Genomic DNA, 72089 nt, shown 5'->3' with positions numbered 1-72089 from the left:
GATTAGTGTAACGATCCTCTTCCTGTATATGACTGGACCAAAGCACAGCGTGGTACATGTTCATGATATTTTTATTAAATCAAAACACTTGAACCACAATAACAAAGAGGAAAACGAACAGTTCTGTAAGGAAACTAAACTATACAGAAAACAAGTACCCACAAAAACCCTGTGGGGAAAAGCTACCTAAGTATGGTTCCCAATCAGAGACAACGATAGACAGCTGTCCCTGATTGAGAACCATACCCGGCCAAAACAAAGAAATACAAACACATAGAAAAAAGAACATAAAAAGAACGCCCTGACCAAACCAAAATAGAGACATAAAAAGCTCTAAGGTCAGGGCGTGACAATAAGGATATGTTATTTGTTGGCCTGTGACCTATCTGTATCGATTCACAGCCCAGAGAGTCAAGGAGTACATTTTAGACTTTGTTTTTACTGAACAACAAACATCTTACAAGGTCATCTTCAATTTAGTCTGTGTTTTGAGCTACAAACAAAAGTAGCTTATTGTCAATATTCTCAGATTATGTATGGCTGAATTAGAACATCAAATAACTATTACTAGTTATTACTATAACTAGTTATCAAATAATAACTACTTATGCACACGAAAAGTGTGTTGTTTTTATCGTTGAACGTTTTGTGTAGCATTAGACTGGGAAGCAGGTAAGATGAAAGATGGACAGTCATGTAGCCAATAAAATAACCTTTCCAGTCATATGCAGATGACCTGGGGGGGATTGTATAGGACCGAGTAGCTCCTTCGAAAAATGTGAACCATTGCTAGGGATTCAGAGAGGACACACTCAGAACGCACAGAACACAATATAGTGTTACAGTATTTTGAATGGATTCTTTCATCACTTTGGTATAAAAAAATGGCTTCTCAGGGATATAAAAAGATGGCAAAACCAAGTATACTAGCCAACAGATGACAAAAGGCAGGTACACCGAGAATGAGGCTTTGGAGGAAATTCTTGGTGAGTCTGACACAGATGCTGGCAGCTACCTGGACACTGGAGTGAAGAATGTTTTGTAGAAGGTTAGGATTCCATTTTATATTGGTAAATAAAATAAAAATTGGACTTTCTATAGTTTAACTTCTGTATTTTGTAATTTTATATAGTTGTGGTCTGCTTCTTTGTGCTTTGTATTTACAGTATAGCAGTGTCCTGTCCTGTGTAGCCTATATCCCGTGTATTATTCCAAAGTAGTTAAATATTGCATATATATAAAAAAAAATACACTACCTGACCAAAAGTATGTGGACGCCTGCTCATATGGAGTTGGTCCCCCTTTCGCTAGTATAACAGCCTCCACTCTTCTGGGAGGGCTTTCCACTAGATGTTGGAACATTGCTGCAGGGACTTGCTTCCGTTCAGCCACAAGAGCATTAGTGAGGTCGGGCACTGATGTTGGGCGATTATGCCTGGCTCGCAGTCGGCGTTCTAATTCATCCCAAAGGTGTTCGATGGGGTTGAGGTCAGTGATCTGTGCAGGCCAGTCAGGTTCTTCCACACCGATCTCGACAAATCATTTCTGTATGGACCTCGCTTTGTGCACAGGGGCATTGTCATGCTGAAACAGAAAAGGGCCTTCCCCAAACTGTTGCCACAAAGATGGAAGCACAGAATCATCTAGAATGTCATTGTATGCTATAGCATTCAGATTTACCTTCACTGGAACTAAGCATTTCATCCTGGCCTGGTTGATTTTGAGGCCATGCCGGTTCTTGCAGACCTTGCCCGCAAACACATTCTGTACTCGTAGTCAGTGTTCGTTGAGTCAGGGACCTTCAACATCATACACCCTCTTCTAGGCGACACAGCGACCCAGCAACTTGGTGTAAAGTGTTACTGGCCGACTATACTCAGTTGGTTAACCAAGCAGTATATGACCTACAGGGCTTCAAGAAGGAGAATTCTCCTTTTGACAGTTCACTAAATGACGTTGGCATACTGTTTACCATATGTCACTGTATCCCTGTAAATACACTATATATACAAAAGTATGTGGACACCCCTTCAAATTAGTGCTTTTGTCTATTTCAGTCATACCTGTTGCTGACAGGTGTATAAAATCGAGCACACAGCCATGTAGTCGCCATAGACTAACATTGGCAGTAGAATGGCCTTACTGAGGAGCTCAGTGACTTTCAACGTGGCACCGTCATAGGATGCCGCCCCTCCAACAAGTCAATTCGTCAAACTTCTGCCCTGCTAGAGCTGCATCGGTCAACTGTAAGTGCTGTTATTGAGAAGTGGAAACGTCTAGGAGCAACAACGGCTCAGCCGTGAAGTGGTAGGCCACACAAGCTCACAGAACGGGACCGCCTAGTGCTGAAGCGCATCTGTCCTCGGTTGCAACACTCCATACCGAGTCCCAAACTGCCTCTGGATGCACATCAACACAAGAACTCTTCGTCGGGAGCTTCATGAAATGAGTTTCCATGGTCGAACAGCATCACAAAAGCCTAAGATCACCATGCACAATGCCAAGCATCAGTTGGAGTGGTGTAAAGCTCGCCGCCATAGGACTTTGGAGCAGTGGAAACGTGTTCTCTGTACTTGTACCCCTTGTATATAGCCAAGTTATCATTACTCATCGTGTATTATTACTTTTCGTGTATTATTACTGAATCTAGTTGATGTTCCCTAACCTACAGTACAGCATGTGAGTGGTTTACACTCAAAACAAAAGGAAGTGTAAAAGATTCAACCTGCTCAGAAAGCCAAGAGAAATGATACTTTTTCCCCGAAGTTCACCTGAAATCTATCAATGCAAACATCTTCAGCATGTTGCCAATATAAAACAAAAAGGCACAAGTGCGTGAGGCGCTAGAGCCAAAACAGAACAGACACATCCTTCATCTGCCTCAGGACATACCTTTAACCTTGACAACCGTGGTGCTTTGCCTAAACGACACTGATAAACTGATATGTTTAAGCATACTAGGACAAGAAAACAGATGTAAGAGATGTGTTATAAATCAACACTGGTAAAAGCCTCTTAGTTCCAGTTTAAAAACCACAGTGTCTGTTCATTGTGACTCAGAGACCCATAGGACAACACTTGTTGATAGCCAAAGCTTGTGGCCAGAGCCATTCATTTAAATTTATGTGGATTCATATTCGTCTCTGCTTGTGACCATAGCCTCTGGTCTCCCATGGGTGTCTGCATGGAACTCTATTCCCTTTGTAGTGCACTACTTTTGAACAGGGCCAATAGGGTATAATAGGGTGCCATTTGGGATGCAGGCTGGGTTGGTGGACCAGACCGTAGGCCTGAGGCTGGGGTATTTCCCCTTGTCTGGAAGAGAGTAATGACGTAACTACCAGGCTAGACGACGGAGCCTCCGACACAGGAAAAATGAACTGGGAGGAGCACGAAAACATCACATCACTCAATATCCGCTTGCCCCCTGTCGTCATTGCACCAAATGAAACTTTAGGGATGGGGACAATGTGTGCCTCATAATCAACATTACTGCAAATGTGCAAATTATACCCAACCAGCTAATTTTCAATTCAAACAACCACAAAGGCAAACCGACCATAGCAGGTTGGCTTCCTAGAATAGTTTTTTTTAATGTTATAGAGACATCCTGACAGTTGGGATGGAGAATTTGGAGGATTCCGTTTGCACGGTTCACTCAAGACCTGGAAATGATTTGACCAATGTTTCTCCCATTTCTATGACAAGGATGAGGATGCATTTCAAAGGAAGCTTGTCCTCTGAGTTCTAACCTAAATGTAGCAAGGCCGGAAAAGGCCTGAGGTTCAATCGTCCAGGGGAATAAAGTGTGGCTGGAGCCTCGCATCGAGAGGTAAAGACTGGCTAAAAGAGAGAGCAGCACGGCCGCAGTGACCCACGTTTCTGCTCCTTTAGACGGTTACTGTCTCAAACGAGCTGAGCAGACACATAACTGAAACAGTAGCCAGGTTAGACTTGGCTTTAACAGATGTTCTCTGTGTGTGTGTGTGTGTGTGTGTGTGTGTGTGTGTGTGTGTGTGTGTGTGTGTGTGTGTGTGTGTGTGTGTGTGTGTGTGTGTGTGTGTGTGTGTGTGTGTGTGTGTGTGTGTGTGTGTGTGTGTGTGTGCATGACTGCGTGCGTGTATGACTGCCTGCGTGTGCGTGCGTGCATGATGTTCATTCACCAGAGACACACAGGTAAACAAAGGAGAGTGAAACGCTAGCCGTGCTGTTGGGAGAGAGCGAGCTACATCCTGTGTAGTACAATCCTAATGGAGAGGCCTTTGTGTAGCGGGCATATTCTAGGGTAGGGTGAGGTTACTGTACCGTACTATTACATTGAGTACATTAACTGCCACCACACTCCACTATAGACAGCAGCAGAGGAGTGGTGGATCACCACAGAAGAGCATGTGCAGGACAAGATACATTCAGTATTATTTGGTGAAGAGATGTTTAATTTGCAATAAAAACATATTACAACACATTATAAGAGAGCAGCAGGCTTATAAGTATAGTGCCTTTGGAAAGTATTCAGATCACATTTTTGTTCGGTTTCAGCCTTATTCTGACATTTTAATCTAAACACAATACCCCATAATGACAAAGCAAAAACAGGTATTTCAATTTCATTTATAAAAAATAAAACAAATAAAAAATGAAATATCACATTTACATAAGTATTCAGACCCTTTACTCAGAACTTTGTTGATGATGCACCTTTGGCAGAGATTACAGCCTCGAGTCTTCTTGGGTATGACGCCACAAGCTTGGCACACCTGTATTTGAGGATTTTATCCCATTCTTCTCTGCAGATCCTCTCAAGCTCTATCGGGTTGGATAGGGAGCGTCGCTGCACAGCTATTTTCAGGTCTCTCCAGGGATGTTTGATCGGGTTCAAGTCTGGGCTCTTGCTAGGCCACTCAAGGACATTCAGAGACTTGTCCCAGTATGAGGTCCTGAGCGCTCTGGAGCAGATTTTCATTAAAGATCTCCCTGTACTTTGCTCCGTTCATCTTTCCCTCGATCCTGACTAGTCTCCCAGTCCCTGCCGCTGAAAAACATCTCCACAGCATGATGCTGCCACCACCGTGCTTCACCGCAGGGATGGTTTCCTCCAGACATGACGCTTGGCATTCAGGCCAAAAAGTTAAATCTTGGTTTCATCAGACCAGACAATCTGGTTCCTCATGGTCTGAGAGTCCTTTAGGTGCCTTTTGGCAAACTTCAAGCAGGCTGTCATGTGCCTTTAACTGAGGAGTGGCTTGCGTCTGGCCACTCCACCATAACGGCCTGCTTGGTGTAGTGCTGTAGAGATGGTTGTCCTCCTATCTCCACAGAGGAACTCTGGCGCTCTGTCAGAGTCACTATCGGTTTCTTGGTCACCTTCCTGACCAAGGCCCTTCTCCCCCAATTGCTCAGTTTGGCCGGGCGGCCAGCTCTAGGAAGAGTCTTGGTGGTTCCAAACTTCTTCCATTTAAGAATGATGGAGGCCACTGTGTTCTTGGGGACCTTCAATGCTGCAGACATTTTTTGGTACCCTTCCCCAGATCTGTGCTTCGACACAATATTGTGTCGGAGCTCTACGGACAATTCCTTCGACCCCAATTCCTTTGATTTTGCTCTGACATGCACTGACAACTGTGGGACCTTATATAGACAGGTGTGTGCCTTTCCAAATCATGACCAATCAATTGAATTTACCACAGGTGGACTCCAATCAAGTTGTAGAAACATTTAAAGGATGATCAATGGAAACAGGATGCACCTGAGCTCAATTTCAAATGTAATGTAACAAAATGTGGAAAAGGGAAGGGGTCTGAATACTTTGCGCTGTCTACATCGAGGAAGCAAAGCTGCTTGACTGAGAAGGCTTATGGATGATAGCACACTAAAATTGTATATGTGCGCCTCAATGAAACCAGGGCATATCACGATGTGGAATGCTATATCCAAAATGACAGAGGCATCCGAGCTCTGCATGAGAATAAAAAATATGCACCCTCGGGCTGGAAACAATAAGTTCAAGGTGTACGTCCCAAATGACACCCTATTCCCCACATAGTGCACTACTTGTAGGCCACCTTTAAGTAGTGCAAATGGATGCGTCCATTTGGGACACATCCTTGCTGTACAGGGGAACTGGAATGGCACAATGACACTGATATGTGAGAGAGTAGAACCTGCCAAGTTCTATCTTGTTATGAAATGACTGCCATTTGTGGCTTGGTTTGGCACAGCACTTGGATTGCATAACCTCTGTGATAAATGTTTTTCTGATAAACTCTGTATTGTTCCAATGCACCCAGTGGACTAAAAACAACAATAAGACCAAGGGATGGTCTACTGGGCAATCCAAACAACGTCACACTGAAAATAATATAAATAGTTATTACAGGGATAATTGTATGAGTTATGAATCAGATGAATTAGCGGTGGTCAGACTTTATCCTTCTTTTGGCAACTACAAAGATGGGGAAAATCTGGTCATACCCTCTATCTATAAACTGTACACTGCATACATCTGCCTGAAAGGCTAGCCAAGGCAAGCAGGCACTTACAGGAGCTTAGACACCGAGTGCACAAAACATTAGGAACAACTTATTATTATTGATTTGCACCCCCCTTTTACCTTCAATTAGTCAGGGCATGGACTCTACAAGGTGTCGTGACCCCAATGCATCCCACAGTTGTGTCAAGTTGGCTGGAATGTCTTTTGGGTGGTGGACCATTCTTGATACTCACAGGAAACTGTTGACACTCGAACCGGTGCGCCTGGCACCTTCTACCATACCCCATTCAAAGGCACTTAAATATTTTGTCTTGCCCATTCACCATCTGAATGGCACACATACACAATCCATGTCTCGATTGTCTCAAGGTTTAAAAATCCTTCTTTAACCTGACTCCTCCCATTCAGCTATACTGATTGAAATGAATTTAACAGGTGACACCAATAAGGGATCATAGCTTTCACCTGGATTCACCTGGTCAGACTATGTTCCTAATGTTTTGTACACTCACTGAAAATCAAAGGTTTCAAAGGTTTTTGTGTAACATCAAGCATAAGGGGTAATTTGCAGACTGAATGAATGTGAGTGAAATGTTCACAGATGTGATTATGTAATAAATTAAACTAGAGATTGGCTTGGGGCTCTCTTTGAATCTACAAATCTAAAGAACCTCCAGAGATTACCCTAGTTTACCCTAAAGGCTCTTATCATTGAGGCATTCCTAAAATGCATCCAAAATAAAAGTATGACTTATACTGCAGCATGGCTATGTTGCAGTCCCCCAGGCATTTGTGTAGAATGTGTAGAGGAAGTCTGGTCGGAGTCTGAGTGCGGACTTGAGGGGGAATGTGTGAGGGGATGTGTGGGGGGATGTGTGTGTGTGTTTGTCTGACAGACATAGCTCAGGATTTTTACAGCTGGTACCGTACCCTGTTTTCATTCCACTTCTATGAAAAATATGCCCCCTCGGGCTGGAAACAACAAGTTCAAGGTCTACATCCCAAATGGCACACTATTCACTATATAGTGCACTACTTTTGACCAGGGCCAATAGGAAACACAGTTTTATTTGGGATACAGCCTATAACATAGCTATCCATGTAGGGAGCAACCCTCAGTTCTTTGTGGAATTGGTTAAGCCAGCGTTCAGTAGCGTTTTATGAGGATTCCATATTTTTTGCTGACTGGGGAGAAGTCAGGGCGCTCTACAATTTAATGACCTCTCCTCAAGTTAGTTGATGAAGCGATGCAGTCAGCCAGTCACAGAGAATAATGATGTTTCCGCTACTGGGTTATGCTGGGTTGAAACAGATCAGGGCCAATATTCACAAAGCTTTCCGAGTAGGAATGCTGATCTAGGATCCGATGATCCTACTTTAAGACCGACTTTGGATACTGTGATTTCTTCATTAGACTGTGCTGAGGTTTGTCATAACACACAGCAATGGATCTTCATACAGTATGAAGAGAAATAGAAAGTCAATGTAATGATGTTGGTATGATGTTTTTCTGAATTTCAATTACGTATATTTGATATGAATAAGTATTAAGCATTGCTTCCAGAAAACTAAGTCACAGCTCTGGGTTTTTGTCTGTGGTCATACAAAGTGATTTCTGATGACAGACATGTTTTCTGAAAGGAAAAACTCAAGGTTGATCCCATTCTATGGCCAGAAGCATACAAACATAAGCATCAAGGTTGATCCCATTCTATGGCCAGAAGCATACAAACATAAACATCAAGGTTGATCCCATTCTATGGCCAGAAGCATACAAACATAAACATCAAGGTTGATCCCATTCTATGGCCAGAAGCATACAAACATAAACATCAAGGTTGATCCCATTCTATGGCCAGAAGCATACAAACATAAACATCAAGGTTGATCCCATTCTATGGCCAGAAGCATACAAACATAAACATCAAGGTTGATCCCATTCTATGGCCAGAAGCATACAAACATAAACATCAAGGTTGATCCCATTCTATGGCCAGAAGCATACAAACATAAACATCAAGGTTGATCCCATTCTATGGCCAGAAGCATACAAACATAAACATCAAGGTTGATCCCATTCTATGGCCAGAAGCATACAAACATAAACATCAAGGTTGATCCCATTCTATGGCCAGAAGCATACAAACATAAACATCAAGGTTGATCCCATTCTATGGCCAGAAGCATACAAACATAAACATCAAGGTTGATCCCATTCTATGGCCAGAAGCATACAAACATAAACATCAAGGTTGATCCCATTCTATGGCCAGAAGCATACAAACATAAACATCAAGGTTGATCCCATTCTATGGCCAGAAGCATACAAACATAAACATCAAGGTTGATCCCATTCTATGGCCAGAAGCATACAAACATAAACATCAAGGTTGATCCCATTCTATGGCCAGAAGCATACAAACATAAACATCAAGGTTGATCCCATTCTATGGCCAGAAGCATACAAACATAAACATCAAGGTTGATCCCATTCTATGACCAGAAGCATACAAACATAAACATCATGCAGTTCCTGTGCCCAGATATACTCAAAAGCAAAAACAAATCGTTGGCACTAAGCCTGATATAATATGAATTCCATTCCTCGTGTTTTTTTGTCTGCTATAAAGTTTTGTCTGTTTTATAGCTTTTGTTACTTGGAACACTCTCTCTACTCCAGAGCATCTGTCTGGAACGTTGTGATGTCAGTGTACAGCAACTCGTTGGGGATTAAGATTGTAATTGAAGGCTGTGTCCCAAATGGCTACCCAAACTCCCTGCTCTGGTCAAACACTACGCTACGCAATGAGTGTGGATCTGAGTACCTTCCCGAGGATTTCTAGAACGCAAACACATTCTAACCGTTCTGATCGGTCCCATAAGCTGATGAGTTAGGCCAGAGCCAGAAGACATGTGGAGAAAGCTGCGTTTTGAAAATTCGTCATTGGCTTTGATACTCTGATTGGTTAGAGATTATCCAGTTGCTGATGACTGTTTTAGACAACACCCCTCATTTTAATGTCACCACAAAAGACATCAACGATGGCAGTCTCAGACTGAAGTGTGTAGCTAGCGAACACAGAGCAGAGGAAGAATTCCCATGAGACATCCAGAAAATCAATCTTCTCACAAAAATGGCTTTAACTATACTGTACTTCTGAACTGTAATTTCGTATGTCTATAACACAGTTCCCAGAGAACTGTAATCATATCTACATGTAATGTTGTTGTCAGGGAGGGAACGTTTCAAACCCCTCTCTGTTGTTGTTCCTTTATCTCGTATTGATTCCAGCAGTCAGAAGCAATGCTATTTACTTTTCCATGTTTTTAAAATAGGTTGTATCAGCTTCCATGCCTCTGTCTCAAAGTGTCCTACTTCCAACTCGGTTTTAGAAAATAACAGACCAAACAGAAACCAAGTCAAAGTTATGATTGAATGGGGTTTAAACATTGCTATGCACAGAATGGTACCAACCCTAACTATGATAAGGTTGCTTGACATTCAGGGGTAAGAGAGAGAGAAAGAGAGAAAGAGAGAAAGAGAGAAAGAGAAAGAGAGAGAGAGCGAGAGAGAGCGAGAGAGAGAGAGAGAGAGAGAGATGATGTTGTACCAGGGAAGCTTTGTCTCTGCAGTGATTGACTTTGAGTGGATTGAAATACGGCAGCAAGGCGAAACCACTCCGGATGGCAGGGAGAAGTAACTAAATTATTAGCCCGGCTGTGTGTGTGTGTTTGATTTTAGTTTTACTAAAATCCTGTTGGGGACCTGAAGTCCTCACAGAATAGTAAAACAAAGACTATTTGGACAATTGGGGACATTTCGCCAGTCCCCACAAGGAAAACGGTTATTTTAGGCTTAGGGGTTACAAGCTGACCAGACTGGACACGTCACGTGCTCACAAAATAAATGTAGAAATCAATGTTATTCAATTACTGAACCCACAGAGTTCGCGCGCACCAACGAGCGTCTGCGATGCCAAGGGCTAAAATCGAAGTCCTTTCTATTTCTGGCGCAGATCGCGCTGCAAATCCTGCCTCTCCCATCTCCTCATTGGTTTATAGAAGCGTGCCATCTCCTCATTGGTTATATCCACGTGGGTGATTGAAAGACGAACTGTTTAGCCGGTTGTCGTGGTAATACTATGAAAGTGTAGATGCCAATCACCATAAAAGTTCAAAGATGAAAAAGCCTGGAAGGAGGAGAGATGACTTGAAACGATTCGGTTGGCCGTTTTATGTGTGGATTAATTTTCAGAGTAGAGGACCTTGTGCGTTTCAGGTAAAATAACAACACAATGTTTATATCCCAGGACAAATTAGCTAGCAACAGCAAGCTAGCTAAATAGGACAAATTAGCTAGCAAGTGCAAGCTAACTAGCTAAATTGCCATACATGTTTAATGCTTTTCGACCTGTCCCAAAATAATGTCCTTTGTTCAGAGTTCGTTTTGATATTTTAACCTGCGTGTCGTGATCGCGTTTGGTGTAGGGGGACAAAATAAATGTATGCACGATAGCGCACGATAGCGCACGATGGCGCACGCGCGCAGCCGGTTTGAGTTCCGTGTTAGGTTTAGGGTTAGAGTTAGAATTAGGCTTAGATTACTGTAATAATTAGGCTTAGAGTTTAGGGTTAGAGGTTACGGTTAGGTTTAGGCTCCTGAGTGGTGCAGCGGTCGAAGGCACTGCATCTCAGTGCTCAGTGTGTCACTACAGGCCCTGGTTCGATCCCAGGCTGTGTCACAACCGGCTGTGATCGGGAGTCCCATAGGGCGGCGCACAATTGGCCCAGCATCGTCCGGGTTAGGGGAGTGTTTGGCCAGGGTAGGCCAAACATGGAAAAATATGAATTTGTTCTTAACTGACTTGCCTAGTTAAATAAAGGTTAAGGGAAAATAGGATTTTGAATGACAATCAATTGTTTGGTCCTCACAAGGATAGTAAAACAAATGTGTGTGTGTGTGTGTGTGTGTGTGTGTGTGTGTGTGTGTGTGTGTGTGTGTGTGTGTGTGTGTGTGTGTGTGTGTGTGTGTGTGTGTGTGTGTGTGTGTGTGTGTGTGTGTGTGTGTGTGTGTGTGTGTGTGTGTGTGTGAAAGAGAGAGATAAAGAGAGGGAAATAGTATACTCCCACAACTGGAAAGGTTGATGTCACCAGTTTTTTTTTAGCACATCGATAGAACACTGCCTCAGTAATCCCAGCCAGAGATGTTCCTCTCACCACCATCTCATCAAAATACACCACACCAGTAAACAGGGACGCAAACAACAGGGTTGTACTAAACCACACAGGGCCCAACCGGGGAAGGCTCATAACAACAACAGCGACAACATAAAAGACAATGGTTTCACGGCGAGGGTTTCACAGCGATGGTTTCACAGCAATGGTTTCACAGACACGGTCTTGAGCAATAGTCATCCTGGCCTTCGGCCCAAATGGCACCCTATTCCCTATATAGTACGTTGGACCACGGCCCAGGAAAAGGGTGCCATTTGGGACACAGCCCTAAGCTTCTAGAGAGTCAGACTACACCCAATCAGTTGATGAAGAACTTCCCCAGACTACACACCCATTCCTCAGAGACAGAGTATGTGAGCGGATGGTGCCCAATTTGACTGGAGCGCGTTTCGAGTTTCCCAAAGGCTCGAGCGTCGGCCTTCTCCCGCTCCAATTTCACTCCAGTAGAGCTCACTTCATGAGCTCAGGGCATGCACGGCCCAGCATACAATTGTAGTCTACTTGGGTGCTGCTATAGCCCCTTGCCATGGAGTTTACTACATATTTTCATAAAGAAACTGATAAAACACACAGGTGCTAAATCAAGGTGACTTGCAAAGATGACGACCAAGAGCAAGAGAGGCAGTGTGGTGATGTAGTGTCCACAACTAAAGAATCCTTTTGGAATTTGACAAAGACACATTCCCCGAAGGCTTGATGGTGTACTTATTGAGTGCACTTGCTAAAAGAAAGGAATGAGGTGGGTAGATAACTAAGTGTATCATTGTAGCAAAGTATTTATAAACAACAAATCTGACCTCTTAAAAGTTTTCTTCCTTTTTGTACTATTATCTATACAATAGGCCATCATTGTTTTTGGCCCAATAGGACTGGCATATTTCCACTTTCAAGGAGCTTTCTGTTTTGATTGGGTTATTTTGCCTATAGAAAAAAAAACTGCATCTCTGCCCAGCCTGACAAAAGTGGCCAAAAGGGTGTTTAGCATCCCGTGGCTCTGCAAGCTCGGAGAATATCTCTCTGCTGCTGGCCTGCTCTCCAGGCAACATCGCATGAGTCTTGAGCCATAGACTGTCCAAACTCCTGTTTCTAAAAAATCATTCTTAAAATGTATTCAAAGGCGCTAATAAGTTATTTTTTGTTTAATTTGTATTTAATTCTATTTGCATAATTTATAGACTATAATGATTTAATACAACAAATTGTTGTTTTGCTGAGCACTTTATGTCCCTATCAGCCTATTGTGTTGAACTGGCAAATGCTTCACAATGTATTTCTTTGTAGAATTTAGCCTTGAAATCATTTAAATAATATTGCCTAAATAATTCATTTGCGTTCCTTCTTAGGCTCCCTGTCTGGCTCCTGACCTATTTAGAGTATTTAGATGCTGTTTAATATGACATATAGCTATTTGAAATGATGAGCGCTTCTTACATTCACCTTTTCATGTTTATTAAAATACCAGGTAGACACAAAAAATAGATGGGTGTTGGTTAAATTGTGATTTTAATGAATGGAGCGAATTTGGAGTGGTGTTTTTTTTCTGTGAGCACAGAGCGGTATGCAGGAGTAGAGAGTACCAGAGTATGCAGGAACCCAGAGCCCTGTTTCCACCAACCAACCAGACTGCCACTCATACCAGAGACTGCACAATTAGCCTAGCAGCACGGATGGTTTGTATGGTATCACAGCTTTGCTTTTTGCTGGTTTTCCTTGCGTACTTCCAGATATTTTGTCTTTGTACATGACTCTTTTGTTCTTCCTCATGTTTTGGTAAGATTAAGCTAACAAAACATGCCTGGGTCTAACGCGTACTGTATATAGGTATAGCCTGAGGCTGGTGAAGCTATGGACATATAGAGAAGGAATGCAAAAAGGGATAGCTGAATAAAGGGAGAAGGAGAAAAGGTTAGCATGTAGTGATGTAGTAAGACCCTTAAGTAGGTCACTTGGCTGAAGGCTGTTTGTCTCCAAAGAAAATTGGCAACTGCAGGACTGGACCCGGGAGAGGTTAGGGTTCGATTTACTGTGTGTGTGCGTGTGTGCATGTATGTGTGTGTGCCTGTTTGCATGCATGCATTTGTGTGTGTATATGTGTCTGTCTGTGTGTTTTGAAGGCCAGGGGCACCATCTCCTCTCTGTGTCTACACTATCCAGAGTCTATTGGGGAGATGCTTAGTTTATAGCCTCTAGAAGTCCCACCCGCACCGCCCCTTCCACCACTGGCCACAAAAAAAGGGTGGATAGATACTGTCCCTAAATAACCAGGAGAGGCCAGCCACAACCACTATGTTTTCCTCTCAAGGCATTGTTTCATAGCTTTGGCCCTGACTGAAAATATCTGTCCACATGCACTGGATCTGCCTGTAAAATATATACAGGGAGAATTCATCGGCGGACATGGACGGACCAAAAGAAGGAAAGAGGAAGAAATCTGCATACTTAGAAGTGGGAATGACAGATAAGTGGTAAAGTGGATGAGACTGAGCAGACTTCCTTCGCAGGCTAATTAAACAGTAAAATGCATCCCTTTTTATGTCTCAATATCAAATCATTTCGGGATAACATTTAAGTACCTTACTGTGATTGTTTTCAACTAAAAGGGTAAAAAAATAAACAAAAATAGCTTCTTATTAAAGAGCAATTTCTCAAGAAAGAATTTAGCTTGGACTGTCTGGGACAGAGTGGAGAGAAGAAAACTGAAAACTAGCTGTTATTGGCAGAGAGGTTTGGAACTCTCTTTCTTATTGGTCTAGTAACATATTTACCATGTCACCAGGTAGGCCACAACTCCATCCCACCAAAACAGACTCTTACACTAACAGCTCTTACACTAAAAGGGCATGATCATCATTTTCACAATTTCACAGCATTATTCCAACCTCAGTGTGGAAATACTGTATACATACACAACACAGGAAATTCACGTTTCTGAATGTACTGGGCCCTTAAGGAACGCATTGCAAATGATAATTGGATGAAATTGATAACACTCATATCCATATACACCCTTGTAGACCCACAATTATGACCTCCCAGACAGACAAACACAACCCCCCTTCATCGTCTCAAGATCACCTTAAACCGTCTCATTTCACTCACACCCTCACTCTAACAATGGGGCTGCTTTAAAACCCTGTGGGATTAGTGGCCTGATTAAAAGCTGCACGCAGCACTCACAGATCCCTCCGCCTCCTCCCCACTGCCCCCCAACCTCATCACACACAGAGGGAGGGGGTCCTTCGCATAACCATCACACAGTCTGTCACCGTGCCAACGGAGGGTCTTATCGTGCTCCCAAACAGATGGGTTGTCTCGCGCTTGGAAATGTAAGTGTCAACACGTTATCGGCTCTCATCACTCACTGGGCTGTATAACTGAACCCCTGCTACCCCAACACCCCCCTACCTTAATATCCCGAGGCACCTTGTGGGTGTCCCAAATGGCACCCTATTCCCTATATAGTGCACTACTTTTGACCACAGCCCTATGCGTGCACTGTAGGGCATAGAGTGCCATTTGAGACGCAGACGTAGTGTTTGTGAAATGTATTGAGGTGATTGGGTAGATAAATTGAGCGGTGGTATGGACTTGCTGTTCTGTTCAATGGACTGAATGATTGCCTGAGATGTAGGGCCTTGATAACACTTTCAAGGTGGGGTATGTTATCCTGATGCACTTGCATGATCAAGGATTTGTTCAGAAGTAGATACGTAGCTTTTCCTGCTAGAGCGCAATGGAATCCTTACTCCTATACCTATTCCAAATGTATGAGATGTGAAGACTTGAAATTGTAAAACTCTAGTTGACACTGAAGTATGGTTCTGCAGTGGCTGGCTGTGGCTGGTGCCAAGATGATGAACAGTTGGCTCCGTACTAGAAATGGAGAGTTATACAGAAACAAATTATTCACATGTGAAGCTGTGTCATAATAATGTACAATGAGAGACTGGGTAAGAAATAAGAAACAAACAGGATAGAAGGTTAGACCTGAATTGAAACACCATAAAATGCCATAAAAGCTCACCTTGGGGTCATACAGCTATAGAGCATCATTTGAAAATACTTAATCAAGCGTAATCCAACTCTCAGACTGGATTTTATGACCTTGTTTTGGGTGGTTGTGTATCATTTGAACCACCTCAGTCTGAAAGCTCAAATAAAGAGGAGCCGTTAGCCTGGGACAAGGAGATCTATTCAGCTCCTTGAGTTATAGCTGTGACAATCGACCTAAATGAAACCTTCACATTGGCTGGGCTAGTAAAATGGGAGTCAACTGACAGTTCCTGGTGCGCCACAGGGTCTAATCTTGGGGCCATTACTATTCACTCTGATATACAAGTAATTCAACTAATGATGCTGAGAAAATTCCATTCCATAAATCCAAGATACTTTGTCATTGTGCATGGCGACATCGAATAACTATATAATTAATCACAAGGATATATCACATTTGTGCATGAAAAGAAAGTGCTTTCAATTGCATCGCTACTTGGAAACGTAATGAACCAGAAGCGTTTTAAGACAATATAGGATCATTATTCAAGAACAACCCATGCAGTGTTTTTGTCATTTATTCCGACTGACTTCAGAATAAGCCAGAAAATAAAGAACAAAGAGGAGGGATGTCTGCACTGCAGTTTCAAAGAAGACAGCAGAGCAGTGGATTTGCCACAAAAACACCCAGATTTTACAACCCCAAGAAAAGTAAATAGCTTTGAGGGTTGAGGAGGGAGGACCGGGCTAGTCCCAGACCGGCACGTTTTCAGCTCTCCTCTGTCTCAGGTACACACAGCTAGACCAAGATGTCTGCATCCCAAATGGCACACTATTTCCCATTTAGTGCACTCCTTTGGACCAGGCTCCCATTTGGAATGCAGCCCATGATCCCTGAAATGTTCTCTAGAGAAACATCTTTAACTCAGCTGGGGGTCCTGTTTGTGCACATCTAATCACATGGGGAGAAGATATATTCAGTGTCAATTCAAAATGGCTCCTAGCAAGGAACAGTGTGTGCCAGGCAGGCTCATAACTCCTTATTCAGACGACCTTGCCTTAGCGGGCCGTGCATTCCATCACACTGCTGCCAGGCCACGAGGTCACTAGGGGTCACAGCCCACAAAGAGAAGAGACAGTGAAGACGAGCGGGGGGTCGAGCAGGGGGCCTCACCCTATCTGAGTCCCAAATGGCACCCTATTCCCTATATAGTGCACTACTTCTGTCCGGAGCAAGTCAAATCAAATCAAATGTTATTGGTCACATACACAGTTTAGCAGATGTTAATGCGGGCGTGGCAAAATGCTTGTGTTTCTAGATCCAACAGTGCAGTAATATCTAACAATTCACAACAATTCACATAATACACACAAATATGAAAGTTAAAGATTGGAATTAAGGAATATATAAATATTAGGATGAGCAATGTTGGAGTAGTGCACCATATAGGGAATAGGGTACCATTTGGGATGCCACACCTGTCTGGGCCCTGTTGGACGAGGTGGGAGGCAGCCAGGGTAGGGTAGGGTAGGGAAGGAGACCTATAAATCTGCTTGAGGTGGTTTGGGGAGAGTGCTGAAGCTCCTTATTCACAGGGGGACCTGTAATCCGCGAAGGACCACCTCTAACCTCTTCTATCCAGCACAGAGAGGCTGTTGTCAGGGTACACCGCCTGGAGACCCTGCCTCCTGCCTCCCTCAGTCCAGGGGTGTATTCATTAGTGCATATTGTAGCAAAACATTTAGCAAAAACAAGTGTTTCTTATTGGACAAGTTCAGGTTAGTCCCTCCTCATTTCTGCCCGTTTGCTTACTAGTGAATAAGCCCCAGTTTTAGTTTGCTTTGACCTTGTGAACTTCTTATGGAACATGTATGGAAGACGTATGACCCATCTGGCCCTGTTATACAAAGGTCAACTCTACAGGGCTCTTATGCAACCCAAACTTCACAAAACCCATAACCAGACACAAGATGAAAAGGTGACTGCTCATTTTTCATGTCAGGCTATTTGTAGGGCTATTTCAGTCCGTGCTGAAAAACAGTAGTGCAATACCATTTATAGTGTATGCCCAGATTGGTTTGTGCTGTTTTGCCAAACTCCACTGTTGACATTGTTTGGCATGATGATAGAGCAAGGAAGTTGGCAAGACAAAACAGATCTGGGAGCTGTGTGTCTATAAGTAGATTACATTGACTCTTCTGCCACCACACTACAGTTGAACTAGAACAAAATGCTACGGCTGTGGTGACTTGTTGTCATTGGGACGTGTGGTAGCGAAGGAATGCTGTGAGCCTGAATGCTAGAACAAATCTTTCTCTGGCCATTGATTTTTTGGTTTGTCTGCAGACACTTCAAACAGAGGATTTTGGTTGGATACACAATCTAGCACAGAATGCAATGCAGGACCTCCATGCTCGTGGCTTTCTGGATCCTTATCCATCTTATCTACAAATAGCATAAAAAACGAATACATTATTGCATAAACTGACACATACTGTTGAGGTGCACTGCTGCTTGGCAGTATCTGACACCTCATTCAATCAAGCTGAAGGTCGTGCAAAAAGGAATAAACAAACCTTTAGTGTGTTTCAGGCTGTTTTTCTCGATGTTGTGACTTATAAACAGAGGGAAATGAGGGCTGTGTTTGTCATAGGAAACAGGTGCATATTCTCGACAACCACACGCTATTATCCTGTACAGAGAAAGAAGGCTTTTCTGACCAAAGAATGGTCTCCAGCTGGGCATGGGACACGCAACACAAGTGATTGTTTTGAGCGTTTCCATAAGAAGCATTATAATGGAGGATATGACTGTGCAGCACAGACAATGAGAGTTATTCGAGGCCCTGTGATTCTGTGATTGTGACAAATGAGCTGACAGTAATTAGAAAGATCAAATTTGAGAACGAACACGTGAAAAGTGGTTAATTACAGGTGTTTTCTCCCTCTTTCCAGTCACATGGTGACTGCACATATATAGACAATGGAAACCACCACAGAGACAAACTAGTCAGCCTGAGGCTTTGAAAAGTGTTAGAGATATGACACCTGCAGCATAGATCCCCAGATATCTTCAGATATGGAACCACTGGGCAAAAACTGGTTGAAAGAATGTTGTTTCAACGTCATTTTAACAAAAACAATATATTTGACATTAAATCAATGTGGAAAACTGAAAAGTCAACGTAAGGGAATTTCGTCATTTTTTCACCTAACTTTGAACTAAAAACCAATAACATGATGACTTTTTGGATTTCACGTTGAATTTACGTTAGTTGACAACTAAACCAAATGTAGATCAAAACTAGACGTTAAAATGACATCTGTACCTTCTGCTTTTCTATGAGGCTGCTGTACTTTTTTATTTATTTATTTATTTATTTCACCTTTATTTAACCAGGTAGGCCAGTTGTGAACAAGTTCTCATTTACAACTATGACCTGGCCAAGATAAAGCAAAGCAGTGCGACAAAAAACAACACAGAGTTATACATAGGATAAACAAAAGTACAGTCAATAACACAATAGAAAAATATACATACAGTGTGTGCAAATGGAGTAAGGAAGTAAGGCAACAAATAGGCCATTGTAGCGAAGTAACTAAAATTGAACAAATGAACACTGAAGTGATAGATGTGCAGATGATGATGTGCAAGTAGAACTGCTCGTGTGCAAAAGAGCAAAAAAGTAAATAAAAATGATGAGGTCGGTAGATGGGTGGGCTATTTACAGAGGGGCTATGTACAGCTGCAGCGATCGGTAAGCTGCTCAGATAGATGATGTTTAAAGTTAGTGAAGGAGATATAAGTCTCCAACTTCAGTGATTTTTTGCAATTCTTTCCAGTCATTGGCAGCAGACAACTGGAAGGAAAGGCGTTCAAAGAAGGTCTTGGCTTTGGGGATGACCCCTGAGATATACCTGCTGGAGCGTGTGCTACGGGTGGGTGTTGTTATGGTGACCAGTGAGCTGAGATAAGGCGGAGCTTTACCTAGCAAAGACTTATAGATGACCTGGAGCCAGTGGGTCTGGCGACGAATATGTAGCGAGGGCCAGCCGACGAGAGCATACAGGTCGCAGTGGTGGGTGGTATATGGGGCTTTGGTGACAAAACGGATGGAACTGTGATAGATTGCATCCAGTTTGCTGAGTAGAGTGTTGGAGGCTATTTTGTAAATGACTGCCGAAGTCGAGGATTGGTAGGATAGTCAGTTTTATGAGGGTATGTTTGGCAGCATGAGTGAAGGAGGCTTTGTTGTGAAATAGGAAGCCAATTCGAGATTTAATTTTGGAATGGAGATACTTAATGTGAGTCTGGGAGGAGAGTTTACAGTCTAGCCAGACACCTAGGTATTTGTAATTGTCCACATATTCTGAGTCAGAACACTCCAGAGTAGGGATGCTACTCGGGCGGGAGGGTGCGGTCAGCGATCGGTTGAAGAGCATGCATTTAGTTTTACTAGCGTTTAAGATTAGTTGGAGGCCACGGAAGGAGTGTTTTATGGCATTGAAGCTCATTTGGAGGTTTGTTAACACAGTGTCCAAAGAAGGGCCAGAAGTATACAGAATGGTATCATCTGCGTAGAGGTGGATCAAGGAATCACCCGCAGCAAGAGTGACAGCATTGATATATACAGAGAAAAGAGTCGGCCCGAGAATTTAACCCTGTGGTAGCCCCATAGAGACTGCCAGAGGTCCGGACAACAGGCCCTCTGATTTGACACACTGAACTCTGACTGAGAAGTGGTTGGTGAAACAGGCGAGACAGTCATTTGAGAAACCAAGGCTGTTGAGTCTGCCAATAAGAATATGGAGTCGAAAGCCTTATCGATGGTGGTTATGATATTGTTTAGTACCTTGAACGTGGCTGAGGTGCATCCGTGACCAGCTATGAAAACCAGATTGCACAGCGGAGAAGGTACGGTGGGATTCAAAATGGTCAGTGATCTGTTTGTTAACTTGGCTTTCAAAGACTTTAGAAAGGCAGGGCAGGGTGGATATAGGTCTGTAACCGCGGCAGCTTTCCAATCTTTAGAAATCTCTGATGAAACGAAAGAGAGGTTGAATAGACTAGTAATAGGGGTTGCAACAATGGTGGCGGATAATTTTAGAAAGAGAGGGTACAGATTGTCTAGCCCAGCTGATTTGTACAGTTCCAGGTTTTGCAGCTCTTTCAGAACATCTGCTGTCTGGATTTGGGTGAAGGAGAAGCTGGGGAGGCTTGTGCAAGTTGCTGTGGGGGTTGCAGAGCTGTTGGCTGGGGTTGGGGTTGCCAGGAGGAAAGCATGGCTAGCCGTAGAGAAATGCTTATGGAAATTCTCAATTATTGTGGATTTATCGGTGGTGACAGTGTTTCCTAGCCTGGGTGCAGTGGGCAGCTGGGAGGAGATGCTCTTATTCTCCATGTACTTTACATTGTCCCAGAACTTTTTGGAGTTAGAGCTACTGTATGCACATTTCTGTTTGAAAAAGCTAGCCTTTGCTTTCCTAACTGACTGTGTGTATTGGTTCCTGACTTTCCTGAAAAGTTGCATATCACAGGGACTATTGGTTTCCAGTGCAGTACACCACAGGATGTTTTTGTGCTGATCGAGGGCAGTCAGGTCTGGAGTAAACCAAGGGCTATATCTGTTCTTAGTTCTTAGTACAGTGTGGTGTGTCTAACCACATGTTTGGGATGACACAGGGTGTTGAAACAAAGGCCTTCCTGCCAAGCTCTCTCTCAGCTCAGATAGATGCTCACTAGGGCGTTGTTTCTCACCTCTCTTTTCTTACTGTATGTATGAACCCCATGCTCTAAGCCACATCTTACACTACTACACTGCACACACAACGACTGGGTAAGTCCACTTGATTTAAAGTTGTTTAGGTTGTGTTTTGTTGATTACTCCGTAATAAGCACAATAACTCATCATCTTATGTCTATAATTGAAGAATACATTTACCATTACATCTTGAGAAAAGTAGGTGGTTAGGCAGAACATTTGTTTTGGGGGGCTGATTTAGAGTTTTCTTTGCAGATGCTGTTGGGTGGTTGAACTTACTGGGCGATAAAACAACAAAACAGCATGATCAAGGTCCATGTGTGGGTCTATCAGGGAAAAAAAGATAAGTTATCGTGAATATTATTGGTTAAAGTCCACTCAATGTCGAGACAAAAAGTAGAAGCTACTGATAAACAACCAAGCCTAACACTTTTTTGACATGGATCATTTATAAATAGTTCAGAAACGTATGTTTATTAAATTGCTGAAAAACAATCTATCATTATAGAAACTGAAACTCTGTTGGAGCCTGATCTTGATAAAAGCATCATACTTTACTACTTCCTTTGCCTCCCTCCATCACATAAACCTCAAAACTGGTAGGCCTAAATGCTCTTCTGGCTGATACTCAAATGTGTGTGTGTGTGTGTGTGTGTGTGTGTGTGTGTGTGTGTGTGTGTGTGTGTGTGTGTGTGTGTGTGTGTGTGTGTGTGTGTGTGTGTGTGTGTGTGTGTGTGTGTGTGTGTGTTTGCGTGCGTGCGTGCGTGCGTGCGTGCGTGCGTGCGTGCGTGCGTGCGTGCGTGCGTGCGTGCGTGTGTGCGTGCGTGCGTGCGTGTGTGTGTGTCATATTGGGTAAGTTAGTTCTATGATGAAACCCTGTACTTGATGGACACAATACCTAGACAGCCTTCTGTGATGTCTTGCTCCAACTTCACTCACTCTTTCTCCACTCATGTCCTGCTTGCACAAATTCACCTTCACCATCTCTACCATGTCTATATTTTGGAAATCTACTTTGGTTTCAAAGCCACTTCATGTTGTTCAGTGATGATGAAATCAATGATGATGAAATCAAACAAGTTCCTGTCCCTTGAGCGCTGTGTTCCTGTCCCCTGAGCGCTCCAATGGTCTGACCTCTCTCATGAGGCTGTGGAACGAACATAGTAGGCTTAATTGTTTAATTTCATCATCATTGAACAACATGCTGTGTTTTGGGGGGTGCTGATGGGTGGGGGGGGTTGAAGGAGTATTATTTATTTGTCTTTGCTCAGTCTGACTGTGTGGGCCTGGCAGGTGGATGGCAACTATTCTTATTGTATGGTTAACCATGGTTTCGATTGAACTGTATTAGTTGGGGTGGTTACTGCCTTGATTAATTATCACTTGTATTTCGCCTCGCCTTGCTAGCTTCGCGCTCTTGTGGGTGCTAGCAAGCATGCGAGGTAGTGTTAGGTATCATCAGCCAATCCTATAGGGGCTGGAAGCTATAGTGAACTTTGACTGGTCAATAGCGCTGCGATGTCGTGGAATATTTGCATACAGTTCCGCTTTCCTCAATTGACTTCCCACCTTGTTCACTCTCCCTCGCACATGCTCACATCACACAACGTTCTCTCAACGACTTAGCTTCTCTCTCATTGAAAATGAATGGATTCTGTTGTTTCATCCCCCCTATCAGAACCAGTTAACACCCGAAGTGTTAAGAATACCTGGTGTGGATGACACGGCAGTGGCTGCTTTCCTCAGGTATAACACTTGACTCTTTGATAGGCCATTTGCTCAGTAAGACTTTGCTCATTTATGCAGCATATATACATGTCTTGATGTTTCAAGTTTCAGATGTGTAAAACATTGTGCTTAATCAAAGGATTGGAGAGTAATGTCATTCCTAGCTCGGGAGCATCAGGTGAGCTCTGCTGGTCGAACTGCATTTCTGCTCTCAATGTGGTGCCTATAGGATTTTAAAGACTTTTCTAAGTAGGCCATAGTATTAGCCTTCTGTACCTTGCACCAAGCATAAGACCTTGATTTATAATACAATACATTTTGGTCCTTGCTTCTAGTCAATAGGCATGGACATTTTCATTTTAGCAGATCATTCATTTTATGACGCTCGGTGGGGGGGGATACCAGTACGGATTTGACCAATGAGACCCGCATTATGTAAATGAGCTAAGAGGGAGTCATGTAGTAAGTAAACGCATTCTCCTACAGCGGGCTAGCAGAAGTGTATTGCAGAACCACAGTGATACGGGCAACTGGATTGGAAATCATTGAAGGAAACATTCGCTTTTTATTGTCTTTACCATTTACCAACTCTTCATGGCTGTTTGATCGCAAAGAAAACGTTTCGTTGCAACATTCAGATGTTTTCTCTTTGACGCGAAAGCGGATATTTTACACTTTCCCGGAGTCTGAGAGAAGACGAGCTGTAGGCGCTCAAAATGAAGTACAAAGTAAGTGACTCGCCTCAATGCAATGCAATGAAATGACTTCTCCAGAAATTCTCCGTAATTAGAGTGTAATGAATGTATTGGGTTTGTCACCATAACCTAGTGTAACAACAATATTTTGGCTCTTCTAGAATAAACTTTATTGGAAAAAGTCATAACAGTTTTTAACCACAAAGCAATGTTCCATAGAGTGAATACAATAGCAATCATCAAGTCATCGTTTCTTTGAAGATAAACAGAGGGTTGAAATGATGGACTGATTATTTCAATGGATGCTGTAACATTACATTGTTGTAACAACATAGTTGTAACAATGTTAAACCGTTTTATCAATCTTTTGTTGTAACAATGTTACATAAGTAGATTGCATTCAGCCCACCGCAGACTTGGGCTGTCAACGCAGAGATGATACTCTGTGGTCAACTCTTGGTTCGGTCTTTGGTCTCCACAAGTCATACACAAGGATATTGTGAACTACATTGGCATACATATAGGTCCCGTTACTTTCTCTGTACGTAGGCTATGTGGGATTTAAAGCCACACTATATAACTAACGCAGTGACGTTTGGATCGAGGGAAATTAATTCTCTCTCCCATGCTTATTCTGAAGGGTGAGTAATGATTTATTATGGGGCAATCAAATGACCATGCGTTGACAGTGAACGCCAGTGTACCTTCATCGCGGGTAATAAATAATTGCATCGACTCAGGTTACTTAGTAGCACTTAAAGGATACTTTGGCGCATTCAATCTCTCCCTGCTGCCCATTCGACCTTGCCTGTAGCATTGTTTGGGAAATACATTTTGTTTACACTCAAGGACTGACGAACAAACGAGACATTCAGTGGAGTGGATTTAACCTTTCTACTTTGAGGGTGTGACCTGTGAGTCCAAGCACTGACATCACATGTGTTCAATTCAGCCTTGTATGGTGGACTGGCCTCAGCCTGTTGTAACATGCAACCCAGTCATAATTCATAAATGTTTCTAGAACTTAGCCTATTCATGTTTTTTTTTAAAGCTGCTTAGATTGTATAAATCAATAGACTGCACTGTCCATGAGCTCTGTAAAGTAAGGAGTAACTGAGATTGCGCTGGCAATCAGGGCCTGTGTCAGCATTAACATAAAACCCTGCCTTGAAGGCATGGGTCTGTCTGTCTCTTAAATCTCAAGCCAAGGAAACCTGGCCTCTGTATAGTTCTATTCTGTTCATTCACCATTAACACTGGCACTGTCTGGAGCTTATGGGAAGATCAACTTCCTACTATGGTATGAGGTTCACAGATCTTCTTGAATGGAATGCTTTTGTCTACTTCACACTATCTGGGGAATGTAGGGCACCTGGCAAGAGAGCTGGCAAACCGTTATGAAACTGGCCGTGCTGTTTGGATTCCTCTGTGGTACTGTACTTACTGAAATAACCACCCATGTGCTTTCCCAGCTAAGTGTTATTTCACTCCGTCCTCTTTTCTTCTCTATTGGAGACATGTGCTTGGGTCTGAAGTCTGTGTCATAATACCATATTAAAAAAGCCAGAACTCACAGCTCTCTCTTGCAAAGCTGCGAAGTCGTTTCCTGGTGATTCAGTAGTATCAAGAGCCAATGACTTCAGTGTAAAGTTAACACAATGCTGTAGAGGCTTGGTTTGGCCTTAGTCACGGTGAAAAGACCCAAAATCTAGATTAGTGGTAGATGATAACTCACTTGGCTGAATTCCACTTCACACTTCTGAGCGCATGGCACATGCAGTCTTTCCCCAAGGGCCTAGTGATTGCGTCGTCATGTGTGCTATGTGTGTTTGCAGCATGCCTATGTACAGTATGTTGCATTATTGGTCTGTTCTTCTAACCTGGTTTCCTCATTCCTAGAGTAATATAGGGTTTTATACAATGGGTGGGTCTAATCCTGAATGCTGATTGGTTAAAACCGCATTCCAGCTATCCACAAGCTATCTAGAGTAATATAGGGCTGTGTAGGTCAGGGCTACAGGGTTTGTTATCAGGCCCTGTTGGGCTTGGATTGGTATGCTGCCAGCCATACCCTCTGATGCAGTAGACCTATCCTCTCTCTACTCTCCCACTTCTGTCTGAAAGAGCTTAGCAATAATACAGTCAGCCTGCCACAACCAACACCATTCTGCGATAACCTCGCTGTATTACGCAACTGTGCAGGGAAAGGGCGGATGCACACCAGGCCGGGATAGGTCAGTCGCGGACTATCCCTTCACCCTTCACTAAATGACACCATATTCCCTTTGAAATGCACCACATAGTGAATAGGGTGCACATTTGGGACGTAGCCATAATGTATTTGCTCTCTGCTCCTGAGTCAGCCACTTAGGTTTACAGTTTACAGCCTGCTTCTTGTGATGTAGCCCACTTTATTTCAGTTAAATATTTACAGGACGTTTTATGTCCTCTCTATCAGATGTCCCTATACACTCTTACTGAGGGTGAATTATTCATAGCGCTGAAGCGCTGAAGTTAAGTATAGAACAACATTTTACGTGGCGTCATTACATCATGTACCTACATTATATAGATATGCACATCGGTTTTTATATAGATATGCACATCGGTTTTGCACTTCGGAGTGTTAAACTAGACATCGGCCAATACCGATGTTGCCATTTTTAGCTAATAACGGCAGATTCCAATATGTTCACCGATATATCGCGCATCCCTACTATATAGTGTGCTACTTTTGACCAGGGGCCAGTCACAAGTAGTCGACTGCATTGAGAGTTTGGGACTATAAGGTTCTATCTACAAAAAGATGATTCTGAGATAATTTACTTCAAAGTTCCGAACCCTTGTCGGTTTGATTTGTGTCAGCAATTTTAATCTGTATTCTTTTGAACTTAACAACATGAATTTAGGTTTTTAGAGTACTATATAGGTAGAGAACATTGAACAGAAAAAGGCTACATCAATAACTACATTTTGACAAAAATGCAGCTAGAACCTTATAGTCCCAAACTCTCGATATATGAAATAGGGCTCTGATCAAAAGTAGTGCACTATATAGGGAATAGGGTGCCATTTTGGAATGCATCCTATGTGTCCAAGTAGAGCTTAAGTGGCTGGATCACGTTTGGTCAAAAATAGTATGATATTGTTGCTGCCCGTATCACTGAATGCAAGGGAAGCCAGCGAGCATTTGGCATCCCTTGATTAAAAAAATATACAAGAATAGCCAATCAGCTTTGAGCTAAACTGAGTGAGCTCAAATGTGAATGGTCCTGGCACAAACAAAAAAGTATATATGGAATCCAATCAGATCACATCAATCCAGGCTGTATCATATCTGGCCGTGATTGGGAGTCCTATAGGACGGCGCACAATTGGCACAGCGTCGTCCGGTTTTGGCCGTCATTGTAAATAAGAATTTGTTCTTGACTGACTTGCCTAGTTAAATAAAGGTTACAAAAGCCAAACGTCCTTGACAGAACAAAACTCTTGTTGTGTTGTTGTCCTCCGTAGCTAAAATGGTCCCTTTCCTAAATTAGCCATGGATGGAGATAGGGATTTGGACTTGTGGTTCTACTTAATTCTCTGTACTGGGCCAGTGATTATAATGCCAATTCTGATCCAATCATAAATTCATACATTGTGCCTCTGGCATGAGCAGATGGAAGTTCAATATGTAGCTATATGTATTATACTAATGTTAACTAGCTAAACGTTGCCCATGAAAGGAAGTTAGGCTAGCGAGCAAGCATTTTAGCCAGGTAGCCTAGGACAACAAAAACTAAAAGCGTGTATTGTATGTCATAGACCGTTTCGTCAACATGAAAGAGAGGAGGATGGCATTGACGTTGTTTTTTCTACTTACGCACACACACATATGCTATTTAGCTTATGTTGATTGGGCTAAATCTTTTTCAGAATCTTTTAGTGGTCACTGTATTAGACTAAGCATAGGGGATTTTTCAGCCACTGTGTCTTCTTATTGTCTCGACCTTGGGCCTATATATCACGGTGACAAGGCATATGAACTAAGAGGTTACAGAGCCAACAACACAATTATCACAACACAGGTTATAATATGGCTTTTATTTCCTGACTTAGCTTCCCAGTTGATTTTACCTACACACCGCTACTGGTCGGTGTATGCAGCAGTAGCTTTTGTCTGTGACATCAGAGATGTTTTCCGACAGGTGGGCAGGTGTGAGGGGAAGGGCTCGGTTTCCATAGGTCCTCTAATGCACGTAATCCCCCCAGGACGAGTCTGTACAGACAGAGACTTCTGGCTGCCTCACTGACTAAGTGAGTAGGGTTAAGGGATTCATAACACGGAAATGGGGGGAGGGAGGACAGAGAGAGAGGGAGGGGGGTTTGTATGACAGAGAGTGAGAGAATGAGAGAGCGAGAGCTATATTTATATATATATATATTTAACTTTTGTTTATTTTAATTTAATTTGCTTTGGCAATGTAAACATATGTTTCCTATGCTAATAAAGTCCATTTTAATTGAATTGCGAGAGCGCGAGAGAGTTTGAATGATGTGGCCCTTGGTATTTAAGGGTGTTACGACACAAATTTTATTTTCTGGGACGAGAGGAAAGGAGACCCCTTCCCACCCTATCCAAAAACACGGACATATACACAGTACACACCCGTCCCATAGTCTTACACCATCCACCCCCTTTTCACTGGTTCTTTTGAGACTTACATAACCGTGGCAGAAATAGCTCCAAAACCAGTGAAGAGTGATTAGGTGAACCAAAGTTCTTCTGGGGTGTGTTTTTTTTCTGTCTCGCTCTCTTTTTTTACGGTCTCAGGTCCCAGGCAGTGGTCCAAAGAGAGTGGGGCGGAGGAGAGCGGAGAGAAAACATTGTTCAGCGAGAGAGTGATTGAGGAGGGAAGAGGGGGTTTTCTAATATTGAAAGGGAAAGAAAATGAAAGAAATAGGAAGTGGGTAGGCGGAGGGAGTGTAAATAGAGTTGGGTGTATAGAGGGATGGGGGGTGGGGTGGGGCGGTTGGGTCAAGGAGCTTCCTATGAGAAAAAACATTCTGGAGGAATGTGCAATTGTGCATGGAGGAAAGGTTAGTTAAAAGATGCACTTGATTGTTTCAAGGTGCCTCCTCTCATTGGCTACAAGGGTTGTCCCTGCCAGGGGGCATACCAAGAGTTCACAGTCTTTTCAGTGTGTGTGGTGTGTGTGTGTGGCATTGTGCAAAAAGAGCTCTTCTCCCTTAAGAATGCCAAGCATTTCACAGGGTGATCCTTTCAGAGGTAGTCTAGCTAGCAAGGCCCCTGTCAGCTTAGTTCATCCCTGTGGAGATTGGACAGCCATTAGCGTGTTTCCCAAATAGCTCCCTGTTCCCTGTATAGTGCACTACTTTTGACCAGAGCACTATAGGCCCAGATGCCATATTCACAAAGCACCGTCATGTAGGAGAGCTGATCTAAAATTAGGTCCCCGCTCTTATTACTTATGACTTACAAGGCAAAACTGATCCTAGATCAGTACTCCTACTCTGAGACGCTTTGTGAATATGGGCCCTGGTCAAAAGTAGTGCATTATATAGAGAATAGGGAGCCATTTGTGACTCTGTCTTGATGTCAAACTACAAGGACCTTGTCAGCTGCGAACACGGGGGTCCAGCCACGGGGGTCCACACTGCTGGCATTCTTCCATCTCAGCTTTCACAGCACAATGCCTTGTATACAGTTTTAATATTGCAGATAGAATTTGGGCTCTATCAAATTAGTTGTTTGCATAATTTATACTCGTTTAACTTGGCAAACAAGCAAATATCTTGTTTTCACAGAGTAAATGTTCTGGGCCTTTTTATGGCGGAGGAGGACATTTTATATTTTTGTGACCTCTTTGGGGAGTGTGAAATTGATCGGACAGTGTGAAGTGAATCTAGAGCTCGTTTTCTGTTTCTATGTGAAGCCATGAATTGTGGTCCTGTAGAGATACCATAAACGTATCGTACGTCTTAGCCAATAGCTTTGAAGGATTATATCTCCAAGGGTAACAAGGATACACTCACATCCCCTCCCTCCCCCTTCCCTTGGCATCTACTACACCCACCTTTCCTCTCAATAGTACCCCCTCCCTCTCCAGAGCTGAGACCTATCTTTGAACACATGAATACCGTAACATTAGTTGAGAGTAGAAATAGCTCTGGCATGACTTGCAATTATGTCAAGGACTGCATTACACAATATACTACTAGGCTAAGCCCTTCCGGAGAAGGCCATTCGATACACATTTGAAAGAATATACCCCAGTGTAACTTTCTTATCTTGTTTTCTGTAGTAGATGGTGTCTTTTGACTACGTGTCCAGACAGAAAGAGAGCAGGGCAGCTGGTGTTGTCGTGAGATGACTAGGCAAGGTGGATCCTGGTCTGACTGCAGTAGATCCCTCAGTGCTGCTGCAGGTTAAAGGAGGAATGGGGAGGAAACAGAGAGGAGAGCGGTGGACATCGAGTTACCTCAATATGACAATAAACCCAACACTAATGAACTGAAGCCTAATAGGCTGTCTGACTCAACTCTGTGATTTTGGTCAGTGCAGCTCTTTAGATGTCTGCTGTCTCGGTGGAATGTTGGTTTGGTGGAAGTTGTGAAATACCTGATACATCAAATTGGAAGGGTCCTATCAACCATAGAAGATTTTACCTTTGATATGTGAAAAGATCGCATGGCAGTCATGATGGCCAATTGTGCTATTGTGTATGTATTATCGCGTTATTTGTAACATATTTTGGACATAATGTTTCTGCCACCGTGTCTTATGACCGAAAAGAGCTTCTTGATGTCAGGGCAGTGATTACTCACCCCGTACTGGGGAAATTCTTCTTCAACGAGTCGGGACGGGAATGATTTACTCCAGACACCTGACAAGGCCCTCATCCCCGTCATTCGCAGGAGGAAAAGATGGAGATATCGTGGACGACGGTCCAAGTGCCTTGTAAGGATCCGTCGCCGAGAGGGTAATCTACCTTTACCATCGGTCCTATCAACATACAATCAATCGATAATAAAATAGACTAACTATGAGCACGTATATCCTACCAACGGGACATTAAAAACTGTAATGCCTTATGTTTCACAGAGTGAAAGGACGACGTTATTAACATACAGCTGGCGGGTTTTACACTTTTTCGGCAGGATAGAACAGCCGCCTCTGGCAGGACAAGGGGTGCTGGTCTATGTATATTTGTAAACAACAGCAGGGATACGAAATCTAAGGAATTCTCAAGGTTTTGCTTGCCTGAGGTAGAATATCTAATGGTAAGCTGTAGACCACACTATTTACCAAGAGAGTTTGCATCTATATTTTTTTATAGCTGTCTATAAACCACCGCAGACTGATGCTGGCACTAAGACTAGAGTTCGACCGATTAATCGGAATGGCCGATTAATTAGGGCTGATTTCAAGTGTTCATAACAATCAGAAATCGGTATTTTTGGACACCGATTTGGCCATTTAAAAAAATAATTATTTTTGTTACACCTTTATTTAATCTTTATTTTACTAGGCAAGTCAGTTAAGAACACGTTCTTATTTTCAATGACGGCCTAGGAACGGTGAGTTAACTGCCTCGTTCAGGTGCAGACGACAGATTTTTACCTTGTCAGCTCGGGGGATTCAATCTTGCAACCTTACAGTTAACTAGTCCAACGCTCTAACCACCTGATTACATTGCACTCCACGAGGAGCCTGCCTGTTACGTGTATGCAATAAGCCAAGGTAAGTTGATAGCTAGTATTAAACTTATCTTATAAAAAAAAATCAATAAATCATAATCACTAGTTAACTACACATGGTTGATGATATTACTAGTTTATCTAGCGTGTCCTGCGTTGCATATAATCAATGTGGTGCATATCGTTGCTCCAATGTGTACCTAACCATAAACATCAATGCCTTTCTTAAAATCAATACACAGAAGTATGTATTTTTAAACCTGCATATTTAGCTAAAAGAAATCCAGGTTAGCAGGCAATATTAACCAGGTGTTATGCAGGTGAGTGAGGACCCAAAAGCGGTTTAACAGAAACAGAGTCTTTTAATGTCCAAACACAGGGAAGACATAAATCCTCTTCAGATGTATCGGTTGACAAAATAGACAACCCGCAGAGAGGGCGACAAATAAATCATAAAGTCCTCTGATCTTTACAGGAGAGTCCCCTTCTAGCAGCAGAGGAGAATAGCAGAGTTAGCGGCAACAGACTGCTGGTCTCTCCGGGTAGGCGCGGGTTGTAGAGGACAGAGGTACCTGATCACACGTAGCATCTGATGAAGAGGCAGATTACGACAGGACGGGACAAGGGTGAAGCAAACGAGAATCTGACAAAGACAGAAGCAGAAACAGAGAGAGAAATAGAGACCTAATCAGAGGGAAAAAAGGGAACAGGTGGGAGAGAGTAAACGAGGTAGTTAGAGGAGATGAGGAACAGCTGGGGGAAGGAAAGGGAGAGAAGGTAACCTAATACGACCAGCAGGGGGAAACGAAGTGAAGAGAAAGAACAGGAACAAGACATAACATGACAATACATGACACCAGGTGAAATTGTGTCACTTCTCTTGCGTTCATTGCAATGTGATTGTGCAACAGTGTATGTGCAACAGTTTGGGCCGCCTAATTTGCCAGAATGTTACGTAATTATGACATAACATTGAAGGTTGTGCAATTATAACAGGAATATTTAGACTTATGGATGCCACCCGTTAGATAAAATACAGAATGGTTCAGTATTTCACTGAAAGAATAAACGTCTTGTTTTCGATATGATAGTTTCCGGATTCGACCATATTAATGACTTAAGGCTCGTATTTCTATATGTTATTATGTTAGATCTAAGTCTATGATTTGATAGAGCAGTCTGACTGAGCGGTGGTAGGCAGCAGCAGGCTCGTAAGCATTCGTTCAAACAGCACTTTCGTGCATTTTGCCAGCAGCTCTTCGTTGTGCTTCAAGTATTGCGCTGTTTATGACTTCAAGCCTATCAACTCCCGGGATTAGGCTGGTGTAACCGATGTGAAATGGCTAGCTAGTTAGCGGGGTGCACGCTAATAGCGTTTCAAACGTCACTCGCTCTGAGACTTGGAGTAGTTATTCCCCTTGCTCTGCATGGGTAACGCTGCTTCAAGGGTGGCTGTTGACGATGTGTTCCTGGTTCGAGCCCAGGTAGGAGTGAGGAGAGGGACGGAAGCTATACTGTTACACTGGCAATACTAAAGTGTCTATAAGAACATCCAATAGTCAAAGGTTAATGAAATACAAATGGTATAGAGAGAAATAGTCCTATAATTCCTATAATAACTACAACCTAAAACTTCTTACCTGGGAATATTGAAGACTCATGTTAAAAGGAATCACCAGCTTTCATATGTTCTTATGTTCTGAGCAAGGAACTTAAAAGTTAGCTTTTTTACATGGCACATATTGGACTTTTACTTTCTTCTCCAACACTTTGTTTTTGCATTATTTAGACCAACATTCAAAAGGCACTCGCACATCTGAGCAATCTAATTAGCAGGTGCATGGCAACAAGATGAAGGAAAAAGGAAACCGCACACTGCTCTTGATAGTATCACAGATCTTTAATAAACTTACGTATCGGCCACACGGCCTAGCACTTATTTATTTTTCCTTTGTCTCCAACCCCCTTTCATGTGTAGAACGGATGTGGGAGGGGCTAGGTCCACATAATGGTGCAACTTTCAAAAAATCCCAAAAGCTCTGACGAAGGCCGTGTGGCCGATACGGAAGCTTATTAAAGATCGGTGATGCTATCAAGAGCAGTGTGCGGTTTCCTTTTTCCTGCATTATTTAAACCAAATTGAACATGTTTCATTATTTATTTGAGGCTAAATCGATTTTATTGATGTATTATATTAAGTTAAAATAAGTGTTCAGTCAGTATTGTTGTAATTGTCATTATTACAAATAAATAAATAAAAATTGTCAGATTAATCTGTATCGGCTTTTTTTTTTTTAGGTCCTCCAATAATCGGTATCGGCGTTGAAAAATCATAATCGGTCGACCTCTGACTAAAACCACACTCAATGAGCTATATACGGCCACAAGCAAACAGGAAAACGCTCATCCAGAGGTGGCGCTCCTAGTGGGCAGGGACTTTAATGCAGGGAAACTCAAATCATTTTTATCAGCATGTTAAATGTGCAACCAGAGGGGGAAAAAACTCTAGACCACCTTTACTCCACACACAGAGACATGTACAAAGCTCTCCCTCGCCCTCCATTTGGCAAATCTGACCATAATTCTATCCTCCTGATTCCTACTTACATGCAAAAACTAAAGCAGGAAGAACCAGTGACTCGGTCAATAAGAAAGTGGTCAGATGAAGCAGATGCTAAGCTACAGGTCTGTTTTGCTAGCACAGACTGGAATATGTTCTGGGATTCTTCCGATGTCATTGAGGCGTACACCACATCAGTCATTGGCTTCATCAATAAGTGCATTGATGATGTTATCCCCACAGTGACCGTACATATATACCCCAACCAGAAGCCACGGATTACAGGCAACATCCGCACTGAGCTAAGGGTAGAGTTGCCGCTTTCAAGGAGTGGGACTCAAGGAGCGGGACTCTCCTTGAATGTTGAAGCTTATAAGAAATCCCACAAACCATCAAACAGGCAAAGTGTCAATGCAGGACAAGGATTGAATCGTACTACACCGACTCCAACACTTGTCGATGTGGCAGGGCTTGCAAGCTATTACAGACTAGAAAGGGAAACACAGCCACGAGCTGCCCAATGACACGAATCTACCAGACGAGCTAAATTACATATATGCTCGCTGTGAGGCAAGTAACACTGAAAAATGCAGGAGAGCACCAGCTGTTCCGGACGATCAAGCTCTCCATAGCCGATGTAAGACCTTTAAACAGGTCAATATTCACAAGAACACAGGGCCAGAAGGATTACCAGAACGTGTACTACAAGCATGTGCTGACCAACTGGCAAGTGTCTTCACTGAAATGTTCAACCTGTCACTGACTGTGTCTGTAATACCAACATGTTTCAAGCAGACCACCATAGTCCCAGTGCCCAATAACACTAAGATAACCAGCCTAAATGACTATCGACCTGTGGCACTGACACTGTAGCCATGAAGTGCTTTGAAAGGCTGGTCATGGCTCATATCAACACCATTATCCCAGAAACTCTAGACCCACTCCAATTTGCATACCTCCCCAATAGGTCCACAGATGATGCAATCTCTATTGCACTCCACACTGGCCTTTCCCACCTGGACAAAAGGAACACCTATGTGATAATGTTATTCATTGACTACAGCTCAGCGTTCAACACCATAGTACCCTCAACGCTCATCACTAAGCTAAAGACCATGGGACTAAACACCTCTCTCTGCAACTGGATCTTGACTTCCTGAAGGGCTGCCCCCAGGTGGTAAGGGTAGGGAACAACACATCCGCCACGCTGATTCTCAACACGGGGGCCCTCAGGGGTGTGTGCTCAGTCCCCTCCTGTACTCCCTGTTCACTCATGAATGCATGGCCAGGTACGATTCCAACACCATCATCAAGTTTGCTGATCACCGACAACGACAAGACAGCCTACAGGGAGGCCGTGTGGTTCCAGGACATCAACCTCTCCCTCAACATGATCAAGACAAAGGAGATGATTGTGGACTACAGGAAAAGGAGGGCCGAGCACACCCCCATTCTCATCGACGGGGTTGTAGTGGAACAGGTTTAGAGCTTCAAGTTCCTTGGTGTCCACATTACCAACAAACTGTCATGGTCCAAACACACTTAAGACAGTCACGAGGAGGGCACGACAAAGCCTATTCCCCCTCAGGAGACTGACAAGATTTGGCATGGCTGCACCATCAAGATCATCCTGACTGTTTGCATCACAGCCTGGTATGGCAACTGTTCGGCCTCCGACCTCAAGGCAGGCGGTGTCAGAGGAAGGGCCTAAAAATTGTCAAAGACTTCGGCCACCCTATTCATAGACTTTTCTCTCTGCTACCACATGGCAAGCGGTACCAGAGTGCCAAGTCTAGGTCCAAAAGGCTTCTAAACAGCTTCTACCCCCAAGCCATAAGACTCCTGAACAGCTAATCAAATGGCTACCCTGACCCCTCTTTTACTCTGCTGCTACTCTCTGTTTATAATCTATGCATAGTCACTTTAACCCTACCTACATGTACATATTAACTCAATTACCTTGACTAACCGGTGCCCCCCCACACTGACACTGTACCGGTACCCCCTGTATGTAGCCTCACTTGTTATTTTACTGCTACTGTTTAATTACTTCTTAATTATATTTTCTATTTTTTACTTAACGCTTTTTTTTTTTTTTCTTAACTTCTTAAAGCATTGTTGGTTAAGGGCTTGTAAGTAAGCATTTCACTGTAAGGTGTATTCCCAGCATGTGACATTTCTTCTGAAACTTGACCCACAGGCTGTATTAACTGAGACTTCCATTTGGTGCTAGAAGACATCATGCCAAAATATCAAGGTGAAATGTATGGCATGTGGTTTGTCCCAGCATGCATTGCAGTTAGACACAACATGGAATATCATATCCTGTTGAAGGTACAGTTGCCATGCTGTTATATGTGGGGGTGGTGATTTCAGTGATAGTATCGCTAGGTGTCATGACCCTTTGTGTGGCGGAATAGTGTGAATCACAGATGAGAGGAGGAAGTTGGTGGGTGACATCTATACTCGGGTTGGATTCCCTCATATCTTGACTGCACAGAACACGGTATGTTTAGCTGTGGTTAATCGGTTTTGCTTCAGCTTTCTAGCAAGATGCAACTCAATAGACTCTGCTAGCTTCAGTGTGGAGTGTGTCATTTATGGGTTATCTCAATACTGTTAGTTCCAACACCGCTCTATCGCCACACCGAACTAAAAAATACTTAACTTTGGGGATTTGGGGATAAAGTACCATCTGAAACCATTAAGTATGCCTCGTTGGACTTTTGACGATAATTCGACAGCCTCTGCCGCTCTTTCGGGGCTTTGCAGATAATGCACGCCTTTTCATGGAGCGAGCCAGAGCAGTTCTTCCACTGTTGGGAGAAATGGCAATCCATATTATTAAATGTTAGTTGCATGCAAATAAAGGTTGCTTTTCTACCACTCCCAAAACGGAAGGACTATTATGCCTGAATTCGACCCAACAACAATGAGGAAGTCTGCTGCAGTGTTGAGAGCGGTTGTATGAAACCAATCAGCACGCCAAACAACGTTCTTAACCGTATGAACCAATCAGCACGCCAAACAACGTTCTTAACAGTATGAACAAATCAATACACCAAGCAAAGTTCTTAACCGTATGAACCAATCAATATGCCAAGCAAAGTTTTTCACTGTATGAACAAATCAATACACCAATCAAAGTGTTTCACTGTATGAACAAATCAATACACCAAGCAAAGTTTTTCACTGTGCCAGCCCGCTCTTAATTTCTATTTAGTTCGACTCCCATAGATTCGATGTCTGAACTGTGCGTCATTTTGTTATTGTATTTTTATTAGAACCCCCATTAGCTGTTGTGAAAGCAGCAGCTACTCTTCCTGGGGTTCACACAAAACATAAAACATGACATGAAACAGAACAATAACAGACAATAACAGCTCAAGGACAGAGCTACATACATTTAAAATAAATATATAAATAAAAAAGGTTCTGTACTGACAAGACACCGAGAAGACAGAGATATCTATACCATAGGCCTACAGTCACATCTATCAATTTCATGCTTACATACATATATATCAGTTTACATATACAGTACATACAAGTTATTTAGGTGAGATAGAGGAAGGGCATCTGTACTGTAGTCTGTAACTGGACTTTAGTATTGATTCACTACTGTAGTCTGTAACTGGACTGTAGTGTTGATTCACTACTGTACTATAGTCTGTAACTAGACTGTAGTGTTGATTCACTACTGTACTATAGTCTGTAACTGGACTATAGTATGTATTCACTACTGTAGTCTGTAACTGGACTGTAGTATTGATTCACTACTGCACTACTGTATTGATTCACTGTCTGTAAATGGACTGTAGTGTTGATTCACTACTGTAGTCTGTAACGGGACTGTAGTATTGATTCACTAATGTTGTCTGTAACTGGATAGTAGTATTGATTCACTAATGTACTGTAGTCTGTAACTGGACTGTAGTGTTGATTCACTACTGTAGTCTGTAACGGGACAGTAGTATTGATTCACTAATGTCGTCTGTAACTGGACAGTAATATTGATTCACTACTGTAGTCTTTAACTGGACTGAAGTATTGATTCACTAATGTACTATAGTCTGTAACTGGACTGTAGTGTTGATTCACTACTGTAGTCTGTAACTGGACTGTAGTGTTGATTCACTACTATATTCTGTAACTGGACTGTAGTATTGATTCACTACTGTACTATAGTCTGTAAATATAGTGTTGATCGTCGGGGCGGCAGGGTAGCCTAGTGGTTAGAGCCCACTGTTCCTAGGCCGTCATTGAAAATAAGAGTTTGTTCTTAACTGACTTGCCTAGTTAAATAAAGGTCAAATAAAAAACTGGACTGTAGTGTTGATTCACGACTGTAGTCTGTAACTGGACTGTAGTATTGATTCACGACTGTAGTCTGTAACTGGACTGTAGTGTTGATTCACTACTGTAGTCTGTAACTGGACTGTAGTGTTGATTCACTACTGTAGTCTGTAACTGGACTGTAGTGTTGATTCACAACTGTACTATAGTCTGTAACTGGACTGTAGTATTGATTCAGTACTGTAGTCTTTAACTGGACTGAAGTATTGATTCACTACTGTACTATAGTCTGTAACTGGACTGTAGTATTGATTCACTAATGTACTATAGTCTGTAACTGGACTGTAGTATTGATTCACTAATGTACTATAGTCTGTAACTGGACAGTAGTATTGATTCAGTACTGTACTATAGTCTGTAACTGGACTGTAGTATTGATTCACTACTGCACTACTGTATTGATTCACTGTCTGTAAATGGACTGTAGTGTTCATTCACTACTGTAGTCTGTAACTGGACTGTAGTGTTGATTCACTACTATATTATGTAACTGGACTGTAGTATTGATTCACTACTGTACTATAGTCTGTAACTGGACTGTAGTGTTGATTCACTACTGCACTACTGTATTGATTCACTGTCTGTAAATGGACAGTAGTTTTGATTCACTACTGTAGTCTGTAACTGGACTGTAGTATTGATTCACTAATGTACTGTACTCTGTAACTGGACTGTAGTGTTGATTCACTACTGTAGTCTGTAACTGGACTGTAGTATTGATTCACTCATGTAGTCTGTAACTGGACTGTAGTATTGAATCACTACTGTAGTCTGTAACTAGACAGTAGTATTGATTCACTACTGTAGTCTGTAACTGGACTGTAGTATTGATTCACTACTGTAGTCTGTAACTGGACTGTAGTATTGATTCACTACTGTAGTCTTTAACTGGACTGTAGTATTGAATCACTACTGTAGTCTGTAATTGGACTGTAGTATTGATTCACTACTGTAGTCTTTAACTGGACTGTAGTATTGAATCACTACTGTAGTCTGTAACTGGACTGTAGTATTGATTCACTATTATAGTCTGTAACTGGACTGTAGTGTTGATTCACTACTATATTCTGTAACTGGACTGTAGTATTGATTCACTAATGTAGTCTGTAACTGGACTGTAGTATTGATTCACTACTGTAGTCTGTAACTAGACAGTAGTATTGATTCACTACTGTAGTCTGTAACTGGATTGTAGTATTGATTCACTACTGTAGTCTGTAACTGGACTGTAGTATTGATTCACTAATGTAGTCTGTAACTGGACTGTAGTGTTGATTCACTACTGTAGTCTGTAACTGGACTGTAGTATTGATTCACTACTGTAGTCTGTAACTGGACTGTAGTATTGATTCACTAATGTAGTCTGTAACTGGACTGTAGTGTTGATTCACTACTGTAGTCTGTAACTAGACAGTAGTATTGATTCACTACTGTAGTCTGTAACTGGATTGTAGTATTGATTCACTACTGTAGTCTGTAACTGGACTGTAGTATTGATTCACTAATGTAGTCTGTAACTGGACTGTAGTATTGAATCACTACTGTAGTCTGTAACTAGACAGTAGTATTGATTCACTACTGTAGTCTGTAACTGGACTGTAGTATTGATTCACTACTGTAGTCTGTAACTGGACTGTAGTATTGATTCAGTACTGTAGTCTTTAACTGGACTGTAGTATTGATTCACTACTGTAGTCTGTAACTGGACTATAGTATTGATTCACTACTGTAGTCTGTAACTGGACTGTAGTGTTGATTCATTACTGTAGTCTGTAACTGGACTGTAGTATTGAATCACTACTGTAGTCTGTAACTGGACTGCAGTATTGATTCACTACTGTAGTCTGTAACTGGACTATAGTATTGATTCACTACTGTAGTGTGTAACTGGACTGTAGTATTGAATCACTACTGTAGTCTGTAACTGGACTATAGTATTGATTCACTACTGTAGTCTGTAACTGGACTGTAGTATTGAATCACTACTGTAGTCTGTAACTGGACTGTAGTATTGATTCACTAATGTAGTCTGTAACTGGACTGTAGTGTTGATTCACTACTGTAGTCTGTAACTGGACTGTAGTATTGATTCACTACTGTAGTCTGTAACTGGACTGTAGTATTGATTCACTATTATAGTCTGTAACTGGACTGTAGTGTTGATTCACTACTGTAGTCTGTAACTGGACTGTAGTATTGAATCACTACTGTAGTCTGTAACTGGACTATAGTATTGATTCACTACTGTAGTCTGTAACTGGACTGTAGTATTGAATCACTACTGTAGTCTGTAACTGGACTATAGTATTGATTCACTACTGTAGACTGTAACTGGACTGTAGTATTGAATCACTACTGTAGTCTGTAACTGGACTATAGTATTGATTCACTACTGTAGTCTGTAACTGGACTGTGGTATTGAATCACTACTGTAGTCTGTAACTAGACTATAGTATTGATTCACTACTGTAGTCTGTAACTGGACTGTAGTATTGAATCACTACTGTAGTCTGTAACTAGACAGTAGTATTGATTCACTACTGTAGTCTGTAACTGGACTGTAGTATTGATTCACTACTGTAGTCTGTAACTGGACTGTAGTATTGAATCACTACTGTAGTCTGTAACTAGACAGTAGTATTGATTCACTACTGTAGTCTGTAACTGGATTGTAGTATTGATTCACTACTGTAGTCTGTAACTGGACTGTAGTATTGATTCACTAATGTAGTCTGTAACTGGACTGTAGTATTGAATCACTACTGTAGTCTGTAACTAGACAGTAGTATTGATTCACTACTGTAGTCTGTAACTGGACTGTAGTATTGATTCACTACTGTAGTCTGTAACTGGACTGTAGTATTGATTCACTACTGTAGTCTGTAACTGGACTATAGTATTGATTCACTACTGTAGTCTGTAACTGGACTGTAGTATTGATTCACTCCTGTAGTCTGTAACTGGACTGTAGCGTTGATTCACTACTGTAGTCTGTAACTGGACTGTAGTATTGAATCACTACTGTAGTCTGTAACTAGACAGTAGCATTGATTCACTACTGTAGTCTGTAACTGGACTGTAGTATTGATTCACTACTGTAGTCTGTAACTGGACTGTAGTATTGATTCACTACTGTAGTCTGTAACTGGACTGTAGTATTGATTCACTACTGTAGTCTGTAACTGGACTGTAGTATTGATTCACTAATGTAGTCTGTAACTGGACTGTAGTATTGAATCACTACTGTAGTCTGTAACTGGACTATAGTATTGATTCACTACTGTAGTCTGTAACTGGACTGTAGTATTGAATCACTACTGTAGTCTGTAACTGGACTGTAGTATTGATTCACTAATGTAGTCTGTAACTGGACTGTAGTGTTGATTCACTACTGTAGTCTGTAACTGGACTGTAGTATTGATTCACTACTGTAGTCTGTAACTGGACTGTAGTATTGATTCACTAATGTAGTCTGTAACTGGACTGTAGTGTTGATTCACTACTGTAGTCTGTAACTGGACTGTAGTATTGAATCACTACTGTAGTCTGTAACTGGACTGTAGTATTGATTCACTACTGTAGTCTGTAACTGGACTGTAGTATTGATTCACTACTGTAGTCTGTAACTAGACAGTAGTATTGATGCACTACTGTAGTCTGTAACTGGACTGTAGTATTGATTCACTACTGTAGTCTGTAACTGGACTGTAGTATTGATTCACTAATGTAGTCTGTAACTGGACTGTAGTATTGAATCACTACTGTAGTCTGTAACTGGACTATAGTATTGATTCACTACTGTAGTCTGTAACTGGACTGTAGTATTGATTCACTACTGTAGTCTGTAACTGGACTGTAGTATTGATTCACTAATGTAGTCTGTAACTGGACTGTAGTGTTGATTCACTACTGTAGTCTGTAACTAGACAGTAGTATTGATTCACTACTGTAGTCTGTAACTGGACTGTAGTATTGATTCACTACTGTAGTCTGTAACTGGACTGTAGTATTGAATCACTACTGTAGTCTGTAACTAGACAGTAGTATTGATTCACTACTGTAGTCTGTAACTGGATTGTAGTATTGATTCACTACTGTAGTCTGTAACTGGACTGTAGTATTGATTGACTAATGTAGTCTGTAACTGGACTGTAGTATTGAATCACTACTGTAGTCTGTAACTAGACAGTAGTATTGATTCACTACTGTACTGTCTGTATACATGTGGCATCATACACTAATGCAAGGAAAAGAAACGTGGCATGCCATGATAGATGGTTGGTAATGCCTACATACAGACTTGTAGGCTACATTAGAAATGTCTAATTTGTGAGGTGGTATAGCCCTTACTGGCATTAAGATAATCTGAGAATCTCAGGAGGTTTTACCCAGTCTCCCTGTGTAATTATGTTATTACAAGCACATTGGCTCGCGTTTAAACAGCCTTAGTAATCAGAGGGTCAGCAGTGTGCTCTAGGATCTGTCCAAATGAAGAAATTACCATGATCTCTGAACTTCCTTCCAGTCCCACTAGTCTGTTTTACCTAGAACCCTTCACAAGGCCCATTTATTCGCCTTGCATCCCAAATGGCACTCTGTTTCCTGTATAGTGCACTACTTTTGACCAGAACCCTATGTGCCCTGGTCAAAAGTAGTGCACTATATAGGGAATAGGGTGCCATTTGGGACACAACCTTGAACTGGCTCTCACCCTCAGCCTCAGCAGCAGTGTACACTCAGAGGAACAGGCCGTTCATAGTCATCAGGTCCTCATTACCGTCATTACTATAATTATTTTCTATATTTACCTATGGTAATGAGGCCAAATGAGATGTGCTGGTTCACCCGTTCTTATGCAGTATGTGCCACCATCACCCCCGGGCGCACGTGTTACAGTGGGATGGCCCTAATTTTCACAATAGCAGCCCATTGCTGGGGTTGGGGTACCACATCTGGACTTCATGGGAACATCGGGATCTTCTCACAGTTGGGAGGGGCACTTGTTGTTGGGACTTGGGAGAGGTTTAAATCATTGTCTCTTTAAATGCAGCTAACCCTGCGTTCATAACTAAGCTGGAAGGTGGTATATACCACATATGATTGGGAAAAATCCCCTTGAATGCCCCTCCAAATGGTAATTCCTATTGGGAAACTCGTCTATCATCCCTGAGCTCCGACTTCTCCCACATGCTGACCTCTGAAATGACCTACTAAGGAAATTACCTTGATTAGAGCATTTTCGGCAATTAAACGCAACAACAAAACATTATTTACATAAAACTATCCATTAACATGTTTTTTTAACACTATTATTTGTTAACAAGTATGATAGCTGCACTTTTAGTTTATGGTTGACACAGCATGCTGGCCATTAGCCATTCCGGCGCTTCTCAGCTAGTTCGAAAGCACGTGAATGTCTCCAACCATTTCCACCTTCCCACTTGGTTATGAACGCAGCATAGGGCTGCTGCTCCCTCCTTCCCATTGCCCTGGGACACAGATCTGTGCTGCAGTGTGGTCGTGGTGGTGAAGTTGGCTGCGGCAGAGGGGGAATTTGGACTGTCGTATTTGTGAGCTCATATACCCAAAGCCACCTTCATTAGGTTGATGTGTACTCTGGAGGCTGAGCCAGAACCACCCAGTGAGCCCTTCCTGAACACTTATTGACTGGGAGGAAAGCTGGGGCCCCGTTCAGTGGTAACGTTACGTAAGGGCTTTTTATTTTCGGTTGGTCAGCAACTCAGTATACGTGTTCCCACACTCAAATGAGAGAACTGTTATTTGTGCTTCGGCGAGACACACCAGTGAAAAATACCCCTGTTGATATAGAAGCGTGTGAGTCATAGAGCACTCCAGAATGAATGGAAAAGTGTTAGGTCTAAGTTAAGGGGAATGAAAGGGGCTAGACAGCTAGATGTGTGTGTGTGTGTGTGTGTGTGTGTGTGTGTGTGTGTGTGTGTGTGTGTGTGTGTGTGTGTGTGTGTGTGTGTGTGTGTGTGTGTGTGTGTGTGTGTGTTTCAGCCTCCAGGTGTGGGTCTGGATAGCTCAACGTAGCACTATTCCACACTTTCTACTGACAACAGCATGAGGCCAAGGCTATATATCACTAGCCAGATGTAGCTAGCCAAGGACAGAGAAACGTGAGGCATATCTCCAACTAGGTCGTGTCAGGGTTTTCTTTCACTTCAGTCATTAGCGTACGTGTCTCTAGACACCAACTGTTTCTGTGTGTGTTTACTTCTTATCTTATAAGTCGTATCTAAGTACTGGTGCTGGATAGTAACTCGTTATCAGTTTGTGATGAAGCCACCTGCCAAGCGACGGACACAGTCAACACACTGAAGAATGTTTGTTGTAGATACCTGGTGGGAAACCTAGGTGATTCATTATCAATCTCCAACTCTAGTAAACCTTGGTCACCCTGTGTTACCATGCCATTAGGGACGTTAGGTAAGGGAAAGACCAGAAAGCCCCTAGTCATGATTGGTGTCATGAGAGGCGGTGGAATGCCTCTCTCACCAAGCTACTTAACAGCTAGTTTAAAGATAACTACCAAGTTCCAGTAAGGCTACATTGCAGCCTAGGAGCCGGGAACCGGGGCCTCCCAACCCTCTGATAAATGGCAAACACGTGTTTACTGGAGGATAAGCAGCCAGCTGAGTCACCTCGTTATGACTAACCAATGTTTATGCCGGGGATATATGTACACATGCGCTGATTGGTCGGTCACACCTTCTCCAATTACAGATCAGTAGTAGTAGTGTGAAATTGTGTGAGTGGGTGTATGTTTCACCCTGTTCTCTGTGTTCCAGATGATGTGTGTTTGTTAGGCATTTCTCCACACGCTCACTCACCAGACCTCCTAAGAAGTCTAACTTTTGAGCTTATTCACTGTCAGTAAGCAGTGATGACTGTATATGTTGTATTTGTGCTACTCTATTAATGTACTGGCCGTCTTGTGTGTCCTGATCTTACCTTCACCAAGACCTTCACCAAGACCTTCATCAAGACCTCTTACCTTCATCAAGACCTCTTACCTTCATCAAGAGCTCTTACCTTCATCAAGAGATCTTACCTTCATCAAGACCTCTTACCTTCACCAAGAGCTCTTACCTTCATCAAGACCTCTTACCTTCATCAAGACCTCTTACCTGCATCAAGAGCTCTTACCTTCATCAAGACCTCTTACCTTCATCAAGAGCTCTTACCTTCATCAAGACCTTGCTGGCCCATTTTGTGAAGGTATTTTTCTGTACCCGGTCTCATTCATCTATGGGAGAGGGAGAGAGAGAGAGAGATTATATTTATATATTCACTTTGTATGTTGTCTACCTCACTTGCTTTGGCAATGTTAACACATGTTTCCCATGCCAATAAAGCCCTTGAATTGAATTGAATTGAGAGATGATCGATATCAAACAGCAGGGAGAGACTGCATCTAGATAAAGTGTTTTGAACAAATGGAGGTTTATGGAATCACTCATATAAGGGATCACTTGTTCAGATGAAATACTAGGCCAACAACAATTGAAAATAAGTTTAAAGCTTGTCATGTCAGGGTAAGTCCCGGTGGTGCTTCAGACCTGCGAGAAAAAAAAAAATGTGTGATTGTGTTTGCAATGTGTGTGAGGCTGAGCTGTTGACACTTGGGCAGGGGTGTCAAACTTTGCACCGAAGGGCTGCACTGACTGAAAATGTGTTGCATTTTCTCACCATCAAAAACACAATCAAAAAGTCCTCTATCCATCATTTTTGTAATTTCCGATGCTCCCTGACTGTCTAGCTTTCATTTGGGTGATTATTAGCGAGCTGGAAACAGTCAAGAAACTGTATGAATGTAGGTCCATTATCATTCTACACAGGTTGGATTTGGTTTTAGTCATTTTACATTCCTTAGTAGATATTTTTATTATTATTATTTATTCAAACCACCCGCAGGCCGGATTGGACCCCCTCACGGGGCCATATGTTTGACACCCCTACAGTAGAGGAAACTGAATGCTGGCAGTCAGAGATGAACACTAGCAGACTATGGGTGGTTTGGAAGTGTTGGGATTAGTGGAGCGTTTTTCATCAGCATCTCACTGCTCTTATCTTCACACTCTCAGAGCTTAGCTGAGCAAAGTGCTAAAATGAACTGTCTGGTCATTTGTGTTGGCAGATGATCACATTAATCTGTGTAATTAGTGGAAGATCAACAGCCTGTAAAGTATGATGTTGTTATCATGTCTGTTATGGCAGTGACCTCAAACAAATGATACCTCTCCAGTCCTCCTCACTCAGTAAATATTAAAAAGCACCGTGAACACCACTATAGCCAAGAGTTTACTTATAGAACTGTTGTCTTAGCAAGATGAAATTGGATTTATGTAGATGTCTATATTCGTATTAGGGGTTAACAAGGCAGTTCATACTCAAAATAATCAGCATTTATCTCCCTTCCTCTTATAAAACAGTAATACGTTCATCATCAGATTACCAATGAACAAGAACAGATCCCAGCAGATCCTCTCCCATTGGCCAGCAGCATGCCGTGACATTACGGTGTCAAGTAGAAGCGGAGCTTCAGGCGTGCAGGCAAGCAGCCGAGTGACGGGGGGTAATTGTGGTCTGTAATTGTGCAGTGAGTGTTGGTGGCACTGACACAACGGTTAGTGAAGCCAGATGCCCAGTGAGAGATAAGGATTCCACCGGTCTAGTAGAGGTTCACATGGGAACCCTGTGAATCAGAGTGGGTGGGGAAAAGGAAAAGGCCATGGAACGGTCGGGAACATTTAGGGAACATTCAGGGAACATTCAGGGAACGGTCAGGCTGAGAGGAAGGCTTCCCGAGTGACATAGCAAATGGTCCGATAACGTGTGCTTGAGAGGGCGAGAGACAGAAAGAGTGTGTGTGAGAGAGGGGACTTAGCCTGATTTCTTAAATGAGAGGCTATATGCAGGAACAGCATACAAATGTTCCCTAAAAACTGCTTATATGTTTTTGTGTTCTATTCATTGCTCTGTAGAACGAGCTGTTTGTTACTGCAATGAATGGTCTTGTACTGTATCAGATTTGGTGTCAGATTTTATGCCCAGCCCAACCCAGCTAAGTCTTCTCTGGTGTCATAGCGAGTGAAAAGCAGGAGCACAGTGTGTAAAGCAGACTGACTGAATTAAGAAAAGCACATCTAAAATGAACAGTAAGTCTGGTGGACTTGTGTTACACGGTGACCTCAATCCCGACAGTCCCTCTGTGGCAGTTTATCTCTGGTTGGGATGTGATGATGAGAATAATATTTGTGGTTGTATGTTGAGATAGTAATACCACTGGAGTGGCTTTACTAGCACAGAGGATATCTATATGATGTATTTATTTTGCTCTATACTGTATGTCCGTTTGCTCAGATGGATGTGTTTACCAAGGCAATTTGGGATAAGTGCTTGTCCCCTATAGAGACAATAGTGGGGGTTTCGTATCTCAAGTGCTGTGGTTGGGAACCATTATCCTTAACTACTGCACACCAACCAACCAGTTGGGTAACCGTGCCCTGGAGCACACAGCAAGGAATGAGAAAATCCTATCAAGATCAAATCAGTCAAAAAGACATCTGGCATGGGACCTAATACAATTTTGAATGGTAATTGCAAGTTGCACATTGAACAGTTGTGACAGTTCACCCTAAGACTTACTGTACATAACAACCCCATGGTCTAGAACAGTGGTCCCACACTGTGGGAGTGCTCCCTCAGGGCGGCGCGAGGGGTTGGTGCCCCCCCCCATAAATACGTACTTTTGAAAGTTGTAATAGTAGAATGCACAAGGTGCAATGTCGAAATTGGATAGTGCATCATCAGTTCCCCTTGTCATGTTAGTCATTGTATACCTTGGAGAGCTACTGTGTTTATAACTTGACATAAATGTCCAGATCAACTAGCCCATGTCAGCAAATGTTTTTTTATTTAGGTTTTTTAGCCCATAGATATTGTTGTAATTGGTCACTCAAATATCATATGAATACACATTAGACATGGCAAAATGTATAGAATTGTAAGGAAATGTGCGTTAATAAAACTGCAACATTTTATTTGAACCCAATGACAAAATGTGTACAATTGCAGGAAATACTAACAAGAGGAGTGTGAACAGTTTGTGTTATGAACAGTGCTTGTTCCCATAGAAATATAGGCTCCTGAGTGGCGCAGCAGTCTAAGGCACTGCATCTCAGTGCAAGAGGTGTCACTATAGTAACTGGTTTGAATCCAGGCTGTATCACCGTGATTGGGAGTCCCATAGGGCGGCACACATTTGGCCCAGCGTCATCTGGATTTGGCTGGAGTAGGCAGTCATTGTAAATAAAAATATGTTCTTAACTGACTTGCCTGGTTGAATAAAAATTGAATAATAGATGTGTGTGTGCAGGGGGGATGTTCCCCAATGCTGGAAGGGGGTCCCCAAGTGAAAAAGTTTGGGAACCCCTGGACTAGAAGACCATCATTTTACATGTATTAGATAGGTTTACGGTAATGTTCACTACATGTGCTCAAGCCTGTAGACATGTTGCTAAAAGCAGTGACGGGCTAAAACCAGGCTATAAACTCAGCTGTATGTTGCTCAATGCTCACTGTAGACTAGCATATAGTCCAACCTACAGTTTTTTCCTTTAAGCAGTGACAGGCTAAAAGACTATAAACTGTATGTTGCTAAATGTAGACTGACTTCCTCTCTTCTCTCTGTAGAACCTGATGGCCAAGGCATTGTACGACAACGTCCCGGAGTCCCCGGAGGAGTTGGCCTTCCGGAAGGGAGACATCCTAACGATCATTGAGCAGAACACGGGCGGCCTTGAGGGATGGTGGCTCTGCTCGCTGCATGGGCGCCAGGGCATCGCCCCCGGCAACCGCCTCAAGCTGCTGATTGGTCCCATGTTCGACACCCAGTCCCCGGCCGCCCAATCGTCACCTACGGGCTCAGCCTACCAGCAGAAGGTGGGCGTGTCTTCGTCCCAGGGGCTGTACCAGGTGCCGCCCTCCCAGAGCCCGGGTCAGCAGGGCATCTACCAGGTGCCTCCAGGGCAGGATGTCTACCAGGTCCCTCCACAAAGGAGCGTCCTGTCTGCAGACAACACCCCCAGCAAGGTAAGAGACCTGGAGAGACAGAGGGTTGGGGGGGAGACAGAGAGAGAGAGAGAGAGAGAATAGAGAGAGAATAGAGACCCAGAAAAATCTGAGCCTACACCGTCACTATGGTGAATGACTAAAACAATACAGAAATACACTATGGAAAAAGAAGAAACAGCACATCAGAAATCAGCTCAATATAATTGAAGAATCCATTGAATGTAACCACTTCTGGGAAAACAAACAACAACACGAAGATATATCTATCATGATCAAATACAAATCTTGGAATCAACTATTTAGGACTACCAGAACCCACTGGATTCTCCAATTACTTTGAATGAACTACAGGACAAAATACAAACCCTCCATGTGTATTTGTATGTATGTGTATATATAAATATATATATTTACCCCAAAAATATATGGGGGATTAGAAATTATCTACCCCCTAAAATGTTTTTATTATTTATTTCAGAGAGAGAGAGAGAGAGAGAGAGAGTTACTGCTCAGCTAAAGCTGGTCCCCTGACCTCAGGGTTCTGGGATTATCAAAGGGGATTGGAAACCCCATAAACACCAGCAGACACAGGAGACATTAAATACTACAGGGCTTGGAGCTTTACAGTTTAAACCATGGGCCGTTCTGTTCTCCTGCAACGCCACTGGCCTCAGACCTGTCTTATGGAAGTCATTACATAGACATAGTCACAGGCCAGAGGGATTGCAGGGCTGCAAATGTAAATGAAATGTGGACAGGGTGTGCCCTGATGTTAGTTCACCACAGAACAGGTCAGTGTTTTTATGCATAGAGAAAGCAAGACTCCCATTTGGCTTTTTTGTGTGTTGGCGAGCTGTGTGTAGGGCCAGGGAAGCCACAGAAGGGCACTGAACGGGGCACAACTCATGGAAAAGCAAACAGTGCAGCACCAAATGCCTGTATTTAGGTCTCTGCACTCAAACACAATACTCAGGTCATAGACAACAACCAAGCCCAGTGCAAATGGATTCACCAGTCGTCTATATGTCTATTTATGTTCCATACGGTACAGTATAGCTGTGTATTTATGTAGTGAATAACCTATACGCTACAGTATATCAATAAAAGCACATAAATACATACAGTGCATTCGCAAAAGTATTCAGACCCCTTGACTTTTTCCACATTTTGTTACGTAACAACCCTATTCTAAAATTAATTTAAAAAAAATACAAATATCATCAATCTACACACAATACCCCATAACGACAAAGGAAAAATAGGTCTTTAGACATTTTAGAAAAAAATGGTAAATAAGTAACTAAAAATAAATAAATACATTTAAAAAATGAAATATCACATTTACATAAGTATTCAGACTCAGTACTTTGTTGAAGCACCTTTGGCAGCGATTACAGCCTCGAGTCTTCTTGGGTATAACGATACAAGCTTGGCACACCTGTATTTGTGAGTTTTTCCTATTCTTCTCTGCAGATCCTCTCAAGCTCTGTCAGGTTGGATTGGGACCATCGCTGCACAGCTATTTTCAGGTCTCTCCAGAGATTTTTGATCAGGTTCAAGTCCGGGCTCTGGCTGGGCCACTCAAGGACATTCAGAGATTCATCAAGGATCTCTCTGTACTTTGCTCCGTTCATCTTTCCCTCGATCCTGACTAGTTTCCCAGTCCCTGCTGCTGAAAAACATCCCCACAGCATGATGCTGCACCACCATGCTTCACTGTAGGGGTGGTGCCAGGTTTCCTCCAGAAGTGACGCTTGACATTCAGGCCAAAAAGTTCAATCTTGGTTTCATCAGACCAGATAATCTTGTTTATCATGATCTGAGAGTCATTAGGGGCCTTTTGGCAAACTCCAAGCAGGCTGTCATGTGCCTTTTACTGAGGTGTGGCTTCCATCTGGCCATTCTACCATAAAGGCCTGATTGGTAGAGTGCTGCAGAGATGGTTGTCCTTCTCGAAGGTAGAGAAAACAACTGCAGTTCAAGAAGAGTTAAGAAAATATTTACCAAGTAGACAAAAATAAAAAGTTAAAATAAAAAGTAACACATTTTTTATTTATTTCACCTTTATTTAACCAGGTAGGCAAGTTGAGAACAAGTTCTCATTTACAATTGCGACCTGGCCAAGATAAAGCAAAGCAGTTCGACAGATACAACGACACAGAGTTACACATGGAGTAAAACAAACATACAGTCAATAATACAGTATAAACAAGTCTATATACAATGTGAGCAAATGAGGTGAGAAGGGAGGTAAAGGCAAAAAAGGCCATGGTGGCAAAGTAAATACAATATAGCACAATAAAAAACTGGAATGGTAGTTTTGCAATGGAAGAATGTGCAAAGTAGAAATAAAAATAATGGGGTGCAAAGGAGCAAAATAAATAAATAAATTAAATACAGTTGGGAAAGAGGTAGTTGTTTGGGCTAAATTATAGGTGGGCTATGTACAGGTGCAGTAATCTGTAAGATGCTCTGACAGTTGGTGCTTAAAGCTAGTGAGGGAGATAAGTGTTTCCAGTTTCAGAGATTTTTGTAGTTCGTTCCAGTCATTGGCAGCAGAGAATTGGAAGGAGAGGCGGCCAAAGAAAGAATTGGTTTTGGGGGTGACTAGAGAGATATACCTGCTGGAGCGTGTGCTACAGGTGGGAGATGCTATGGTGACCAGCGAGCTGAGATAAGGGGGGACTTTACCTAGCAGGCTCTTGTAGATGACATGGAGCCAGTGGGTTTGGCGACGAGTATGACAATAAGAATAATAAGAAGAAGAAGAAGAATGACAATAACGAGTCTATGTACCATACCGAGTCAGTGTGGAGGCTATATACAGGGGGCACCATACCGAGTCAGTGTGGAGGCTATGTACAGGGGGTACCATACCGAGTCAGTGTGGAGGCTATATACAGGGGGTACCATACCGAGTCAGTGTGGAGGCTATATACAGGGGATACCATACCGAGTCAGTGTGGAGGCTATATACAGGGGGCACCATACCGAGTCAGTGTGGAGGCTATATACAGGGGGTACCATACCGAGTCAGTGTGGAGGCTATATACAGGGGGTACCATACCGAGTCAGTGTGGAGGCTATATACAGGGGGTACCATACCGAGTCAGTGTGGAGGCTATATACAGGGGGTACCATACCGAGTCAGTGTGGAGGCTATATACAAGGGGCACCATACCGAGTCAGTGTGGAGGCTATATACAGGGGGCACCGGTACCGAGTCAGTGTGGAGGCTATATACAGGGGGCACCATACCGAGTCAGTGTGGAGGCTATATACAGGGGGCACCATACCGAGTCAGTGTGGAGGCTATATACAGGGGGCACCGGTACCGAGTCAGTGTGGAGGCTATATACAGGGGGCACCATACCGAGTCAGTGTGGAGGCTATATACAGGGGGCACCATACCGAGTCAGTGTGGAGGCTATATACAGGGGGCACCATACCGAGTCAGTGTGGAGGCTATATACAGGGGGCACCGGTACCGAGTCAGTGTGCGGGGGTACGGGTTAGTTGATGTAATTTTGCATGTAGGTGGGGGTGAAGTGACTCTGCGTAGATAATAAACAGTGAGTAGCAGCAGTGTACAAACAGGGGGGGGGTCAATGTAAATTGTCCGGTGGAGATTTTATGAATTGTTCAGCAGTCTTATGGCTTGGTGGTAGAAGCTGTTGACTAGGTCCTAGATTTGGCACTCTGGTACCGCTTACCGTGCGGTAGCAGAGAAAACAGTCTATAACTTGTGAATGGAGTCTCTGACAATTTTATGGGCTTTCCTCTGACACCGCCTCTTGTATAGGTCCTGGATGGCAGGAAGCTTGGCCCCGGTGATGTACTGGGCCGTACGCACTACCCTCTGTAGCGCCTTATGGTCAGAAGGCTGTAACGTAACAACATGTGGAAAAAGTTAAGGGGTCTGAATACTTTCCGAATGCACTGTATCTGGCCGTTTCTCTGAGGTAGTTTCCAAGCAGTTTCACATCGCATTTAAAACATTTAAAACATAATTACAACATATGGAAGTCAATGGAAAGGGAGTAGCGGAGGTACATCACTGGAAGTTATGTCAAATATATATATATATATATTTTTCTTGTTTATTCAAAATCTTAAAAAAATGGATAAGACACTCTTATCCATCCCCTTAAGAGAGAGAAATTAATTATATACTGGTGGTATTTCTTCTATCCGGGGGTATTTTCAACAGGAAGGCATGAGTTAACAGATACATTACCAAACTAAGGTGTGTGTTTGTGGGGTAAATAGGGAGCAGGCGCCTGGAGCTTAGCTATGCATTCCAAATGGCACCCTATTCCATTTATAGTGCACTACTTTTGACCAGGACCCATGTTCAAAAGTAGTGCACTATGTTGGGAATAGGGTGCCGTTTGGGATACACATCAGATCCAGGAATGGAGCTGTGATAAGCCAGTCAGCCAATCAGGAGGCACCAGGGGCCTGAGCAAGAGACTCAGAGAACAGAGACACTAGCTCAGAACAGAAAGGCCTGTCAATCAATCCCACCTGTACTGTGCAAACATGCAGTCTCCCTCTGAAAGGGCCCATAGAGCTCTGGTCAAAAGTAGTGCACTACGTAGGGTATAGTAGGGTGCCATTTGAGGCACAACCATAATCACACTCAGAACAGTGCTACTACCATCACTATCACTCCCCCTCTCACTGATAAGGAGTTTACTAAGGGAACGGAATTAAGGCTTTGGTGAAAAGGTCAATTAAATAAGTCTATATGAATGTGCCTCGTGTCTACATGCTACAATGTATAATCAACTTGTTTGAGATTAAATTTAGACTGTGTCAATGTCGAAAAGTGCAATCTGTGTATAGCAAAGTGGTGCCACTGCAGATTTCAGCTGTGTTCCTGAATACTGGCCATTAAAGAAAGCCGCAACGGATGCCTCTGTGTGCTCTGTGGAGTCCAGACAGACAGTGCTGTGTTGTTTTCCACTGAGTTCTGAGTGACTCACTGATTTGCCAACACCGAGCTGTACTTGGCCCAAATGTCACCCTATCCCCTATATAGTGCACTACTTTTGACTAGCCAATAGGTAATAGGGTGCCATTTGGGACATTGCCCTGGTCTAGGTTGATGAAGAAAGAGGCAGGCCAGCTCTGTTGTTGACTGGCTGAGTGGTTACTGCATTAAGGGCTGTTCAGGTGTGGTGTTCTGGCTAATTAAGCTGGTTAAAAGGGAGGTTAGGGGGATTTCCTGGTTGCCAAGCACACACACACAAACGCACGCACACACACACACACACACACACACACACACACACACACACACACACACACACACACACACACACACACACACACACACACACACTTCCTCCTTTCAAGGAGTCAAATGATTATGGGCATTGAGGCAGACAGCCTCCTATACTGAGAAGCCCCTCTCATATCCCACCAAAGCCACCATGTGTCGACATGTCACAGCTGTGAAAGGACACAGCTTTGTTACTCAGGCAAGATGCAAGTTTAGCTTTAAAAAACAGATAATACAAATGTTGTATCACAGCGCCTCTGCTCTCTCTAAAGATCCATTTAACTGTACTGTATTTAAGAATATGAATATGTATATACAAATAGTTTGTAAATAGTATTTTTGTTGTCTCTTGGTGTCATTCCTATATCTAACTTTTTAAAATGATTTTGAATGAAATGTAATATCTGTTCGTCTTGTCTATAACTGTCTATACTTTGACATGCATTTGTAAATGTTATGTGGACCCCAGGAAGAGTAGCTGCTGCATGTGCAGAAGCTCAAAGGGATCTGGATAAACGGAACTAATTGTGTGTGTGTGTGTGTGTGTGTACGTGTGTGTGTCTAGCATGCCAACCCCTCTGTGAAATTTCAGATCGGCGACTGGTTATTTTATATTCATGTGACGTAGGGCTTTGGTATATAAATGCACACTGAGGTTTGGCACTGGCTCTAGCTCTCTCTCTCAGGCTACTCAGTTTGATGCTGCGGCCCTGGCTGTCTGTCCTTGTGTAACCCTTCAGAGAGGGTGAGCTAAAGCGCCCCAACCACAGCTGCCCCATTCAAGGCCCCAGTGTTGGCCCATAGCTGGCCCGAAGCTGGGAGCCATCCTTGGGGCTCTCTGCCACACAAAGAGCCCCTCACAGAGACCAGGAGCTGCCTTGCACCATCCTTTGTCACACTGGTGTTAGATGGCAGTTTTATCATCAGTCACTGGCCCTGGTTCTTCTGATTCTCAAAGGTGCGTCTGTTTCTCTCTCTGTGTTCAAAGGCCCCGCCGAGCCTCTTATCTACTCCTACCAGTCCTCTTCCTCACATCCTGCCTCAGCAAGACAAGGCTCGCTCCTTCTATGGCCACTTCCTGTCTCTGTCTTATACACATGTAGAGATCCTATCATTCGCTGACGTGGACTGTGATCAACAGTAAGAAACACAGTGCGACTGAGTTAATAAACTCCCACAAGTCACAGAGGATTGAGGAAGTGAACTGCTTGGGTAACTGAGTTGGCCGTTAGAGTGGAGGTAACCAGGTTAAGCTCCAATAATTGGCTTGTTTGTGAGGTTTGCAAGACATTGCTTGACTACTTTTGACCAGAGCCCTTTGGCCCTGATCAAAAGTAGTGCACTCTATATGGAATAGGGTGCCATTTGGGAAGCAGAGTATTTTCTCCCTCTAATCATGTGTAGAAAATGAATTATTCCTTCCTGTTGGGCTCCCTCCTTTAGACACGTGTCTGCTCTCTATTGTCGCCACGGTGACGAATCACTGGCCTGTGTAATTTGACCCAGGGCAAGGTCATAAATCCCATTGTATCAAAGGGAATTGGTGTCCATGTTGGTGTTGGTGTCCATCTGCCGCACACCAACAGAGATAGAGAGAGAGATCCTTCCAGAAAAGTAAAGATAGAAGAAAAAATGCTCTTTCTGCAGTGCCAAGGAGTAAGAAAGTGGAGAGAAAGTGTGGAGGGAGAAAGACAGGACAGGAAATGTTTGTCTGATAGGTAACTCCATTTCCCCCGGTTTAAAATCTATGCTGACAGGGACAGCTAGTAGGTCACATTCTACGTCTCCCTTCTCCCAGCTTTTTCACTTTCTCACAAATCAAAAAGGACATCTTAATAATGAATACATTCCTGGAAAGTAAACAGGAAATGGCCGTTCCATCATTAAAACTACCCCTATTAGTATAATTTCTGCCCATTTTGAGATTTTAAAAGTCTTTGATCAGAGGGAATAAAAGATTATCCTTATTAGCGATGGAATCAGTGAGCATGTGTGCATAAGTGTGTGTGTGAGGGCTCTTTTAACGCCCCTGGTAATGTCCGATCTTTACTTGGCTTTGACCACATGGTCACATCGTCATCATGGAGATCGAGGCCTCGTGGGATTGGCCACTTAATTACCTGCATTAATTAGTTTGCCATGTTATATAGGCCACCGTCGCTCTGAGCTGTGGAAGGGAACATTAGTGTTCAGCTGAAGTGAACGTTGTTGAGAAATAACCTATAATAACACTGTAAAGCTATACGACTGTGAGTCAGCAACCGCAGGTGCCCCCTTGAAATCCCCTTGAAACCAAGGGACAAGGGTTAGCATCCCAAATGGTACCCTATTCCCTATGTAGTGCATTACATTCAACCGGTGCACTACGTAGGGAATAGGGTGTCATTTGGGACGCAGCCCATGATTCAGCACGACAGGTGCCCTCTGTAAACCAAGGTGCCCTCTTGAAAGGCTATTATAGGAACTCTGCCACACCCCTTCCCTTTTGAGTGACACTTACAAAGAATAACATCACTAATGCCACTCTCCTACACACTATTAGTCATACCATTAATAATGTGTCTTGGGTGGCAACAGATTGAATTTCCCTGGTACTGACATGGCTCCCTGTGTGGCTTCTGCCCACCCTCAGTGACTGAAAGCTGAAACAACACCATTGTGTTGACAATTGCTAATGAGAAGATGGAGGGATGAAGGGGGATGAATGAGGGATGGGGCGGGGAAGTTATATGAGAGAATGGTGCCTTTACTGTGTCAGCAGCAGCCACACACACACACACATACACACACTGAGGAGTGGGTAAGGGCACAGTGGTGATGTCAGGATGGCGATATAGGGGGGAATGTATGGATGGAATCACCCCATCCAGTTCTAACAGGGGTCAATGGCTGTCTGGCAATGTGATTGTCACCATTAGGGTGATCTGGCCACCGTAGACATGTGTCATCAAGTCATCAGCGTGTGAAATGACAACCTAGTGTGCCTTTCTACACCTACGCTCACACCTTCCAGTGTTCACACACACAAACCTACACAAACATTCACACTCAAACTAGCTTTCTTTCAGAGCTGAAGCAGCACTGTCATCACAATGCAGGGTTAACTTATAAAGGTCAAAGTCGTAGTGAACAGTTGACAATGACATTTTAAATCTACTTAAAATACTAGGCTATGTATGTATTTATCAAACCTATGAAGTCATTGTTGGCAACATGACACGATGACTACCACTGAAATCATATGCGGGGGAAAACCCAACCTGTCCCAACTAGAATCTGTCAGCACATTAAAGTAAATGTGGTGTGGGCTGAAAGAATAATGAGTCACTCAGAACAACCCAGTACTATCCCAACAATGCATGCAGCACCTTGGGGACACCATTTTGAACCTGATCCTTCTGTAGTCACCCACAGTCCTGTGTGACTAGTCCATGATAGAATCCACCTAAAGAGCCTGTCTGCATCCCAAACGGAACCCAATTCCCTATGGGCTCTGGTCAAAAGTAGTGTACTACTGTATATAGGGAATAGGGTGCCATTTGGGACAGATCCCATCACCTGAGTGGGAACAAGTATTTACCCAGTCCCTGGCATATATGATGTCATCAGCACTCACCCACCAAGACTGTATTTTCTGATGCCGCCGTCCGCCTGCCCATCCCCATAAAGGAACCAGTCAGGTCAATATTTACCCAACCACCATTAGGAGCGCCAAGTACCCCGGCAGAGCCCGCCGCAGCGGCAAAGCCTGCTGGGTAAACAGTGGGTGAAGAAGGGAAATAAATGAGCAGTGTTTGTCTGGCAGTGAATGACAAGACCCCGTTATAGGAAGAGTGGAGTAGAGAGTGGCTGTCTGCGTCAAGGAATGGCAACCTATTCCCTTTATAGTGCACTACTTGTTTTGACCAGGGCCCAAAAGGCTCTGGTCAAAAGTAGTGCACTACAAAATGGATAGGGTGCCATTCGAGACATACCCTGACATGCACCTGTTGAGGAGCCAGATTGGTCACTGTGGTTTTCTGGCTTTCATAGGTACCATGTTAGCCATCTCTGGACTGTGTGTGAGAGAGGGTAACTCAAAAACAGAGATATCCTTTTGTGCAATGCACATTCACTGCAACTTTCCCACACATAGTCACGCCACAGGGAGTATAGGAACTACAGAGAAAGCAACAAGGACCTTTTAGTCCAGGACTTTCCTTTGTTGTGTAAAGGGAAGCTATGCTGGTGTGTCTGGTTACACATGCCCTGGGAGCTTGTACCCAATCAAAGATACACGTGTGTGCGTGAGAATAATAAAATGTAGCATGGCTATTGGTTCCCATGCCTAGTCTTAATAATAGGATCATGGCTTTTCTGTCATAGCTTGGTTGACTCACACTAAGCTGTAGTGAGTAAAAGTTTAGTCTGTAGGTCCTACAGGGTGAAGTACAGTTGAAGTCGGAAGTTTACATACACTTAGGTTGGAGTCATTAAAACTCGTTTTTCAACCACTCCACAAATTTCTTGTTAACAAACTAGAGTTTTGGCAATTCGGTTAGGACATCTACTTTGTGCATGACCCAAGTAATTTTTCCAACAGTTGTTTACAGACAGATTATTTCACTTATAATTCACTGTATCACAATTCCAGTGGGTCACAAGATTACATACACTAAGTTGACTGTGCCTTTAAACAGCTTGGAACATTCCAGATAACGATGTCATGGCTTTAGAAGCTTCTGATAGGCCAATTGAGGTAATTTGAGTCAATTGGAGGTGTACCTATGGATGTATTTCACGGCCTACCTTCAAACTCAGTGCCTCTTTGCTTGACATCATGGGAAAATCAAAACAAATCAGCCAAGACCTCAGAAAAAACATTGTAGACCTTCACAAGTCTGGTTCATCCTTGGGAGCCATTTACAAACGCCTGAAGGTACCACGTTCGTCTTTATAAACAATAGTATGCAAGTATAAATTCATGGGACCACGCAGCCGTCATACCGCTCAGGAAGGAGACGCGTTCTCCTAGAGATTAACGTACTTTGGTGCGAAAAGTGCAAATCAATCCCAGAACAACAGCAAAGGACCTTGTGAAGATGCTGGAGGAAACAGGTACAAAAGTATATATATCCACAGTAAAACAAGTCCTTTATCGACATAACCTGAAAGGCTGCTCAGCAAGGAAGAAGCCACTGCTCCAAAACTGCTATTAAAAAGCCAGACTACGGTTTGCAATTGCACATGGGGACAAATCTTGTACTTTTTGGAGAAATGTCCTCTGGTCTGATGGAACAAAAATATAACTGTTTGGCCATAATGACCATCATTATGTTGAGGAAAAAGGGGGAGGCTTGCAAGCCGAAGAACACCATCCCATCCGTGGCAGTATCATGTTATGGGGGTGCTTTACTGCAGGAGGGACTGGTGCACTTCACAAAATAGATGGCATCATGAGGTAGGAAAATTATGTGGATATATTGAAGCAACATCTCAAGACATCAGTCAGAAAGTTAAAGCTTGGTCGCAAATGGGTCATCCAAATGGACATTGACCCCAAGCATACTTCCAAAGTTGTGGCAAAATGGCTTAAGGACAACTAAGTCAAGGTATTGGAGTGGCCATCACAAAGCCCTGACCTCAATCCTATAGAAAATGTTGTGGGCAGAACTGAGCAAGGAGCAATGTGTGCGTGCGTGCGAGCAAGGAGGCCTACAACCTGACTCAGTTACACCAGCTCTGTCAGGAGGAATGGGCCACAATTCACCCAACTTATTGTGGGAAGCTTGTGGAAGGCTACCTGCAACGTTTGACCCAAGTTAAACAATTTAAAGGTAATGCTAAGAAATACTAATTGAGTGTATGTAAACTTCTGACCCACTGGGATTTTGATGAAAGAAAGAAAAACGGAAATTAATCATTCTCTCTACTATTATTCTGACATTTCACTTTCTTAAAATAAAGTGGTGATCCTAACTGACCTAAGACAGGGCATTTTTACCAGGATTAAATGTCAAGAATTGTGAAAAACTGAGTTTAAATGTATTTGGCTAAGGTGTATGTAAACTTCTGACTTCAACTGTATGTATGAATAGGAATCCCAACCATGAGCACCTTTAATTACACTGGGAGGGTATTTACAGATCTCTCCCTCCCTCTATGGGAAATATATGTTTAAATTGCCAATGCAAGTGAAATGGATAAACAAAAGTTAAATAAATAATAAAAAGTAAAAACAGTCAATATTACACTCACAAGTTCCAAAAGAATAGAGACATTTCAAATGTCATATGTCTATATACAGTGTTGAAACATAGTGCAAATAGTTAAAGTACAAAGGGAAAAATTGATAAGCGGGGCGTAGCAAGTGAACCCAAGTGCAGACTCAGATGAGGAGACAGGGATAAGGTAACTAAGGTATTTATTGAACAGCGGGGGGAAGATGGGGTGGCCAGGGGAGCCTCAGACAGGTAGCAGGGACACAAGGACTGAGGCTGAGGCCGGGGCAAGGGGAGCGAAGGCAGGGTAAGCAGGTCCGGAGCGGAATCCAAGGAAGCCGTAGAGTGGGGGTCCTGAGCAGGGAAGCAGGACTGACGAGACGAGCAACAGGGACCAGAGGCAGAGCGGACGGAATGATCAGAGATTACAATCTGGCAGCATGGAAGTGGCAGGGCTGAGTATTTGTAGAGGTCTTGATTATGAAACAGATTGCAGCTGGTGGGGATCTGCTCTGCCTCCAGCACACCTGTCTCCACTCACACAATCACATGCACCCACACACAGAGAGAGAGAGGGAGATAACACTGGGGGAATGGCAGCAGGTTAGGGAGACACAGGATGAGAATTAGAGGGTGCGGCAGGGGCAGATGTAACAAAAATAAATAAACATATATATGGGTTGCATTTACAATTGTTTGTTCTTCACTGGTTGCCCAGTGGTCATACATTTAGCAGGATGTTAGGAAGTGCAGCTGTTTCCACCTCATTTTGTGGGCAGTGTGCACATAGCCTGTCTTCCCTTGACTGCCAGTGTGGCCTTTCTCAATAGCAAGGCCATGCTCACGGTCGGAACATAGTCAATATTTCCTTAATATTGGGTCAGTCACAGTGGTCAGGTATTCTGCCACTGTGTACTCTCTGTTTAGGGCCAAATAGCATTCTAGTTTGCTCTGTTTTTTGTCAATTCTTTCCAATGTGTCAAGTAATTCTCTTTTTGTTTTCTCATGATTTGGTTGGGTCTAATTGTGTTGCTGTCCTGGGGCTCTGTGGCGTCTGGTTGTGAACAGAGCCCCAGGACCAGCTTGCTTAGGGGGCTCTTCTCCAGGTTAATTTCTCTGTAGGTAATGGCTTTGTTATGGAAGGTTTTGGAATCACTTCCTTTTAAGTGGTTGTAGAATGTAATGGCTCTTTTCTGGATTTTGATCATTAGCGGGTATCGGCCTAATACTGCTCTGCATGCATTATTTGGTGTTTTACGTTGTAAACGGAGGATATTTTTGCAGAATTCTGCGTGCAGAGTCTCAATTTGGTGTTTGTCCCATTTTGTGAATTATTGGTTGGTAAGCAGACCCCAGACCTCACAACCATAAAGGGCAATGGGTTCTATAACTGATTCAAGTATTTTTAGCCAGATCCTAACTGGTATGTTGAATTTTATGTTCCCTTTGATGGTATAGAAGGCCCTTCTTGCCTTGTCCCGCAGATCATTCAAAGCTTTGTGGAAGTTATCTGTGGCACGGTTGTTTAGGCCGAGGTATGTATCGTTTTTTGTGTGCTCTAGGCCAACGGTGTCTAGATGGAATTTGTATTTGTGGTCCTGGCAACTGAATCTTTTTTGGAACACCATTGTTTTTGTCTTACTGAGATTTACTGTCAGGGCCCGGGTCTGTGCAGATGATATAGGTGCTGCTGTAGGCCCTCCTTGGTTGGGGACAGAAGCACCATATCATCAGCAAACAGTAGACATTTCACGTCAGATTCTAGTAGGGTGAGACCGGGTGCTGCAGACTGTTCTAGTGCTCTCGCCAATGTGTTGATATATATGTTGAAGAGGGTGGGGCTCAAGCTGCTTATCCCTGTCTCACCCCCCGGCCCTGTGAAAAGAAATGTGTGTGTTTCATGCCAATTTTAACCACAAACTTATTGTTTGTGTACATGCATTTTAAATTGTTGTATGTTTTCCCCCCAAAACCACTTTCCATCAATTTGTTTAGCAGGTCCTCACGCCAAATTGATTCTAAAGCTTTTTTGAAATCAACAATGCATGAGAAGGCTTTGCCTTTGTTTTTGTTTGTTTGTCAATTAGGGTGTGCATGGTGAATACGTGGTCCGTTGTACGGTAGTTTGGTAAAAATCCAATTTGACATTTGCTCAGTACATTGTTTTCACTGAGGAAATGTACGAGTCTGCTGTTAATGATAATGCACAGGATTTTCCAGAGGTTGCTGTTGACGCATATCCCGCAGTACTTATTGGGGTCAATTTTGTCTCCACTTTTGTGGATTGGGGTGATCAGTCCTTGGTTCCAAATATTGGGGAATATGCCAGAGCTGAGGATGATGTTAAAGAGTTTAAGTATAGCCAATTGGAATTTGTGGTCTGTTAATTGTATCATTTAATTTAGAATACCATCAACCCCCTAGGGCTTTTTGGTTTGCAGGGTTTGTATTTTGTCCTGTAGTCCATTCAATGTAATTGGAGAATCCAGTGGGTTCTGGTAGTCTTTAAAAGTTGATTGTAAAATTTGTATTTGATCATGTATATGTTTTTGCTGTTTGTTCTTTGTTATAGAGCCAAAAATATTGGAGAAGTGGTTTATCCATACATATTCCATTTTGGATAGATAACGCTTCGTGTTGTGGTTTGTTTAGAGTTTTCCAATTTTCCCAGAAGGGGTTACATTCTATGGATTCTTCAATTACATTGAGCTGATTTCTGACGTGCTGTGAAGGTGTAGGCTCAGGTTTTCTGGGTCTCTATGTTTTTGGTTGGATCGGTTTCTCAATTTCTTTCTTAAGTTTTTTCATTCTTCATCAAACCACTTGTCATTGTTGTTCATTTTCTTAGATTGTCTGCTTGAAATGTTTTGATTTGATAGGGCAGCTGATATGTCAAATATACTGTTCAGGTTTTCTACTGTCAAGTTTTACAGTGAAACATTTTTTTCCAGGAAATTGTCTAGAAGGGGTTGAATTTGCTGTTGCCTAATTGTTGTTTTGGTAGATTTCCACACTACTTTCCTTCCATCTATAGCATTTCCTAATATTATTAATTTCCTTTGGCTTTGATGCCTCATGATTAAGCATAGCTCTGTTCAAGTAGAGTGTGATTTTGCTGTGATCTGATAGGAGTGTCAATGGACTGACTGTGAACACTCTAAGAGACTCTGGGTTGAGGTCAGCGATAAATTAGTCTATAGTACAATTGCCAAGATATGAGCTATAGGTGTACCTACCGTAGGAGTCCTCTCGAAGCCTACCATTGACTATGTACATACCCAGCCTCTGACAGAGCTGCAGGAGTTGTGACCCGTTTTTGTTGGTTATGTTGCTGTAGTTGTGTCTAAGGGGGCATATGGGGAGGGAAGGATGTCACCTCCAGGTAGGTGTTTGTCCCCCTGTGTGCTGAGGGTGTCAGGTTCTCGTCCAGTTCTGGCATTTAGGTCGCCACAGACTAGTACATGTCCCTGGGCCTGGAAATGGTTGATCTCGCCCTCTAGGATGGAGAAGCTGTCATCGTTAAAGTATGGGGATTCTAGTGGGGGGATATAGGTAGCACACATGAGGAAATGTTTCTCTGTTGAGATAATTTCCTTATTCATTTCTAGCCAGATGTAAAATATTCCTGTTTTGATTAATTTAATAGAGTGGGTTAAGTCTGCTTTATACCAAATTAGCATATCCCCAGAGTCTTTTCTCTGTTTCACACCTGGTTGTTTGGTGGATGGGGCTACCATATCTTTGTAACCTAGAGGGCAACCATTGGATCTGTCTCCTTTATAACCATGTTTCTTTGATGAAGTCTGGGTCCCTGCTCTTTAGGCCAATGGCAGATGACCTCAAACCTTGTATATTCGAGGGTGAGATATATCTCTCTCCGTATCTCTCTATACCGCTCTCTTTCTTTCGCTCTCTGTATCTCTCTCTCTGTCTCTCTCCACTGAGACATTCATCTTAGTCTGGTGGATGGATGGGGTCTAATGCTGGGGTTATGGATGCCATCATTCAGCTCATAACTTCTCAAAAAGAGAAGGTATTAGGATGGCTACACAGGGACTAAAGAAGAGACCATAGAGATCTCAGTGTAGCCTCAGTGCATTCCAAATGGCACCCTTTTCCCAATATATAGTGCACTACTTTTGACCAGAGCCCTATGAAATAGGGTTCTATTTGGGAAGCAGCCTCTCGCTACCTCCCTGGAGTCTTTCTGTCTTTAGAGCAGGAAGCCATACGTATGGTTCCCATTTTCCAGCCCTGTCAGTGAACCCTGCATGTTCCAGTGTGGTGATGGTGGTGTGTCTATGGAGGGGGAGGAAGGGACAGGGAGAGAGAGGAGGGGGTAGCGGGATACAGGGAAGGGGGAAGAGCATTCCGTACATTCTTCTGTCTGTCTGATGCAGCGAGGAAGTCTGGAGCTCGGAAGGCTGGGATATACAGGGTAAGAGTAGAGAACTGACAGAGGTATGGGAGGGAGAAAGAGAGATTGGGAGGGTGATTAACACTTACGGGAAAGAGAGAGGTGGAGGAATGTGACACGAGTGAAAAAGTGATGGAAAGGGGAGGAAAAAGCGGTCTGTTCCTTTCTTTCTCGCCTCTCTTCTCCTGAGGAGCCAATGTGACACCCATGTTTCTGGGACGTCTGTTCTCTCGCAGCACCACACCTCATGACAGCTCAGTCCCCTACTTCACGGTTCCGTGGCTGCATCCCAAATAGCATCCTATTGGGAATAGGTTTCCATTTGGGATGTACCCAGAGAGAACAGGGTCGTATTCACTAGGCACCAAACAGAAGAATACTTTAAAGGGAGTCCAGGGAGGGACTACCTGAACATTTCCAATAAGAAACGCTGGTTTTCGCTTGCCGTTCCATTGTGCACTAATGAATACAGACCAACTATGGGAGCCACGAGAGAGAGATAAATGGGTTTAGTCAGAATGACTCAGGGCCTGCAGTAACAAGTCATAGGACGTATGAGGTGAATTGTGTGTACTGTGTGTAATTTGTAAGACTATCACTGTTGTGGAACTGTCATGAACCAGTTGTCGAGACAGAGGTCCTTATAGTGTTGTTTCTTGTGTGTGTCCTGGTGTGGACAGGTGGTGACCCCAACACAAGTGGGACAGTCGTACGCCTACAGCCCTGGTCAGCACACCCAACAGGACCTCTATGACGTTCCTCCCATGAGACCACAGGGGGTAAGTGTCTCTACCTCTACACATAACATAGAACTTCTTATGTCAATCCATCAGGGAAAATCTAAAATGGCACCCTATTCTCTATGCAGTTAGCTACTTTGTATGAAACACTGTGGCTTTGTCTGACATGGCACCCCAGGGCCCTGGCCAAAAATACTGCACTATATAAGGAACAGGGAGCCATTTGAGACACAGCCTTAGTGTTTTACTTTGCTGTTTCTGCCATTCAATGTAATCTATGGTATCCTGATTTTGGAACGTCACTCTGTTTTCCAGGTGTATGACATTCCTCCTGGGAAAATTATGGGATCGCCTTTTCCTGGACAACATTGCAATTCTCCCTCCCAAGGAGGAGTCTATGATGTTCCCCAATCCACTCAGATGGACCCCCGGACACAAGGGGTTTACGATATCCCTCCCTCTACGCAAAGGGTATGTCAGACCATTCAAACTACACAGAGAAACCCTACCCACACTGAGACCACATATAGAAGGTTTATAACCTGGTCATTCTACATTCTAATAAAGTCAAAAGGAAGCGGTAGCCATTTAGGTCCGGAAAACATTTTACTTTTATTTATTGATACATGCTCTAGTATCCCTCTTAATTGCATGGTAATAAATTAATAATATGTCAAATTATCATATTTATTACATTTTCGCGGTTCCCTAAATGAAAGTGTTGCCTGCCAATAGTGTTTGAGCAAAACTCGCTGAGTAGCATTCTCTCTGTCTGTTAACACTCCAGCAGGGAAGTCAAGGACTAAATTATTACGTCTCTGGGGATATATCCCAAATGGCACCCTATATAGTGCACTACTTTTAACCAGGCCCCATAGGGCTCTGGTCAAAATTAGTGCACTTTGTAGGGAATAGGGTGCCATTTGGGATGTAGTCTGGGGCATCTTACATTACACCCTGGATACAGTGTTCTAGGCCCAGCCAAGGCTTAGGGCCATCAGTTTGTTTGTAATAACGTGAAATATGTGGGAACCCGTTATTTGCATCGCGGTTGGGTTCGGGCTGTCTCGCAGTGAGGAGCACATTTCAAGGCTGACTGAAATCACTTACAGCCCACTCTTTTTATTTATCCAGCTCCGCTTTCACGCTACGTGCCATTTACGTCACAATCCATATTCCACACTGTCAGGACAATACTAGATGTTTATTGCTTATGCGTTTTGCCATATTCAGGCTGATACTGAGTTATGGGGAAGGAATAGGAAGCTGAGCACTGAGGTTTGCGAATATAGTATCAACCGAAACAGTCCGTTCTGTCAGTTCCTCAATATCTAATTGAAATAATGTGGTGCAAAGCTGGTTTGTTATTGATTTTGTAAGCTGTATTTCTGTAGCTATGACTCATTGTTGCATGCTGGTTGATGCGCTGTCTACTCCCCTCCTTACTGTAGGCCGTCATTGTAAATAAGAATTTGTTCTTAACTGACTTGCCTAGTTAAATAAAGGTTAAATACATGTTTTTTAAATACTGCAGTCTATGAGGCACTCATCCAAACGCTTGTCTTTTCTGTACAGGTGTACTCTGTGCCTCCCTGCCGGAACACCCCAGCCCTCCAGGAGGGAAACTACGATTTCCCCCAACCTCTCAAACAACACAAACAACAGGAGGGCATCTACGACGTACCCCCACCCACCCTCACCAAACCCTCCCCGTCCCCCCAGTCCAATTATGACTTTCCCCCCAGCTCCGAGCCAATCGGACCCCACCACCTCCAACGCCCTGTTGCCAGCGACAACGAAGGCATCTACGACGTGCCGCCCCCCGCCCACCAGCTCTCAGGGGCGGGGCCTCGTGGCGATCTGTATGATATCCCCAGGGGGATGCAGCAGCCCCCCTCCCAGCACCGCTCCACGCCCCAGGAGAGGGACAGGGACAGGGAGAAGGGCCAGGGCGTATATGACATCCCACCTGCTCTGGGGGACATGACAGACGGGGTGAACCGCCTGTCCTTCTCCAGCACGGGCTCCACACGCAGCTCCATGTCCACCTCTTCCACCTCCACGGTCTCCAGCGCTGAGGGCCGGCTGGCCCTAGATGTGGACCAGGCAGTCCAGAGGCTGTACCGCCTGCATCAGGCCGTGGAGGCCTCTGTGGGGGCCCTGCAGACCCTGACCTCCTCCTCCCACTGGAGGACTTTCCCCTTCATGGAGCGCCACACCAACGAAGTGCGCACCATGCTGGACAGGGTACGGGCAGCCCTGGCAGACTTTGTGGTATTTGGCAGGGGTGCTGTGGCCAACGCCACGGCCCTGTCAGACCCCAGCCTACACAGTAAGCTGAGGAGGCAGCTGGGAAGGCTGGAGGACTCCCAGCAGATCATCCTGCAGACCTACCAGAGCCTGGAGAACTGCGGCTGGGCCCTCAACGCCCTGGCCACCTCCAGCAGCACCAAGCACCAGATTAAGAGTGACAACCTGGACCGCTTCGTTATGGTTTCCAGGACGGTGCCCGACGATGCCAAACAGCTGGCCTCCTCCGTGGGGGGTAACGCCGAGCTGCTCTTCAGGCGGACGCCAACCATGAATGGGTCCTCCTACCCCAGGGGGGGCACGCCAGAGGAAGCCGTCATCCATCCTCTCACCTCCCCGTCCTCGGACAGCGACAACTACGTAGGCCAGACCAAGCCCTTTCCTGTGCCCTCCAACCAAGACAAAGGCAACATGAACAATAGTGAGAAATGTGTGAAGAGCTGGATGGAGGACTATGACTACGTCCATCTGCAGGTATGTTTGACTCTGACTCTAGCCTGACCTACCACACAGATGTTATATTTACTGTACACAAAACGTTGGTTATTAAGCAGACACTTATCCAGAGCGACTTACAGTCGAGCATTCAATTTAGATGGTAAGACAAACGGTAGCTAGGTCAAATGTTAGCCCCTCACATCAACATATAATCCCTGATCTATGCATGAGAGTTTAGATGTGAATCACTAGATTCCTATACAGTGTCTTAAGTGTGTTGACACCATATTTAACCTTAAGGGAAACGCTGATCAGGTGGTGTTGAGCATGCTAGCTGCATTATCAGTACACTCTTAGAAAAAGGTGCTATCTACAACCTAAAAGGGTTCTTCAGCTGTCCCCCATAGGAGAACCCATTAAATAACCCTTTTTGGTTCCAGGTAGAACCCGTTTGAGTTCCATGTAAGACCCTTTCTGCAGAATGATTCACATCTTTCCATAGAGGGTTCTACATGGAACACAATAGAGTTATACCTGGAACCAAAAAGGCTTCTCCTTTGGGGACAGCCGAAGAACCCTTTTGGAAGAGTGGGTAAAGCCAGGCTGTATCTGCCTGTTGGGTAGTCCCATCTGTTCATCCAGGAAGACAACAGATAGATTAGAAAGGAATAACTAACATACAAATGTTTTACTGAGCATCAATATGTAGGACTATATGAGAGGGACTATCCTAATCTGAGTAGCAGGAATTGTATCGCAGGTTATGCATTGGGAATTACACGTGTATTTACCCTCTGCTGTTTGAATCTGCTGCTTTGGTTGGTCTTCTCCTCAGTCACACTCTTCTTTCTCCTCAGGGCAAAGAGGACTTTGAGCGGCAGCAGAAGGAGCTCCTGGAGAAAGAGAACATCATTAAGCAGAGCAAGTTACAGCTGGGACAGGAACAGGTAACGGCTTCTTTCCTCTTTTGGCCAGTCTGGGCCACCATACTTAGTCATGCATATTCATGTATTAGTATTGTTTCTATGCACTAGATTTACAGTATTAAAGGCCCACTCCTCAATTTGAAAAACAACAAAACGGTTGCTCCGCCATGTTGGTTTTCTATAAAGCTGAGAGATGTGGGCAGAGAAATGTATCCACTCTCAAACAGACTTTTCATACTGTTCACATAATTTATTGAACATACAATATTATTCAAACGCTCACAGTGGATGACCTTTCCTTCATGGGTTCAGAGACAGTGCCTACCTCCTAGAATAGAGCAGAGCCAGGAGGACACATCTGGCCCACTCTGACAGAGCAGTCAAACATACTGACGTAGAACAGGAGATTAACCTTTTCACTCCTGTAATCATGCAGCAATTATGTTCTCTATGGAAGAAGGAGAATTCCATGATGAAATTGATATGTAGGATGTATTTTCATCATGTTTATTGTGTACATTAGAGATGTCCGTCTCCATAATACCACACAGTTTATCTACTTGTGTACATTTTAAGACAATTGAGAAATGGAACCAAAAATGTTGATCAGACTTTACTCTTTCATGTCACAGATTAACCAGTTCATACAGTTGGAGCAAGAGGTGATCAAACCAGTGGAGAATGACATCACACAGTGGATCGCCCACCAGCACCCGACAGGCCCCTCCTCCTCCCCCTCAGACTCCTCCTCCTCTCTCTCCCCTTCCCTGGCTGGAGGCGGGGCCCAGCTGTGTGCGCGGGACCGTCAGCTGCTGGGCTTCTATGCGGAGCAGTGCCAGCAGCACTTTGTCACGTTGCTCAACGCAGTGGACGCTTTCTTCGGCTGCGTGGGCGCAGGCCAGCCACCTCGCATCTTCGTGGCGCACAGCAAGTTCGTCATCCTCAGCGCCCACAAACTGGTGTTCATCGGTGACACCCTGTCCAGGCAGGCAGCCACGCCCGAAGTGGCCAACCGGGTGATGAACTCCAGCAACGTGCTATGTGACCTGTTGAAGACAGTGGTGGGAGCTACCAAGATGGCCGCGCTGCACTACCCCAACACAGCCTACGTGCAGGACATGGTGGACAGAGTCACGGATCTCTCACACCACGCTCAACAGTTCAAAGAACAGCTGCTGCAGATGGCTGCTTTGTGATAGTTTGCGTTGTCATTTGTCACTTCCTGGTCCCGCCTATTTCACCACAGCAACCTGTTTATATACCCTATATACAGTATCTCTCTCTCTCTATATATATATATATATATATATATATATATATATATATATAAAATTGCTTATTGTTAATCTTAAAAGTACATTTTTGGGCTGTTGTAAATAGTATCGTTTTCTCTGTTCTGTAAATATTAGGCTCTATTTTTGTGTAGATTGTTTTATATAATTAATTATGATATGAATATATAGATGTGATATCCGTGGCTTTTTAGGGTTACTTGGACATGTTTTCGTAACATTCCAATTTCATATATTATAAAGCAACTTATGATGATGACATGTCCGGTTTTTTTTCTTTCATTTTCACCTGTAAATTGTTGACGCACAATACTGCTGGAAATGACAGTAGTACTTTGTGTAAATGGTTTGATGTCGTACTTCTTTTATTGAAAGCGGTAGGGTTCTCAACAGACAAAGTAAAGGACTGTTCTTACCCATATGACTGTGTCTTTTTATTTAAAAATTTTTTTAAAAAGAACTGCTGGAGATGACATGACATGACATGACATAACCATGCGTTGTTAAAGCTCACCGACCTATGTTATTACACACACACACACGCACAGACACACACACACACACGCACAGACACACACACACGCACGCACGCAACAGGTGGACCAGTCAGAGATATTATTAACTGGAGTAACTAGGGTAAAATGGCTGGACTGGTACACAATATTGGCACCAACAGTGAAACTCACAGCTAAAGCCTGGTATTCATCTCTTACATTCACCCAGTGCTGGGTGTGGTGGAAATAAATAAAATGGGTATGATAACGACCAGATGGTAAACCACTCACGTTTTCACATACGGACGAAGATACTAGTCATGTTTGAATATAAATGAGAACGTAACAACAACAGAAATGTA

The 72089-nt window shown here is 43.3% G+C and overlaps 1 protein-coding gene across 4 annotated transcripts; it reads left to right on the top strand.

Annotated features, from left to right (window-relative positions):
- Nucleotides 1-21480: 21480 nt before the first annotated feature.
- On the top strand, nt 21481-71654 carry LOC115131381 (enhancer of filamentation 1-like). Of its 4 annotated transcripts, XM_065020362.1 has the most exons (9): nt 21481-21555; nt 21736-22079; nt 23159-23226; nt 49243-49641; nt 66208-66306; nt 66583-66738; nt 67843-69051; nt 69873-69962; nt 70574-71654. In XM_065020362.1, the coding sequence occupies exons 4-9, from the start codon at nt 49249-49251 to the stop codon at nt 71135-71137; spliced, it is 2511 nt and encodes an 836-aa protein (XP_064876434.1). In that variant the 5' UTR covers nt 21481-21555; nt 21736-22079; nt 23159-23226; nt 49243-49248; the 3' UTR covers nt 71138-71654. The 4 variants fall into 4 exon arrangements, with proteins under 4 accessions (XP_064876434.1, XP_064876435.1, XP_064876433.1 ...); XM_065020363.1 differs by lacking the exons at nt 21736-22079; nt 23159-23226 and having other exon boundaries at nt 21484-21555; XM_065020361.1 differs by lacking the exons at nt 21481-21555; nt 21736-22079 and having other exon boundaries at nt 22294-23226.
- Nucleotides 71655-72089: the final 435 nt, after the last annotated feature.

This window comes from Oncorhynchus nerka, linkage group LG7, assembly GCF_034236695.1.
Source record: "Oncorhynchus nerka isolate Pitt River linkage group LG7, Oner_Uvic_2.0, whole genome shotgun sequence".
Lineage (NCBI taxonomy): Eukaryota > Metazoa > Chordata > Actinopteri > Salmoniformes > Salmonidae > Oncorhynchus > Oncorhynchus nerka.
This window is presented reverse-complemented; position numbering and strand designations above follow the sequence as displayed.

Excerpts from the sequence above, each read along its gene's own strand:
- LOC115131381 (XM_029663069.2), top strand. Across the intron at positions 66,307-66,582 it reads CTCCCATGAGACCACAGGGG|GTGTATGACATTCCTCCTGG; the intron begins GTAAGTGTCTCT and ends TCTGTTTTCCAG. Across the intron at positions 69,963-70,573 it reads TACAGCTGGGACAGGAACAG|ATTAACCAGTTCATACAGTT; the intron begins GTAACGGCTTCT and ends TTCATGTCACAG.